General features: G+C 43.6%; 1 protein-coding gene across 1 annotated transcript; it reads right to left on the minus strand.

Annotated features, from left to right (window-relative positions):
• Window positions 1-12,039: 12,039 nt before the first annotated feature.
• COPS8 (COP9 signalosome subunit 8) lies at window positions 12,040-34,319 on the minus strand. Its single transcript, XM_082261947.1, has 7 exons — window positions 34,170-34,319; window positions 31,571-31,641; window positions 31,433-31,481; window positions 23,710-23,842; window positions 18,138-18,245; window positions 13,864-13,926; window positions 12,040-13,376 (listed from the first exon to the last, which is right to left on the minus strand). The coding sequence occupies exons 1-7, from the start codon at window positions 34,245-34,247 to the stop codon at window positions 13,297-13,299; spliced, it is 582 nt and encodes a 193-aa protein (XP_082118073.1). The 5' UTR covers window positions 34,248-34,319; the 3' UTR covers window positions 12,040-13,296.
• Between the last annotated feature and the right edge of the window lie 37,770 nt (window positions 34,320-72,089).

A 72,089-nucleotide genomic window follows, 5' to 3' on the forward strand; every position in this document is an offset into this window, starting at 1 on the left:
AAAGGTCAGTGCCAGGGTTAGTGTTTGGGTCAAAGGTCATGGTCAGTATATTTTGGGCAAGATTTTTTTTTTCTTTAACACCTGCCGACCGCCAGCAGTACATATACTGCGGCAAGACGGCTCTATTGCGTGAAACAACATACCTGTACATCCTTTCCTGCAATAGCCACTGGAGGGGCGTGTGCTGATTGGCCAGAGGGGAGCCAATCAGGGGGTCTGGTGGACGCGATGTCCGCGAGCCACCCACGATCGCTCCCCAGAGACAAAGAACGGTGGTCTGCGGATGCAAACAAGGCAGAGCGCCATTCTGTCAGAGATTATCTTTTGTGTTCCTGCTATTTAGGAACACGAATCTAGTGAGTCCATCCCCCACACAGTTAGAAAGCATCTCCTAGGGACAAACTTAACCTTTGATCGGCCCTGAGGTAACCCCTGCCATTTTTAGTAAAAACAAAATAAAATAAATAAAAATGCCATAAATCTATCCCCTAATTTGTAGACACAATAACTTACTGTAGGGGCATTGAACAGGAGAAAGAGGCCATGAGCTCCAGCCAGGGACCCAAGAAGAGAAAGATCTAGGCTGCCCTGTGCAAAACCATTGCACAGAGGTGGTAAGTATGACAAGATGTCATACATGAGGTCACAGGAATGATTTCAAACTGCTGCTGTCATCCATTCAATATGTAATCAAATAGCGTATTCAAACCTCCAGTGTTGCCATATAGAGAGGGAGAGGAAGAAACACTCTCATGGCGCAGTATATCAAATAATTTATTTAAAAAAGAAGGTTGTCTTGCACTTACATCAAGGAAGACAGGGATCAGCATGTATTTTATAGGAATCACTGGTTTGCGCTCCATCTGCATTCTAGCTGACCAGAAATGACGGATCTCAAACACCACCCAACACTGTTTCGTCATTCTATGTCTGACGTCCTCCGGGGGTTCAGACATAGACTGACGAAACAGCGTTGGGTGGGGCTTGAGATACGACATTTCCAGTCAGCTGGAACGCAGGTGGAGCACAAATGATCTTTCCTATAAACGCAATACAACCTTTTTTTTTTTTTCAATAAATGATTTCATATACTGCACCATGAGAGTGTTTCTTTCTCTCCCACTGTATATGGCAACACTGGAGTTTTGAATACGCTATTTATATACATATTGAATGCATGACAGCAGTGGTTTGAAATCATTCCTGTGACCTCATATATGACATCTTGGATTTTCCCATATGCGCAATATGATTCCCTGTAATAGGGGTCAATTAAGTGTATAGTGCATCTGCATGCTGGTGGAGAGAAACCTTTCCTATACTCACTGAGGGCGCTATTCACGTGTGGGATTATCTATTGACTTCACAATTTTTATGTATTTTTTTATAATTTAAATGGAGATGTATTATTTGTCTATTCAATATGGGGGAAGCACAGCATCTCAAGGCATTATGATCAATGTCATGGACGAAATCCCGAAGACACTTTATTCCTGGGGATTGATAAATATTCTGGTTGTTGGAGGGGGAGTAATAAAGTTAGGGGAGTTTCCAAGTTGGAGACCCGCTGGATCTTTAACGCCAGAACTTATGTCCCATTCGGTTTAAATGTCGAATGGGACATTAATGCTTTTATCAATAATGCATAAATCTTCCATTAATTTGATTGGTAATTATATAGTTTATATGTGGTTTTATTTTTTATGTATTAGATTTGTATAATTTGTTATGTTATCATGTCTGCTCTTTAGGATCATTACAGCATTGTTGTTCAGTTAGCTCTGTGGCCACAAGATGGCGCCAGTTCTACTATGCATCGGCATCCATGTAATGCTTAATTCCCCTGCACATATTTTGATCCTTGATATGTTTTTACATTTGGATCTAAAGGGCCATACACACTATAAGATTTTCTGAAGACTTTTTCCTGTCTGTCAGATCCGGTCTGTCAGATCCGGTAAGAGGCTTGGACACCTGGTGTTTGCTGGTGGTGGCTTCTGGATTCACAACTTACAACTTTTACTCTGTCTGTTCCTGGGATCCCCATCCATTCATATGTGTGTGGACTTCTTATGAACTTTTACTCCCCAATTGATTTTTTGTGGATTTTAATATCAAAAGCGCTGCATGTTATTTTAAGCTTATTTATATCCTTATTTCAGCATTGGCGCAAGCTGCTTTTTGCTGTTTATATTGGGTTTGTTTATTTAGCGCAGTATTATATCTTTATTACTGTTTTCTTGAAATTTGAGTGCTGCTGCTATTTTCTTTTTTCTGTCTTGTTTGATTTGGCAATGGATATCTTTGAATTCAGATCGGCATATTCCATTAGTGCAGATGGTATTTTTTCTGCTCCTAGCGAGTCCCCTGTGGCTATCAGTGGCTTGTTTTTGAGATTAAAAAACCTCATGATCACTGAACCGCACACAAACTGGGACATAGCCTTCTTTGAGAAGTATGTCTCTGAAGGGATGGTGCCAAGGAGTCTACGGTGGGAAGTTTCCCCCCAAAGTGACATCCTTGACACCAAAGAATGGTTCCAGTTCTTGAATCAGGCCGGTCTGTGGTTATTGAATTTCATGTTGAGCAAAAAAAGGCAGAAATTGCTTAGATTGGATAGTGAGATCAATTTAATTAAGGATAAGTTGACAGAGTTAAAGGGGAAAGAGGATTATGTAAAAAATCCAAATCCCTCAAAAAACATCTAGAAAAGGAGGATTCTGACCAGAAAATCAGGAAAAAGAAAAAGTATCTTAGGAAAATTGGTGATTATGGGCAAGCCAAGGTTTTTAAATGGCAGTCTAACATCATTCCTGACTCTGAAACTGGTATGGAGACAGATTCCACCAATATTACCCAACCTGTTGCATCCTCATCTTCTGTAACCTTTGGGTATGGAGCAGGGAGCCCTCTCCCTCCCCCGAACACGCCCCCCTCCCTCGTGGTGGTGGTGGTGTTCACGGTGGACATGGGAGAGGGCAGGGGGGGGGGGGGCAGGGGTAACTCCCGTCCCAGTTCCCAACAGCAGAGGGATGGTGTATCTACGTCTAACAGGTTTGAACCTCTAACCTATCAGAGAAATTAGGTCGACCAGTATATGAATACACATCCATTTTGATCAGAGAGGTCCATATGGTCATGAATATGACTATAATAGACCCTCTATCAATAATCAATGGGGTCCTAGAGACAGACTACCCAATGGGCCTTTGGGGAATAACCGTGATTTTTCCTCTTTGCCTGGGAATGGGAATTTTGAGAATGCCTATCCTAACAATTGGAATTATGGTGGAAACCAACATTTTTTTCCCGGGCGTCCACCCAAACAAAAAAGGTTAAAAAAACCTAAAAGAGGCTCCCGAGGGGGCAGGAGAGTCTGAGCAAAAAAAAGAGGCGCATTTGAAGGATACTGGCCTCTTTAATTTAAACTCTGTAGAACTATCCAATGAGGAGAATTTCGTTCTTAATCAGGCTCTTAAATTTGCTCCACCTAGGACTCGATAGGTTTGAGACATTCATAGATCTCCAGAAATATGTGCGGAAGATGCACATTAAGAGATATATAATGTCCAACTCTATTCGTCCGAAAGAGGTCTATAATATGGGTATTAAAACTACCCCTTTCTCGAATGCCTCTGTGTTTAATTCACCGGGGGGGCATTAGCCCCATCCTTGTCTGTCTTTAGGGATCTTGCAGCCAAAGATATTGATCAGTTGGTGGTCAAGAAACCTAGGGGCAATTACATGTTTAACAAAGGTTTAAAACAACTCAAAGATAGGCATGATATAATTGTCAGACCAGCAGACAAGGGTGGGGGGGGTTGTTATTTTAGATACTGCAGCCTATAAGCTCGAGACGGATAGACTCCTGTCGGATAGAGACACCTATATCCCTTTGAGTGGTAATCCCACAAGTAACTACAAGAAGAATTGGTGTCTCTAGTTGCGGATGGATTCCGCCGCAAATTACTCACCAAGAAAGAGAAAGCCTTTCTTGTTCCAATCACCCCACGTGTACCGGTGATATATTACCTACCAAAGATTCATAAGGATCTGTGTAACCCACCCGGGAGGACGATCATTAGTGGTATTGATTCGGTTACCTCCCGGGTGGGGAAATACATAGATCACTTTTTACAGCCTTTGGTGGTTGGCACCCCATCCTATCTGCGCGATTCTATGCAGGTGATGAATGAGCTGAGACGTCTGGAGTGGAGGGATACATATATCCTTGCCACTGCAGATGTCTCATCTCTTTACACCATCATCTCTCATCAGCATGGGAGAGATGCGGTGTCCCACTTTCTGAACAGAGGCCCCTTGTTAAGCATTCAGAGGGAGTTTGTTTTGTCCCTTCTTGACTTTGCGATGGGACATAACTACCTCTGGTTCGGTGGGACCTATTATCTGCAAAACAAGGGTGTGGCTATGGGCGCTAAATTTGCGCCCAGCATGGCCAACCTGTTCATAGCCAAATGGGAGGAGGATGTCATCAATTCCAGATCCACCTCTGAGTTGGTTTTCTGGAAGAGGTATATTAATGACATCCTCCTCCTATGGGATGGTGATGCAGATTCTTTGGTAGAATTTATGGCTTGCCTTAACAACAATGACAGAGGCATTGTGCTGCAGTTTGAATCTAGCAAAACTGAGATTCATTTTCTTGACCTGAGGATAAGAGTGGTGGATGGGGCTATTGTTACATCCACATACTTTAAAGCTACTGACAGGAACGGATATATCAACACCAGCAGTTGTCACCCATCCAACTTGGCTGCGGTCCGTTCCTGTCTGTCAGTTCCTCAGGCTAAGAAGGAATTGTTCCAGTTTGGATGATTTCCAATTGGAAGCCTCTGTCCTTAAGGAGAGATTTCTTGAGAAGGGCTATGACAGTGATGTGATCAATAATGCCATTGTTCGGGCTGAACAGATAGATAGAGAAGATCTATTTGCACCGAAGGTACAAGCTGAGAGTGGAATGAGGCTTTCAAATGTGCCTTTTTTCCACTTATTCTTTGCAGCACTTCTCTGTCAAGAAGATCATTAATAAGCACTGGCATGTGCTCCAGAATGATGGAATATTAGGTCCCATTCTTCCGGATGTACCTCCTGTGGTTTTTAGAGGAGTTCCCCCCATTAGACTACAGGTAGCCCCAAATGTGGTGGATCCACCAAATACCATTTCTTTCTTTCAGACAAGGGGAGGTTTCTACCCATGCAGGAGATGTGCAGTGTCCAAGATCAACACTGAAAAGGGGAGAAGGGTGGATAATTTTCAGTCTAATTCCACCCACCATACTTTTAAAATCAACCCTTTAAAATATGTAAAGATTGGAAAGTCTGCTTGTCGGAAGCCATGGTTGTCTGCTTTGCAAACTTTTCTTGTCTCTTGCATCTGTGAAGTATATTCTGGCCCAACCTCAGCAAGAGCCTCTGCTAACTTTTGGACTTCAGTTGTCCATACTGGAGGACACCTGGTCAACTCTACCATCCGGTATATTATCGACTTTACCATCCGCTATATTATCTATACTTCCATGATAAGTGAGACACTATCAATCAGACTGCGGCTAACCTATTGATTTTAATGCCTTTGCAAGCGTCATATATTCCATGTACAATCAACCATAATACTATTCAGAGTCACCCCTGAGGAAGAAGATTCACAGTCTTCGAAATGCGTCGGGTTTTGGTCTTTGTATTATGTGGTTGGTTACTGTGATGGCATAATGTTTGTTGCTTGCATTTGTTTTTAAACTTCATATTTTGTACATTTATGTTTAATAAAATATTATCTCAATTATATTTATTTAGTTTTTTTGCCTAAAAAATCCCACCCCAGGGGAACCTTCCCAATCTTTGCATTACCAAGGGATGTGGCACACTTTAAGAACTCTGATCAAGAGCATACCCATGCTTTAAAATATGTAGTGTACCTGATAAGGTGCCCATGTGGGCTTGAATACATTGGGCGCACCATCAGGATGCTGCATATACGTCTGAAAGAACACATTACGAATATTATTAATGGCTACCCCAAGCACAACGTCTTAAGGCATTATGATCAATGGCACGGACGAAATCCTGAAGGCACTTTATTCCTGGGGATTGATAAATATTCTGGTTGTTGGAGGGGGAGTAATAAAGTTAGGGGAGTTTCCAAGTTGGAGACCCGCTGGATCTTTTAACGCCAGAACTTATGTCCCATTCGGTGTAAACTTTGAATGGGACGTTAATGCTTTTATCAATAATGCATAAATCTTCCATTAATCTGATTGGTAATTATTTGTTTATTTATTTTCCAATCAATTTTTATATTTTCCTAGCATATTTGATCATTCCCCTTTTTATATGTGGTTTTAAATTTTATGTATTAGATTTGTATAATTTGTTATGTTATCATGTCTGTTCTTTAGGATTACAGCATTGTTGTACAGTTAGCTCTGTGGCCACAACATGGCGTCGGTCCTACTATGCATCGGCATCCATGTAATGCTTAATTCCCCTGCACATATTTTGATCCTTGATATGTTTTTACATTTGGATCTAAGTTTGGCAAGAATTATTTATGGGATCGTTATCAATTCTATATTATTTGGATTTGCGGGCGATAGTTGGGGGTGTCCCTGGTGTGTGGGCGTACACTTCCTGTCTGCTGGAATGCAGCTCGCTCTGCTTCCTGTTCCCGTTTGTGATTGTGCGCCCCTCCCTCCTCTGGTATATAAGATTGTGATTGGCGTCGCCGGCTACGCCCCCGTGATGACGTTTGTGTAAAACGAAACATGTAGGCGGAGCTTGGCTGGCATGGTGCTTGTTGCTGAGAAGGATCCGGCGGCCATCTTTTTGGAGTCCAGAGCTACTGATCTGCATACATATCGTTCCATGCTGTGTTTTACTGGATAATGTGTAAGTGGCCAATTTTACTTTCAATAAAACCTTAGTCTGATGTACTATATCATGAGGAGTCTCCCTTTATATCTCTGATCTGAGGTCTGCCATTCACTGAGACTGGGCTGCCTGACTTGGAAGATTTTTGGATCTGGGATCAGCTCCACATGAGTGATTGTTTATTGGGCACGCTTGACTGACCTCTGTAATGGGGGTCTGTCATATCCAGTAAGAGAGATCCAGTAAGAGGCTTGGACACCTGGTGTTTGCTGGTGGTGGCTTCTGGATTCACAACTTACAACTTTTACTCTGTCTGTTCCTGGGATTCCCCCCCCCATCCATTCATATGTGCGTGGACTTCTTATGAACTTTTACTCCCCAATTGATTTTTTGTGGATTTTAATATCAAAAGCACTGCATGTTATTTTAAGCTTATTTACATCCACATTTCAGGATTGGCGCAAGCTGCTTTTTTCTGTTGATATGGGGTTTATTTAGCACAGTATTATATCTTTTTATATATGTATTTTATAATGTTTTTTTTTTTCACGGTATAGGTGTTTTTTAACACTTAACAACACTAAGCTCTTTTTTGTAGTTTGTTTATTGATTTGTGCGGGTTTAGAACCTATTGGGTTCTAGACATATGCCGGTTTTCGGTAATTCGATATATCGCGGTATTGCATAGCCACGGTATTGTTATTGTGGCATTTTTAAAATACCCAGTTTCTCTGCTCCTGGGTCTGACTTGTGAATTGATACATTTCAGTGAGCTGGATGACTCATTCACTCACACAGCTAATGCCTTTCAGCATTAAGTCTCCCAGTAACTATAAACAAAAATGATTACATTGTATCTTTTCCTTCCCTCTGCCAGGGAGAAAGGAAGTTTAACCTCTTAAAGACTGGACCTTTTTCTGACACTTGTTGCTTGCAAGTTAAAATCATTTTTTTTTTTGCTAGAAAAGTACTTAGAACCCCCAAACATTTTATATTTTTTTAGCAGAGACCCTACAGAAAAAAATGGCGATTGTTGTAATATTTTATGTCACACTGTATTTGCGCAGCAGTCTTTCAAACACAATTAATAGACTTTAATGAATAAAAAAAAAAAAAAACGTAACAGTAAAGTTATCCCAATTTTTTTTTTTTGTTACACAGAGAATCGTGAGAGAATCGTGATCTTTATTCCAAGCTAAAAAATCGTGATTCTCATTTTGGCCAGAATCGTGCAGCTCTAATTATTTATTTATATATATATATATATATATATATACACACACACACACACACACACACACACACACACACACACACACACACACATACGCATAGCAGCCCACATTACATTATTATATAGCCATCAAGCAGTGTCTGGCCTACCTGGTGATGACTGGTCCTGGCGCTCTGATCCGATGGCCTGGTCTTTAAAGGGGCAAATCCTTGCGATCCAGAAGTGGTTAAACCTGCAGGAGGACCGGTGTTTTTTATCTATTAATGACTTTACTATTGCTTTAGGCCTGGTTCACATGTATGCGGGTTGGCGGTTCACATGTATGCGGGTTGGCGGTTCACATTTGCACAGGCATAGCAGCCCATTGATTTGAACGGGCTGCTATGCCCTCATTTTCCGCAGAAAAAAGGTGCATGCAGCATTTTTTTAAAATTCAGTGGCCTTGAAATCCATCCTGCTTTTGCACCATGCGACTAACCTGCAGTTCCTGCTCTGGCAAGCTTTCTGCATTTTTTGTATACGTGGGCACGGCCTTTAAAAACAGTTTGCATGTGCAGCAACGGCAGGTAAGTCGCATGGTGCAAAAGAAGGATGGATTTCATGGCCACTGCATCTTTTTAAATTCTGCATGCACCTTTTTTCAGCTGAAAACGCAGGCATAGCAGCTCAAGCCCATTCACATCAATGGGCTGCTATGCCTGTGCAAATGTGGGCCCCCAACCAGCATACATGTGAACCAGGCCTAAAGCAATAGTAAAGTCATTAATAGATAAAAACACCGGTCCTCCTGCAGGTTTAACCAATTAATGACTTTACTATTGCTTTAGGCCTGGTTCACATGTATGCGGGCTGCATGCACCTTTTTTCTGCGGAAAATGAGGGCATAGCAGCCCGTTCAAATCAATGGGCTGCTATGCCTGTGCAAATGTGGGCCGCCAACCCGCATACATGTGAACCACCAACCCGCATACATGTGAACCAGGCCTAAAGCAATAGTAAATTAATTTATAAACAACACCTCCTTCAGGTTTAACCACTTCTTGACCACAAGGATTTGCCCTCTTAATGACCAGGCCATCGGATCGGAGCCGAGCGCCAGGACCAGTTATCACCAGTTAGGCCAGACACTGCTTGATGACCTATTTTAGGCCTGGTTCACAGAGTCTGTACTGACTGACTATATAATAATGTGCATAAGTGAACCAAATTTAATAATAGAATACCGTGATAATACCGTATACCGTGGCAAAACCTTAATTAATCGCAGCATGAAAATCTGATACCGTCACAAGCATATTGGGTTCCTATAAACAAACAGCAACTGACATACACATATGTGCTATTACTTTTTGCTGCAATCATCAGGAGCCGGAGAATTCATTTTGTTCTTTGGTGGTAAGTTATAGTAAGAACAAGAAATATACAGCTAAATTTTACTTTTACTATTTTAGGCTAGATTTCCTTTAATAAAAAAAAAAAAAGCAGGAGCCATCCATTCCCATTTACTACCAAATGAAAGCCCAATTTGTCCTGAAAAACACAAGGTATATAATTCACCTGGAGGCACAAAGTAGTTGAGATGATATGTACAGTTTTACTAACATGTCAAAATTGCAAAAGTGTGCTTAGGCATTAGGATTTTTTTTTATTTTTTAGCCTTAGGCCTATGGGTTAAGCTTTGACGAAAAACCTGGAAGCTGATTGGTTGCTATGCAGAGCTGCTCCAGATTTTGGAATCTGCAGTTTTATTAAATCAACCTCATTGTGTTCCCCGCAGCTGAAATTATTGCCAACTAATGTGCGCTCTGGCTGCAGGTTTAACCAGCATGGGCAAAATATAGGTTTACATTAAAGTTGAAATCCAGGCAGAAAAAGAAAGACACAAAATGATGTGGTTTTGTATTTGTTCTGTGTATTTTCCTAAATAAAGGAGTAATCCCCTGAAAATTGACTTGTTATCAGCCTTTTGAACTATCCTTCACAGGTGGACTCAGATGGAGTAAGGATGCAAAAGAACTGGGAGCCAATTATGTGTTCTGAGTGCAAATGTGTTGACAAGTAACACAAAGGAGATTGAAGCGTGAGCAGAGAGAGGACGTCAGCAGTCTACTGTTCATTTACTATGCAGTTAGTAAACTGGCTGGATGAGCAGAAATTACACACACAATATATATATATATACACACACACACACACAATGCTCCCAGTGTACAGTCAAACCAGAGTAAGCAATTTTAGTACAGGTGAGGAGCCTGTACAACTATGCAATACAAAAAGGTAAGGCTGAGCTGTGTAACAGAGTACTGTAGACCTGGATGGACAGAAAAGCAAACACAAATCTCCTTTGGCAGGTGAAACCACATTTCATCTATAAATTGAACCAAGTCTGCGCTAGGATGAAGAACTCCTCTTGGCAGTCAGACCAGAGTGGATGGAAACTTCCACCATGAACTACCAGATAGGACCAGCCGGAGTAATCCACGACTGTGATCATCAATGGATGCAGGATGACTTTGCTGTCCTATTGGGTGCAGGGACACCAAACTGCACATTGAATATAGAAAGAAGGCGCACCGACCTAGTGCACTACCATAAACATTTTTAATAAATAACGTAAGAATAATTATTTTACTCACAAGGCGAGAATATTCACAAGCATAAAATACAATCCACACCAGACCTGAGTGACATGCATCCGGTGTGGGTTGTATTCTACGCTTGTGAATATTCTCGCCTTGTGAATATAATGGATTATTTTACTCATTAAAAATTTTTATGTGACTGAACTAGGTCAGTGAGCATTCTTTCTATTTTCCATATTCCATCTGTGTACAGTATTTAGCTGTTAGCCTGGAGCTCTCAGCTTTAATAAGTATGGGTAACTTCAGGTTTCTAAAATGTATTATATAAAAAAAAAAATCTTAACAGTTAAACAAAAATTACATGTATATCTGAATTCAAAATGTGGTCACGCCTAAAAACACAAAAAGGCGATTAAAAAAACATAATAATCTGCACAACATTATGCATTTGGATTGCTGTACTGCAATCAGAGCCACCACAAATCTCTGTCATACCACATATAACATACCACTAAATGACAGAGGAGCTTTTAAGCCTACCACCATTAAGTATACAGGTGGATCTCATAAAAGCACTTCATGCTTCTCTCTGACCAGCTTTATGGAGATGCTGATTTCATTTTCAAGCAGGACTTGGCACCTGCCCACGCTGCCAAAAGTACCAATACCTGGTTTAATTATCATGATATCACTGTGCTTGATTGGTCAGCAAACTTGCCTAACCTAAACCCCATAGAGAATATGTGGGGTACTGTCAAGAGGAAGATGAGAGACACCAGACCCAACAATGCAGACAAGCTGAAGGCCGCTATCAAAGCAACCTAGGCTTCCATAACACCTCAGCAGTGCCAAAGGCTGATCGCCTCCATGCCACGCTGCATTGATGCAGCAATTCCGGGAAAAGGAGCCCTGACCAAGGATTGAGTGCATACTATACTGTACATGGACATACTTTTCATTAAGCCAACATTTCTGTATTCAAAATCCTTTTTTTTATTGGTCTTATTTAATATTCTAATTTTGAGTTTTCACTAGCTGTAAGCCATAATCATCAAGATTAAAAAGAAGGACATGCTTGAAATATATTACTCTGTGTGTAACACATCTATATAAGATATACCAGTTTCATTTTTTGAATTGAATTACTGAAATAAATTAAACTTTTTGAGGATATATTGATATTTGATGACATTTTATGAGATGCACCTGTATACCTCCCTATAGCAATTCTATAAGATTGGCAGAGACAGAAGAGCGTGGAACATGGTTTCAAGACTGGTTTCAAATTCTGCTTTACAAAAAAAAAAAAAAAAAAAAAAAAGAATAAACATCTGTGTGTAATAAACATATTTTAATGGGTCATTCTTGGAAGATCTTCAAGATCAAAATACAAGTTCACAAAATTAACACCGCTTTGCCTTCCATGCAGTGTCTGGAGGGACAATAACCCTGAAGTGCCATTCGCTCCATCTTCTTTGCTGATATTCTTTCAGCTATTAGACAAATGTACTTGCTATGTTGGGGATTAGGCATAATGCAAACATTTTTCCTGATGGCAATTCCATGCATCACTAAAGGAGCAGTCTACCCATAACATCGTTTTCAGTTTTTGGTTGGACTGTGATTTGAAATACTTAGATCATGTATTACTGAGAGACTTTGTCCAGAAATAAGAGGACCTGTAAGAATCCAAAGCAGGGGATGACAGTAGGCTATCCTACCAAAGAATATCTCATCACTAATGTCCTCAAAACAGAGCCAGCAATTGGATAAAATCACCAGCACCTATCCTTTGCCATATGTTATGGGTGGACTGACCCTTTAAAACAGATCTATAACCAATTGTTGCTTGTAAACAGGAAGTGGGTGGTCTTGGCAGGACAGATTGTTGGATAATAAGCTGAATGTTCCAGCATCACATCCTTAGCTTCACTTTCCCTGTTGTGACACAAGCAGAAGTCACTGTTTTCCTCTATATACGATGACAACGTTTTCGCAAAAGATTCCATATACTGACTGGCCAGTATATAACCAAACAGAAGGGTTGAGAAATGGCGACGCCCGATTGTCCAAGAACCTTGTGACACATGCGGTGTCACTATGAAAACAGCCAACAGAAAGTTCCACATGTCTGTAATTACTAGGAGGAAATGAGATGCTAATATATTCCACTACTAGTAAGAAGTCTGGAAAATCTCACTTCAGTAAAACAGCTAGAATAGGACATTTCAATAACAGACTACCCTAAGTCATATTAGACTGAAAGCAAGTATCTATTGCTAAACTTCTGTAAAATAACTAAAACCGATTTTCTGCCAGAGAGACTTTTGACAAATTACTGTGTAGATGATTACAAAGTCTTCCTGGCAGCAAATCGGTTAACGAGCCGAGCCAAGTTTCAAGTTGGCCCGTTGGTGCCTTCTCCCTCCCACATTAACCCTTTCAGTCCTGAAGCAGCTGAGGTGTTTGCCCAGCCTGTAACGAGTATATAAAATGTGAGGATTTGGAGGTACGGGCAACAAAGTGCAGAGAATCCCCGGCCTGCAGCTCCCTCAGCTTCCTGCATTCTTGATGTCAGGCTGGAAGGGGATGCTAGTTCTCTAGGAAGGCCACGTAGTCAGTGAGTCTCGCCAGCTGCTGTTCGTTGGGGATCAGAGACAGGGGAGCAGAATCTGTGTGGAAAGCAGAACAAACCGTCACTCTGACCTCCCGCCCAAAATGTACACAGTGTTACCATTCTACACATCACCCCCCCCCCCCCCCCACCTCCAATAAGACCTGCAGCGCTTTAGGAAATTATGAACAGAACATTTAAAGCCTTTCTCCCTCCAGCTCAGACTGTGAGAGAAAAACTGTGGGTTATTTTTAGAAGTGGTTTAAATTAAGGAAGACGGCGGATGTGACCTCATTCCTCGTGATTCTGAGAAGCTGCCTTTATTTAAAATAAAAAGCAACATTTGCCAAGTTTTTTTATTAGCTGCACAAAGCAGGCAGTCAAAAGCAAAACATGCAAAACTAATGATGTTAATTAAGAAATCCAGAACTAAAGTTAAATAATAGAACTGTAGAAAGATAGCAATTCATGTCAAGGTGAAAGATAAAAAGGTAGAATATTGAGCCCGCAAATTACACACACATTGCACCGAAGTCTCCACCTACCTGGTTTCTTCGGCATTACCATACGTGTGGCAGAATCAGCCTGCCAACCTTGTTCTAGAACTCCTAAAAAAAAAAAAAAAAAAGTTATTGCATGTCAAAAATTTTTGTACTATGTAAAATCTAAAGGTCCACACAAACTATATTCAGCTGGTTCCTGTGGGTGACACTGTAAATCCCCTCCAGACTGACACCCCTTGATTAAAAAACTGAAGAAGCCTGGAAGAAAATTGTCAGGTAAACTGTGGCTGTATCAAATCAGACGCAGTTGCTGTTTGGCTATTTTGATAGTCGGCGGGGCGGGCTGTCAAAATGCAACAGCCGCAGCTTCATCTACCTGCGTAGTATAGCTGTAATAGCCCGCAGTCAGAACGAAAAAAAAAAAATCTATCTATCTATCTATCTATCTATATATATATATATATATATCTGTATCTATACACACACACACACACATACGTGTATGGCCAGCTTTGGTCTGACTCTGAAATCATCTATTCTGAGACAGTGAAAAGCCAAGGAAAAGGTGAGGTCATGAATACCTATTCATTTATACAAGTATCCATGGCGACTCCGTGAAAACACTGGATTCACGTCATTGTGTTGTGGCAATGCAGGGTAATGCATCTTACGCATCGCAGTGCCATTTATTTTGAATGGCACCTGAACTGTGGCACATTAGTTTAGTTAACTGCAGGAGGAGATATGCAGGCACGACTTGAAGCTTATTGAAAGTCTGCTGAAGACTGCTAGATCTAGTTTAAAGTTACAGTCAGTCCATTAGGATCAGTTTTACCATTTATAAACTTGAGCTGAAATGTACCTTTAGGCTCTATTCACACTTGTATGACTCATGTATCTTTGGGGTGCAATTTTGACGCAACTTTGGATAGGTGCAACTTGGATGTGACTTGATGTCCCTCTGCAAAGTTGGATTCACTGTTGCATGTAAAAAATTCAGGTATGACTTTCATGCAACTTTTGAGGGTTATTATTGAAGTCTATGGCCCTCAAGTTGCAAGAAAGTCAGACCAAAGTAGTGCATGAACGACTAATAGTTGCCCCTATATGAACGGTTATCATTGGAAAAGACGGAATATGACTTGTCATGTGACTTAGATGTCCAAAGTCGACATGACAGGTTGCACAGGTGTGAATGGGGTGTAAAGGCTTCAAGAAAGCAGTTTGAAGCTTCTCAAAAGCTTGGTGTTCTTACTGCTCTTATACAGGCTGAAGCCCGTGTGAACACAGTCCCCCTGAGCAGTGTAGCTTTCAGAGATGGACTCAGATTTCATATTAGTCCTTGGCCCTCCCATGGACAATCACCCAACAAAGGCTCTAAAGAAGTCTATAAAAAAAAAAAACCTATATGTGCGAAATTTACTTATGAACTTCATGCAGAGGGCCGATCTAAGGGAACATTTCCAAATCAAATGCCAGTTCTCCAAAATCAGTATTACAATTCAGTTTGTGTGATCCGTTTGTGCTTTTCCTGACATTCTTTCTGCACATGTAGCACCAGGCAAGGAGTACCACTAGCTTTTTACTTAGGCTTTGTGAGGCACAGATCTTCCTACTGCTGTGTAAAAAAACATAACTAGGAGAAAAGCGGTTTTCACCAGCACCATGGAAACGTATCAACAAAGTAAGGAAAATTTAATGGAAAAAGTATGCAAAAACAAGCTTTTAACTTTACATAACTCTAAAACCATGTATGTGAAATGCTAGCCCTGTCTCTCCATGTAATAAATAAAAGATCAAAATAAAAAAAGCACAGCATTTTTTTCCATTTAGATGAATGTATTCAGCACAATGTCATTTTTACCAAAACATATCAAAGAGTATGTAAACTCAACATTTCATATTCCTGATATGTGGCTACTGTACCACGTACTTGTATGAAAAAGTATCCTCTTCTCTTTGCATTGCTTACTTTGTGTTGTTCCTGTCAGTTCCTCTGCTTTCCTATCAAAAACTGACCACACTAAGCAGGAGAACACACTGTGGTCAGTTTTGTGCTGGGCCTCCTATAAACATACATTATATATATATATATATATATATATATATATATATATATATATATATACACATACCCATAGACTATCTCTCTCTCTCTGGCAACGTAGCCACACACTTAGAAAAAAAAATAGGGAAAAAAATGATATATACATACATACATTCTGTACACACTCAAATAAATGTATACCAAGGTTCTTTCGGCCAGTCCAATAAAATCACAAGAACTTCCATTCTCTGACAGAGGCACATGATCCTTACTGCAGCACTGAATGGTGCGCACATAATGGGTGTACATGGGGCAGAGTAAACTTTCTGCAGTAATGATAGGTAGCCACATACCATGTCATCAAGGCTGCTTAGGCTGCCAGTTATATTCACTGTCACTTTAATTATAGCAAGAAAGAGGTAAAAAAAAAAAAAAGGTAAATATTGCAACTTGGTAAAGCTGACATGTCTCTTATAGATTCATGTGACATAGAGCTACCTGAAAGTGGGATTCCAGCTTCCCCCTCCTAACACCTCTGCTAACTAACTTGTGTAAGAAAGATGTACACTCACCGGCCACTTTATTAGGTACACCTGTTCAATTGTTTGGTAACACAAATTGCTAAATCAGCCAATCACATGCCAGCAACTCAATGCATTTAGGCATCTAGATGTGGTGAAGTCGACTCGTTGAAGTTCAAATCAAGCATTAGAATGGGGAAAAAAAAAAGGGAATTTAATTTAAAGGGACTTTGAATGCAAGATGGCTGTTGGTGCCAGATAGACTGGTCTGAGTAATTCAAAAACTGCTGATCTACTGGGATTTTCACGCCTCTCGGGTTTACAGAGAATGGTCCGAAAAAGATCGGCAGTTGTGTGGACAAAAATGCCTCGTTTATGTCAGAGGTCAAAGAAGAATGGGCAGACTGGTTCGAGATGATAGCAAAGAAGCAGTAACTCAAATAACCACTTGATACAACCAAGGTATGCAGAATACAATCTATGAAAGCACAACACATCCAAACTTGAAGCAGATGGGCTAAAGCAGCAGAAGACCACACTGGGTGCCACTCCAGCCAGTAAAGCTACGATTTGCACAGGTTTACCAAAATTGGACAATAGAAGAATGAAAAAAAGTTTCCTGGTCTGACGAGTCTCGATTTCAGCTGCGACATTCAATGGTAGGGTCAGAATTTGGCGTAAACAACATGAAAGCATGGATGCACCCTGCCTTGTATCAATGGTTTAGGCTGATGGTGTAATGGTATGGGGAATATTTTCTTGGCACACTTTGGGCCCCTTACTACCAATTGAACATTGTTTCAACGCCACGGCCTACCTGAGTATTGTTGCTGACCATGTCCATCCCTTTATGACTACAGTGTACTCATCTTCTGATGGCTCCTTCCAACGGGATAATGCACCATGTCACAAAGCTCAGATCATCTCACCACTGGTTTCTTAAACATGACAATGAGGTCACTGTACTCCAATGGCCTCCACAGTCACCAGATCTCAATCCAATGGAGCACCTTTGGGATGTGATGGAACAGGCAATTCACATCATAGATGTGCAGCCGAAAAATCTGCAGCAACTGCGTGATGTTATCATGTCAATGTGGACCAAATCTCTGAGAATGTTTCCAACACCTTGTTGAATCTATGCCACAAAGAATTAAGGCAGTTATGAAGGCAAAAGGGGGCCCATGCCAGTACTAGAAAGGTGAACCTAATAAAGTGGTCAGTGAGTGTATATACTTACCTATTTTCAGGCTGCTCTGGTCACATGATCCAGCTCCTGTGTCAGCCAGAGCAGATCCAAGGGAGAGGAGGAAGCATCAAAAATGGAAGGCCAGTTGAAACCTATGGGTAATGCCACTGCTCCAGGCTTTACTAGCCATTATCAAAGCCTTCTCTTTTTTTCTCATTGCAGCTGCCACTAGCTGACTCAGGAGATCACATGACTGAAACAGAATGGCCTGACAATATGTAAGTATATACATCTTATATACATCTACACAGGTTAGTCAGCATAACTGTAAGGAGGCAACAGTCTTAAGGCTAGTTGGGGGGGGGGGGGGGGGGTAAGCTGAAATTCTGTTTTAATTAATGGCTAGTGATTATGCACCCATGTCATCTAGGGGCTGAAAATCTGTACAGTAACTATTATCAGAAAAAAACTCATGGAAGTGAGAAGCGGCATTTTCACATTGGTGAAATGATTTGACATGAACACGCTCATACTTAGCCTTTTGTTATTCACAACCCACCTTTCACAGCTTCCTCAACAGGAAGTCCAACAAATGCTGCTAAATCATCGGCACAAATTGATGTGTATGCTTGTGATACAAGTACAAAAGCTCGCCTTCGTGTGGCATCTGAAGAAGAAGAAAAAAGAAAAAACGTGTACTGTGGCTTGCACAGAGCCCATTCATTCCTATGCAATAATACACCTCTGCTTACAAGACACATTGGAATACAAACACTGAGATAAAATTTGGAGTATGCATTATCTCAATGCCTCCATTGCTGTACATGTGAAAGTTAGATTTAGAGAAGAAAAACTAGAAGGCAAAGTGCATAACTTTAGAGCAAACATTGGGCCAGTGGAGTTCTAAATGAGCAGCAGGATCAGACAGCTGACAGCACATTATTACTACTTACAATTACTTCTATCAGTGCAGGGGACCCAGAGAACTCCTACAGTTCATCTACTTCCTGCCAATGAACAGCATTACCTGTTACCTGCAAAATGCATTGTCCAATATGCCTGAGTGACCAGGCTTAGCATGGGCACTGGGAAAGGGTGCATTTCCCTAAGACACCAACAGCCATCAGAAAGTCACTGTTTGCTTATTTCTATTTTTATTTCAGGGGCGCTGCAGGGACAGATGCAAAAGTAAGTGGTATGTGCTGACACCTTTCGCCATTAGCGGTCTGATCCAGCTCACCTCCACTGAACAGCAGGATTGCAAGATTGCTCAGGAATTCAAAATCAAACACAGAGAAAGATCTAATTATTGGTTACTAAAAGGGATACGAAAGTTTTTTTTTTTTTTTCCCTAAACATAAACAAACATGTTCTACTTACCTGCTCTGTGCGATGGTTTTGCACCGAGCGGCCCCAATCCTCTTGGGTCCCCCACTGAAGCTTCTGGCTACTCCTGCTTTTGAGTACCTCTCCAGCAAGTTGCTTGCTGGGGGGGTTACTCATGTGGGCTCGCTCCTAAACTGCACTGTGTGTGTGTGTGTTTATTGCCACACACTGTGTGGCTCAGCCTCGCCCCCGCATCACTAGATTTGATTGACATCAGCAGGAGCCAATGGCTGTCGCTAACCTCACTGAGTCCAGTAAGAAGGGAGAGAAAGAGTAACGCCACTGCTCTTGGGCACAGCACAGCACTGGACTTGACTGGGATTGGCTCAGGTAAACAATTGGGCGGGGGGAGCTGCACCCAAAGGGTTTCTTTTTACCTTTGCAGAGAATTCATTAAGGTAAAAAAAAAACAAAAAAAAAAACTTTAGCCTTTACAATCACCCTATACCCTACCACAACACCAGGCAGTGTTTATTGATTTCCAGTAACAGCCTTTGCCATAGATTTAGCAGGAAATGTAAGAAGAATGTAGAAGATTTTTGGAACTTCAAAGTAGTAGAACGCCACAATAGAGAAGAGGCAGAATATAAAATCACCACGATAATCTACTTTTAAATAATTACATTTTTTTTTTTAACATAAGAAAACTGATTCTATACACAAAAAGATCTCAAACATTTACAGACACTAATCTGCAGCTCGTATTTTATAGTACTTTAAACAAGATCAGTTGAAGTAATGTTTTCTGTTCAAGTTATATGTAAGCCAGGGGCTCCCTCCAGTGGCCAAAATTGAATATACACTTTAAAACTAAAGAGGTACAGTATACTTATACTGCTCGAGCACAGAGGTGTATAACTTTTTTTTGCAACTGCATCATTATTGCTCAAAGCACATATAAAAACAACTACATTCTGTTATAGTCACCAAAACTATTTTTAAAATTAGCTGTTTCTGAATAATTCTTTTATGTTAGCTTCCTAAAAAAATATAACTCAGAAGTAAAGGGTGAGAATGGACTATATAAACCAGAAAGTCCCATTGAACCAGTACATAGACCATTACAGCCTTCTAGAACAGAAGGTATTCACACGTCTCATTCCTTTACTTAATCAAAAATAAAATAATTATTCCTCATTTCAAGATCGTGAGCAGAGCAATGTTATTTCTTTTTTCATCACTGGCTAACTGTACATCCAGAACTGCTGTCGATAAGCACAGATTTAGCCTAATATTATAGAGTCATTTATTCCAAACTGCACCTGGCTGTTTCAGGCTTGTTGGCCATTAATGGCGCTTTTCCACTGCATGGAACCGAACGGTTCGGTTCGCTTTTATGCTTTTCCACTGCTGGTACCGCATGGTACGGTGTAGGAACGGTTCGGTACGGCAGCGCTTTTCCACTGCATGGAACCCGAACGGTACGGCTCTCAAAAACAGTACCACCTCGATTGTGGTTCCAAGAGGTACCATACCGGTACCATATCCCACAATCCTTTGCATGCAGTAACTACTAGCCACTGATTGGTCAGAGAATCCCACCCACCCCGTTGTTATCCCACCCACTTAACTTTAGTACTACTTTAGTGGAAAAGCAAACCATACCAAACCGTACTGAACCGTTCCAACACCGTACCATGCGGTACCAGCAGTGGAAAAGCAAACCGGGCCAAGCAGGGCCGAGTAGAGCCGAGCAGGTACTTGCAGTGGAAAAGTGCCATAGCAGTAAATGTATGGAAACCATGGCTTTTACGGGGTAGAGTTGAGGACCAACAAGAAGTAAAACCGAGAAAGTTATGTTGGGAAGGCACTAAAGAAACCAATATAAAAGTCCTTCACCATTTCAAAGAAGCCATTGTTTCTCTACACTAAACCAGCCTTTTTCAACCAGGGTGCCTTGGCAAAATGCCTAAAAAATTGCCCCAAAATTGTATTCAAGCCGGCGAGTGAATGAAGGCTGCCTTTTAGTTACAAGTTACACAAAGACACAGGTTTTCATTGTGCACCATTACAGCCTTCTAGCATCCTAACAACCAATTCCATCATCAGTTGATATAGAGGACGTCAGTCGTCTGCGTAACATCATTGTTTGACCCTCCCCTGCCTCTATCAGAGAAACATTGGAATACTAGTCGGTACCAATATGCAAAAGTGTATTTGCTTTGTAAGAATAAATCAGCTCCAATGTTGGGTATGCTACTTGTGTTAATGTTCCTGCACTATGTAAAACTATTAGAATAGTTTTTACATTTTTAGAATGGGGTGCCTCAAGATTTTTGATAATTTTTAAAGGTTGAGAGACACTGCACTAAACTGATGATGACTAACAAGTCTGAAGCAGCTATGTGCAGTTTGGAATAAATGGATGTATACTATCAGGCTTCCTCTGTGCTATATCAGGGGAATGAGATGCACACAGCTTGCCATGATGCATTAGACTGGATTTAAACACGCAGAACACACCTTAGCTGACAAGCGTTTACCTTGCTAGGCTGATGTGAATGGCACATCTTGTAGCGTGTTAGTGTGTGTTGCCCTGCATTTAAATATAGAATGTTCCATTTTTACCCAGTCCACATAAATGCTGATGTAAACTAGGCCAATTGACAAGGTGTCAATGATGTGAATTGCTCCACCCACTTTTCTGAGATGAGAAATACTTCCCTTATTTTGGGTTATGTGATCAAATTGAACATGTGAACACCTTCTGTTATAAGAAGGCTCTATGGCGTTCCGAACTATCTTAATGGAGTCTTTTTGGTTCCTTTAGTCCCTTCTAACTATAACATTTAGTATATTCTTACTCACTAGCCCCTAAACCTCTCTCTATAGAAGCCACTTTTTCCATACACTGCAATGATGATGACCAATAAGCCTGAAACAGCTGTGTGCAGTTTGGAATAAATGGCTCCAAAGGATTATGCAGGACATACATGGGTCAAATTCCAAACAAATTTTCTTTTGAAAATCAGAAATTGAGTTTGTTTTGTGATCCGATGGCGCCACCATCGATTGTAAAATTCAACCAGCCAAGCCTTCAATTTCACCTCATGCTGATTCCAGGTCATAGCTCGCACTGCGCATTTCTTTTTCCATTATAATTCTCGCACAATTCTCCCATCATTGATTAGAAATTCATTCCTTTTTTAAAAAACTTCCAGCGTGTCAGATTACTCAAATTTGATGGCTGGCATGAAAATCGGCCGTTGCTCCGGCTCACTAATGGTGGGAAATTTGAACAAAAATTCTTAGCTATGATTTTTGAAAGACAATTCTTTCGGAATTTGACCCATGTATGGCCGGCTTTTGGCTGTATCTGTGCTATACACCAGTAGTTCTGTATAGATAGTGGGCCATGGATCGAAAAGGATTAATTTGCATGGCTCCATCCACTGTTCTGCAATGAGGATCCATTCCCTTATTTTTGGCATATGTGATAGAATGAGATGTGAATATATTCTGTGAAAAGGCGGCTCTACTACGTTATGCTTCCTGTACTGCTCACCACAGCTGTAATCCCTTCGGAATGAAGGTCAGTAATCCAAGCCAAATAGGCCTCTTTTGTTTTACAAAGCGTTGTCACGATAACGCTGTTCCAGGAGGTTAAAGCAGACGGATGACCTCATGAGTGTGTTACTGCTCCCTCATTATCGGATCAGCAAGCCAAAGAGGGGCTTTGAGCAAATGTGTACTGCTTCCCTACAGTAAATAGAGGTCTTAGACCTGGTAAGGTTGTTTGGCAGGGCCGCTTGAGGCTCAAGGCTGGCTGAAAAGAATGTTTAATTCCTTGGCTGGTAAAATCATGTAAAAATACGCATTTCAGTCGTGTATTTAGCTGGAGTTCAAGGTTTGGCTACAACACAATTCAGATACAGTGGTAAAGGCATTTGCCAAACCAAAAAGTAAAAACTTAGACTGACATTAAAGTACGGAAATAAAAAGACAGTAATGAAGGGCACCAGGTGAATGTGAGATTGTAAAACCAAATAAGCTATTAAAAACACTTACATCAAAGTAACTCTTGAACAGCATACAGGAATGGCCATATGTAGATGGCCATATGGAGACACACAGCTGTCATGATCAGATGGAAGACCGCTGGCCCACACACTTGGACCTGCCGAGTTAGGATGAATTACCAGTGGCGTCTGGAGCTCACGCACACTGCTGTCAGAGCTGACACAAGCTGTTGCACAGACAAGGGAGGGGGTAGGCCTCAACGCGTTTCCGGGGCCCTGCCTCCTTTATCAGGCTAACCATGTGGGCCAGCAGTCTTCTATCTGATCGTGACAGCTGTGTCTCTAAATTGCCATCTGCACCATCCCTATATGCTGTTCAAGAGTTATCTTGATGTAAAAGTTTTTATTAAAGCTTATTTGGTTTTATAATATCACCTGGCACCCTCCATTGCTGTCTTTTTGTCTTGTTTGAGGAGATTCCCACTTCCTGATTGAGGAGCTGTCAATGATGGTGTGGCAGACAATCCCTCCAGCTAAAGGATTCATTCATCTACGGAACTTTTCCCCTGATATTAGTATCAACTAGGACTGTATGGACTTAACTTTGTTTCATTATTAGGTTATTTATTTTACTCTGAATGACACATTGTATGCGTTTGATCTCCATCACTGATAGTGAGTGCTGATTCACTGTCTACTCTACTTGGTAGTTTGTGACATACTGCAAGTACAGAAATAAGACCAAAGAAATTGGAAACTTTGACTACAGCTGAAAAGGAACCTTACCTCTTACTGCCTCCATGACTGGCTGTATGTTTTCAGTCCACTGATGGGCAGCTATGGAGGTATATATTCCTGGAAAGTCTCTTTGCCAGATCTTCTGACCTACCTCCCAAATCCAACCAATCTCTGCATTGGCCTAAAGAGAAAAATGGTAAATCAGATAAACAATGAATTAACAAGTATACCCAGTGACACAAACTTAAATGTTTGTTCACTTTAATATAAAATTATGTGTTACCAATCCAAAAATCACCTTTTAGGTTACACTGAGACCCCCGTATACTACAGCAGAGGACCAAGTCCAAATAGAACTGTATTTTAAATATATATAAATGGATATACCACCAGTTTTTGCTTGCCACAGCATTCTTAGTGAGATCTTATTTTTGACTGAAATGGCAATGTTGTGAAATAGTCTTGCACTGTTCCATTTAAAAGGGAATCCCTTAAAAACCAATCATAAATGGCAAATATAGCAATATGGCCAAATTAATCCAAGTGAGGGGCCAGAGTAAATTTTAGGAGCCAGGCATTGTATAATTAAATATAAAAGCTTCATAGAAAAAAAACAAAGCTGTGTTTATGCACAGTAACAAGCTTAGACATACATTCTAATAAGCACCAGATGCTTTATTTAAGGGTTGTAGGACTCAAATAACCATCACACAAGCCCAGAGCCCCCAAGCAGAGCAATGCATGCTTTGCAGAAACACAAAAAAGAGAGATGTTATCAAGAAAGCCAAGAACAGAATCCGGCTGATATATAGCATAAAGCCATCTGTCCCTCATTTATCAAAGGGCTTGCCATGGTGTGTGTGCAACTTCTGTGCTGTAAACTTGGACAGCAAAGTATGACAGTTTTGTTAATATTTGGGCTAGATTTATCTTCTTTTCACAATGTTATGCTGAAATCAGATGAATCTGTAATTACAAGGCTATGACCTACAATGTGAATGCTGAGCAGCAGAGGGGGGTCACTCAGGAATTACACAGATCTCAGAGTGGTAAATCTGAAAGAAATAATTTCACAATGACTGATATAAACCCCTAAAGGACTGTAATCAACTAAATCCCTGAGACTATTGGCTGTCCAAACATACTAGCACAGAAGAATAACAAAACACCACAAAAAGTGAAGGAGTCATAAGGTAGAGATTCACTACAGTACTACAGCAGTACATATACAAAGCGGTGTCTGTAAAATACACACACGCATTTCCCCACAAATATCAGTAAATTAACTTATTCTTATACTTATTCTACTTTTTAATTAACATCATGAATTAAAATGAAAATGAATTTATTGTCACCCATTATCGGCACCCCAATTAGCCCAAGAAAAGCTCACGAAAAATGCTTCCCTTTAAATGCTTGCTGCATTTGTCAGTCAGTTAAAAAAAAAAAGCCACACCAAAAATGCACCTCCCTCTTAAAATGCATTGGAAACGCAGCAAGAAAACGCACGTGTTACCTTTTTGATGCCATTTTTGAGTCACATGCATGCAGAGAAACACAGTGGGTCACTGCCAGTTAACTGTCAGACGTTCAAAGCATGTCTGCATATATACACGCAGGGATCCAGAGCATGCAGACATGCTGTAGCATCCCCAAGTGTGCTAGATCTTATTTCAATGAGGAGATGATCGGCGCGAGTACCGGCTGGACACCCCCCATTGGTATGCCACTGCTGGCCGGATAATGACAGAGCGTGGATCATCCCACTGTAACAGCTTTAATTGTAATTGCCGGGCGCTTGTCGACACACACAGTCCCGCCTCCTAGCCCGGCTCATTTGATAGACGTCACACGTCCTGGTTGGCCAAGTGTTCTGTCTATCACTGGTGAGACCTCACTTGGAGTATTGTGCGCAGTACTGGAGGCCATATCTCCAGAAGGATATAGATACTCTAGAGAGAGTTCAGAGAAGAGCTACTAAACTAGTACATGGATTGCAGGAAAAAACTTACCAGGAAAGGTTACAGGACCTTAACATGTATAGCTTGGAAGAAAGAAGAGACAGAGGGGATATGATAGAAACGTTTAAATACATAAAGGGAATCAACTCGGTAAAGGAGGAGAGCATATTTAAAAGAAGAAAAACTACCACAAGAGGACACAGTTTTAAATTAGAGGGGCAAAGGTTTAAAAGTAATATGAGGAAGTATTACTTTACTGAGAGAGTAGAGGATGCATGGAATAACCTTCCTGCAGAAGTGGTAGCTGCAAATACAGTGAAGGAGTTTAAGCATGCATGGGATAGGCATAAGGCTATCCTTCATATAAGATAGGGCCAGGGACTATTCATAGGATTCAGATATATTGGGCAGACTAGATGGGCCAAATGGTTCTTATCTGCCGACACATTCTATGTTTCTATGTTTCTATCAAAGAAGCCGGGCTAGGAGGCAGGACTGTGTGTGTCGGCGAGCGCCCGGCAATTACAATTAAAGCTGTTACAGGATGATCTGCGCGCTGTCATTATCCACCGGCTTTCCTCTCCTCTCTTCCCCTGAGCGGCTCCCGGAGCTTGCCCTACATAATTTTCCACTCGCAAAATGCGAGCAGGCGAGTGGAAAATTTGAGGGCTGTATATAATATTTATTTATTTATTAGGGATAGACCGATTATCGGCAAGGCCGTCATATCGGTGGTCGATATGTACTTTCCCGAAACTGGCCGATATTTTTATGACCTCATTCTGCCTTCTTAGGCCACCTTCCTCGCCTTGGACAGCCTCGTCTGGAGTCGGGACTAGTCCCGCGGAAGTGTATCACAGTCATACACCCACCCACCGGTGCCAGCCAGCCACCCACATCCACAGGCCCTGTACCAGCAAGCCAGCCAGCCACCCACAGGCCCTGAACCAGCCAGCCACCCACAGGCCCTGAACCAGCCAGCCACCCACAGGCCCTGAACCAGCCAGCCACCACAGGGTGCCAGACAGCCAGTCACCACAGGGTGCCAGACAGCCAGCCACCACAGGGTGCCAGACAGCCAGCCACCACAGGGTGCCAGACAGCCAGCCACCACAGGGTGCCAGACAGCCAGCCACCACAGGGTGCCAGACAGCCATCTCCCACAGGGTGCCAGACAGCCATCTCCCACAGGGTGCCAGCAAGCCAGCCATTAAGCATTATAAACAAAAATTAACATGTTCAGTACCAGATTTGTTTCAAAAATTGTCTTTATTTTTCAAAACTTTAAATTGTACAAAACATCGGCCGATACCGATACATTGTGACCAAAATATCAGTATTGGCCCTGAAAAAAAACGATATCGGTCTATCCCATACACAAACATACACACATATATATTTATTATTATAATAAAGGATTTACATAGCGCCAACAGTTTGCGCAGCGCTCAACAAAATGAAGGCAGACATTTCAGTTACAATACAATTTGGAACAAGAGGAATCTAAAAAAATATATACATATATATTTTTTTTTAATACGGGGAAAATTTTAGGGATTTCTTAAATTGAATTTACGATAGGTAGGGTGAGATTCCTCTTGCTTACTTTCCTTTATTAGGTTGCAATGTGAACGGGACAGTCGGGTACATTGTTCAAGTGTCCAGTTTTATCAATCTCCTTTTTAAGCACCCAGTTTATGAAGATACAGGTGTCAAGAGAACTTGATTTATTACGGCTCCCTCAAGCATAAGTTTCTTGACGTCTGCTCTATACCATTAAAACAAATAGATCAAGAAAAAGAAGCAACATGGCGTTATTGCTTACTTAAAGATTCATGTACATTCTAAATAGGACTGCTAGTAGGCATGTAAGTATATTTTATTGCAGAAGTGAAATAGCATGTCTCTTCTGCAATAAAGCTCCTGTCTGTTTGCAGTTGTTTTGTACCTTTAGTTTTGTTTAATAAAAAGCATGCACTTTGCCTGTCCTTGGGGTGGTTTGGTGATTCCTGATCTGCGTTTTGGTAAAATGGGCATATGGTCCAGACTGGGGTGAACCAAAATGGCATCTGTAAGGTGATGCACTTACAGGACACAGGTGACGCCCCCCTTTCAGCAAGCGGCTTATACAGCAAGGGGGTCCCACTCTTTCTGGCCAGAGGAGCAGGGGGCAGTTCCTGCCATTTGGCCTTCTGTCTACCTGTGTTCAGCCACGCTTGATCTTCGCTGCCTGAGGAAAGCCCAGGCCTTTTGTATGCATATAGGGGTTTGCATTTAGAATGTTTTGTTTGTGCTTAGTTTAAGCATGCATATCCTTCCTTTTTAGCCTTTTAGAGGATTCTGGTTCTGATTTAAGTGATTGTAAAGGCTTTTTTTTTTTTTTTTTATTAAAACAACAAAGATCTTATACAAAACTTTCTGCCTTTACAACACTTTAAGAATCAAATGTGTAGGAAAACCTAATATTTGCTGATAAGAGCTTGAGATGGTTCTGCTTTTTCTCTAGGCACTGCTATGGCTTTCACCTGTAGGCAGAAGACCTGGATGTGTATATTGAAAGACTTAACAATATTCTCTTATCTGGTATTGCACCTAATCAGATTCAGGAATCCTTTGAAGTTCGTTGCTAAATCAGTAGCTTTTCTAAACGCGAGGCTGTCGCTCTCCCAGCCAGTGTCCCCCCTGACCCTCTTGGGGGGGGTACCTGTGGTTCGCACCCTGGGAGGATCTCTCCTTCTTTGGGACATGGGCACGGGATGGAGAAATTCGCTGTGGGCGGTTCATCCAAGGCGGGAAGCTCCTCCCCTTGGGGACACTACGGGATCGGTATGGCAGGTTTGGTATGGTTGATACGAAGATGCAGGAGAGCGGTTATAAAATCATGGCCAGATGGTATAGGGTCCCAGCCCGACTGGCAAAGATCTTCCCTGGTGCCTCGGATCTGTGCTGGCGGGCCTGCGGGCAGCGTGGTACTTTCCTCCACGTTTGGTGGGAGTGCCCGTTGCTGCGACCCTTCTGGCAGGACATCCGGACGCAGGTGAAGCCCATTCTAGATGAAGATGTGCGGGACAATCCTGTGCACTTCCTCCTGCATGTGCAATCCATTCCTCTTAGACGTTACAGGAAGAGTATTATGCCACATCACCTGAATGCGGCCCGCCGCCTAATTCCCATATATTGGAAGACTGCGCAGATCCCGATTCGGGGTGGGTGGATTAAAATGGTGAATGATATCATGGCCAGATGCAGAGACAAATATGATAAGTTTTATGTGAAGTGGGCGATATGGATGCACTATGCACCCTCTACTACTACTACTGTATAACTGCTGTTTACCCATGACCTTTTGGATGTTGCACCCCCAGTGGGAACTTCTTTCCATTTGATTTAAACCCTGTTCACCAGCTTTTTTGTTGTTCCCCGTAGAGAGGGAGTCATTAACTCAGGGGATGAACACTCAGATTTCAGACTGGGGTATGCTTTTTATTCTTTTTTCTTTGCTACCATTTCTGATCAGGAAGATTCTTCAGGACATGGTACAGATCATTCTAGTGGCACCATGGCAGCAAAGAAGTTGGTTCTCAACCAGCATGTCTCTGTCAATCTCTCATCCAGGAGTTCTACTGATTCAGCTAGATCCCCCTGTCTCAAAGTCTGGTAGTACTGTACACCTAAGCCCTCAGCTTGTTCATCTGACAGCCAGGAAACAGAGCAGAGAATTCTGAGAAATAGAAAGTGTAATCTCTGGGACAGAAATTCATACCCCTCTTTAAATGAATAAATTAGACTACAAGGAAAATATATCCTAAATTTGGAAGCCAATTTTTACTTGGAACATGATAACGATAAACAGGGTTTATTGTTCAATACCTGCAATCCCAGACTTCCTTCAAGTTGAGGTAGATAAGGGTTTGCCATCTAATACCGTTCAGGTACAAATTTCAATCTTGCTTGTTAGCTAGGTTGTCAGAGGATCCCCTTTTTCAAGAGTTTTTCTTTTTATTCAGATAATGCTGCACACACCAGATTAAGGATTTTGCTCTCTGGAATTTAACTCGGTTATATCTGTATGTCCTGACTAAAGAACCCCTCTGACCTCATTTGGGAGTGTTCTCCAAAATTTCTACCCTAAAGATGATGTCACTATTAGCCATTGCATGCTTTAGGGGGATAGGAAACTTTCAAACCCTGTAAAATAAGGTCCCATTCAAAAAAGATGGGTTAATCCTTAAAGTAGTGTTAAACCCAAAAAACAGTCTTGCTGGCTGGAACATCAGTTGAAAATAAAAGGAAAAAAGAAAACAAATGCAGTCATCACATCTAAGAATTGGTGAGCTGCAATATATCACATTTTTATTTTTCTGTTTAATACAGTTTTCAGCCAGTCCCTGGGTATCTGGGGTGGATTGAAAGGGTTTTTCTCAAGAGGTCTAAAAATCACTAGTCCCCTTCTAGTTCTATTTTATTGCCAGAATAAGGGCCTTAAGACTTCCAAGGTTCCAAAACCAGATGGATTAGGGAAGCAACCCTTTCTGCACATTGTAGCATAGGTCACCAGACTCTGGCTAAGTCCACAAGGTCTTTGGTTACTTTGTGGGCCATAAGTGCAGCAGGCTCTTGAGATGAGATCTCCAAAACTATGAAGTGGTCTACAACCTGTGCTTTGGTGAAGCGTTAGTGGAATAGATATCTAGCCAAGTTTTGAAAGTTTTAAAGGCTGTTTTCACTCCCTAAGGTAGGACAAGTTCTTGTTTATCATCTCAAGTAGCTGTCCTGGAAGACGATTAGAGAAAACCAGTTAAACATACTGGAAAGAGTATTTCTGTATGTCTTCCATGACACCGGTCTATATTTCCACCCATATTTTCTGCTTTATTGTTTTTCTGGTTGTTTTGCTTTATCATAAATTTCCCTCGTGCATGCTGGTGATAGTCCGTACCTTTATGAGAAAGTGAGGATGAGGAGGGTGGTAGGGATTTTTAGGCCGGTTCACGCCAGTAACGTGTTGCATGTTCCTGTGTGATTCCCATGTGGTGCAGTGCAGTTTGATTTGAGCCCTGTCATTTTAAATGGTTTGAATAGCACTGGACTGCACCAAACTTAGAGCATGCACTACTTTAAAAAACCTACTGCAACCAGATCGCATGGTATTTCTGTACCATGTTATCGGGTGCAGGCAATTGCACTGCACTTGTGGACTATGTTTGAGGTGTCATTAATATTGACACCGGCTGCAGATCGCAACTGCAGTGGGGTTAAAATGGGGTGCGAGAAAGGTGAGTTTCCTGCACTACATTCTGGTGTAAACAGGTACTTAACACTCATTTTGTCTTTTCATATTTGCATGTTTCCCTATGAGGCTACCATCTGATCTGTGTACTTTAGAAAGCTGAAGAAGAGGGTGGCTGCAGATAAACAGGTACAGCTTATGTAAGAGGATTTGCTTTCTCACTGTGTGTCACCTGAGGCTAGTCACTTCAGTGGGCTTATGATCACTTTAAAGGAGGCAAACTTCAGAGATGTCTTGATCTTGGCTTATTAGCGAGTCATCCACTGTGAACAAGCATTCAATCCGTTATAAAGAGATCAAGATGAAAGTTCAGAAGTTTGCAAAAAAGTAATTTTTCTATTGTTGCCAGTTCCCCTACAGCACCCCAACACAACCCCTTTCCCCCTGACTTAAGAGGGCCCCAAAATAGATTTGTTTTTGTAAATTTGCCATTTATAATAGTTTTCCCCTTGCTACATTACTTCATGACAAACCCGGATAATAATTAACCATTTGTGTGGAAAAAAAAGGTAATACTTACAGATTTAACAGGCTGTGGGATCCTTTTCCACAAATAACGAGCATTATTCCTATAAAAAGGCACAAAGCATTAAATGTAAATCTAATTTATTATAAAAAAAACTTTTAATACAGAAAATAAAGTGACTATACCACTTACATATCATTGTGTAAAAGATACAGAACCAGCAGCTGGCTGTAGACATTGGGAGTAGCCACACCTCCAGGAGCCTGGACAACAGAAACAGATAAAAGAAGCTGAGCAATGTAGAGAGGGCAAGGAGAGATAATCTGAATATGCACATTGTAGGGTCAATGGGACCCGACACTCATTACCCATGGAGAACAGTAACACCTGTTCACAACTAGATACATCTATTAAGTAACGTGCTTTGTGCACAAATTTATTTTGTTTCATGTTTGCAGATAGAAAAAAAACATTTAAAGTTTATGTTTTGTAAAGTGCTGTGCAAACTGTTGGAGCTATATAAATTAGGGATGCACCGAAATTTCGGCCACCGAAATTATCGGCCGAAAATGAGCCTCTCTCATTTCAGCCGATAATGGGTTAACAGTGCCGAAAATAAAATATGGCCACCGTGGGGAAGGAGGAGGGCGCAGCGCAGGGCAGGTTTTAAAAGTCCCGCCTCTGGCCGGCCGTCCGCCTCTCAGTGACGTCCCTACTACAATCTATGCATTATGAATGGACATACCAGGTCGGGGGGCGGGGCGAGCGGCCGCTATAGAGAGAACTAATGTGATCCTTCCTGTCAGCACCTCACGTCTATGTGTGAATGAGAGCAGAACTGAGCTGACACCGGGCGGGGGGGCGGGCGGAGCGGCCGCTATTAGCTGTGACTATGTGAGAGCTTCTCTTCACTGACAGGCATGTATTTCCGCTGACAAGGAAGAGAAGCTCTCACATAGTTATAGCTAATAGCGGCGCTCCGCCCGCCCCCCGCCCGGTGTCAGCTCAGTTCTGTTCTCATTCACACATAGACGTGCTGAGCTGACAGGAAGGATCACATTAGTTCTCTCTATAGCGGCCGCTCGCCCCGCCCCCCGACCTGGTATGTCCATTCATAATGCACAGATCGTAGTAGGGACGTCATTGAGAGGCGGTGCCGCCGGCCAGAGGCAGGACTTTTGAATGCAGGACACCCGAGGAGGAGGACGCTGAGGCAGTGGGAGTGGGGGGAGATGGGGGGGGAGCTGAGGCAGCTTACCAATGATATTAGTATTATGCAGCATGAGGGGGTTAATGTATTGTCACTGCAGGTCACTCATCTATTAGTGACCGACCAGGCAGGTAATTAACCCCTTTGTGCTGCATTAGTGCAACCAGTATCAGTGTTAATTAACACTGGTTGCACTAATGCAGCACAAAGGGGTTAATTACCTGCCACTGGTCGGTCACTAATAGTGACCAGCAGTGACAATACATTAACCCCCCTCATGCTGCATAATACAAATACCATTGGTAATTAAATTAACCTATTGCCAACCCATCACAGTACATATACTGTGACAGGGTGGCAGCGACAGGTGTACGCCTGCCTGTTTTTGGTGTATGCCCCTGTTCTATCCATTTTAAAAAAATTTTTGGGGGAAAAAGTCATTTTCGGTTTCGGTTTTCGGCCAAGGGCATCCTGCATTTTCGGTCCAAAATTTTCATTTCGGTGCATCCCTAATATAAATCCTGTATAATAATATACAGATAACATTTTATCCGTAGGGAAGGGTGACCCTATATCAAGTTTTTATTGCCGGCGGTGATCCTGCTGGGAAAATTCAGCTCTCTAATTGACCTGTGACCTGTCACGGAGACTGAAATGGAGGGGGAAATCAAAACTTTTACAGTTGTCACCTTAGCTATAGGTGAGGTAAATCATCCAATGGGGACAAATGTTCCAGTGACAACTGTCCAAGATAAAATTTCCCTTCACTTTGGGGAGAAATACTCCCACTTCCTGTTGCACCTCCAGGCCATGAAGTGGGAGGAAATCTCCCCAGTGGAAAATTGCAAAAAAAAACAGCTTGACGGGTTTTCACAATTCCCTACTCTATCTGAAACAAAAAGAAAAAAAAATTATAATCAAGCCTCATTCAGATGAGCAAATGAAGGGAATCAGCTGCTGCGTTCAGAGGCAGCCAAACACTGAATTGTAGTGTCCAGTCGCCAGTCTTCGGGGATCGCGGCATCCGGCAATCTGATTGGCCGGAGCCGTGGTGACGTCACTCTCGCGCGCGGGAGCCGACAGTCACGGCACGGGGCTCTGAAGAAACGGCACCAGCGGCCGTTCCTTCAGAGCGCATGCGCCAGTGACGTCACTGGCTGCATGTAAGGTAAATATCTCCTAAACAGTGCATGTTTAGGAGATATTTACAGTACCTATGGGTAAGCCTTAATATAGGCTTACCTATAGGTAAAAGTGTCAGAGGAGGGTTTACTTCCTATTTAAAGTAACGCAGTGCTGAATCGCAAGAAATGGCCTGTTCATGAAGAGGAGTAAATCTGGTGAAAGGATAACACACAGTACAGTGCACACCGATCACCACCCAGAGCTCAGTGTACTGAAGTCACACACTGACAGATCAATTCTCACAGGCTGCTATGGATCCCTGAGCTCTGCTATTACATATGTGGGTCACCTTAGTGTGAACTCCCACAGTCTGCCCCCCCCCCTGAACACAGAACTTCCACAGACAGGGAATACATCCCCCTTCTTCCTACAGACATCTGAGGACACGTCTCACACCTCCAGCTCCTGTTCCTCGCACTGTTCTAGAAGCCTCTGATAGCACACCGGATTTTCCGCCATCACGGCAACTGGCATCTTCCCCGCGGGCCCCCAGGGCCTCCGTCCTGCACAGCCACTGCACACTTCCGCTTCCGGGTGAGGGCACGTCACCAGCGTCGCCTGTAGATTGGGTGAAAGCGAGCGGGCTCTGATTGGAGGAGAGCGTGGAACGCACACACTTCCTCCTCAGACAGGGTAGCAGCTGGTGTGTTCTTTAGGCGGGTCATGTACAAGGAGGAGGTGCCCGGTGGTTTCCTTTTCTAAAACACACATTATACATTACATTGTAACACTGCATGAGACTCAAGGAGGATTCATGACACACTGTATGTTCATGCTGGAGATATTACAAGACAGCGGGGGTTGTAGACATATTTTGTTACACTATAAACACCAAACTTAAAGTGGTTGTAAAACCAACCTTTATAAATTTTATCTATAGGCATGGGCGTCCGCAGAACTTCCAGAGGAGGGGGGCATCATTTTAAGGTCAGCCATGCCCCGCCCCTTTTCAACAATGTCATGAAGGGGAGGGGCTTAGTCATTATCGCATAAATCGCAGGCATTCAAAGGTTTGAGAAACTTGATGCAAAAGCAAAGCCGACCCTCTCTGTTTTGGGTCCGTACAAGCGGCGCATGCACGCACGTGACGTCACGTGCCGTGCCTCTGTGCACGGGGCCACAAATCTCCTCAATTTCCTTGCCCTGGGCTCCCCCTCTCCTGGAATGATAGCACCGGGACCTGGGGCTGAGGACAGTGGTCCTCGCGGCTGCTAATGTCAGTCACCATGCAAGCTGCGACCAACGCTGTATCTTGGCCTAGGCCAACAAGGCCCGGGCCTAGGGTGGCACTTTGCAGGGGGGCAGCAAAAAAGCCACCCCCCCACATGAAAAAGACAGCCTCCTCCTAGCTCCTGCACGAAAAGAGTCCCCACCGCTTGTGCTACACTTTTAGTGTAGAGCCAGTCTTATGGGCCGGACTGGGCCGGGTGGCAGGGCCTAGGAGGCAAATCGGTCTGGCGCCCCAATAAAGCGGCCACACTGCTGCCAGTATGATAATACTGGCTGGCGGCCGATGACTGGCCTGACGTTTGCAAAGACCAGTGGCCGCACTTAATAGAACTGGCGGCCGCCAATACTAGTAAGTGTGGCACTGGCAGCAGGTCTTAGCACCCAAATGCTCCACATACCGGGCTTTTGTAGTCTTCTGGATGAGAAGTAAAGCTGGAACATATACTTAGTTTGCTCATGGTTTTTTCAACCTGGTGATTTGTCTTAGGTTTTTATCTATAGGAACATCTTAATGCCAGTTAATCCTGTTTTAATTAGCAAAATGTATTGTTATTAAACATACACAGGTAAAAGATCTTTTAGTCTGTGTGTTGACATATTTTGAAGTCATTTTTGGCTTTGACTATTAAACTGGTTTGTGAATGTCACATGACCACCTTCAAATGGAACTGTAGTTGGGCAGGTCCACATCCCCAGTATTCCACCTGGGATAAGTGGCACTGACAGCCAAGAGCGGTACCTGTGTTGTCAGATCAGCTTTGTATGTCCAATAATCCACAAATATGGATTTAGTCCAACCCTATCTGCTGGCCCAATGTGATGTCATTTAGGGGTATTTTAGCCGGTGAATATGAGCACTTCCACCACTGGAACTGCTTTTGTTATCACTTGGCACTGGCATTTGTTCTGACATCAGTTTGAGATGTTTCAGTGATCATTCAGAATTCATTGACAGGTGCATTTGACCTCCTTCTGATTTCTTCTCATTTACCTGTGTCTAATGCAGATTTTGCATTCCAATAGAATTCCAATAGGTATGGAAAATCTACTTGAAGCAAGCAAAAGCCTCTCAACACAGCTTAGGGTCCATTCACACCAGCCGCTGCCTTGGTGAAGCATAAAGAGGAAGGGGTGTGGTTTGCAGATGACAGGGGGGTCTTAAACAGGAAGGGGTGTGTCCTTGGCAGAAAGGGGCGGGTCTAATTTAAATTAGGGGGTGCATGAGTTTAGTCAGGCCTAGGGCAGCACAAAACCTAAATACACCACTGGCTGCGACTCGCGACTATTTATTTTTAAAGGGGAAAAATAAGCCGCACTTTATCAGTTTTTAGAGCGCTGATCGGCGCTCACGTGACCCGCTGCCTCTCTCCTCCTCTTGGCCTCTCCTCTCAACTGACGTCAGCAGGGATTCCTTGGCCCTGCCCACTGTAGCAAGCTGTCAGACAGGGAGAGGAGACAGCTGGCGGGCTAGGGGAGTGGCGATCGGCATTCTAAAAACTGGTAAAGAACGGCTTATTTATTTGAAAGCACAGACACAGGGGCACACAGGATTATTAAACAGACCAGACCGGATAATATAAAGTGGCTTAACAATCACTTTAAAGGGGAAGTTGAGATTCCAGCCCCCCATGCGGACGCTAATGCCTATAGGTAAGCCTTTAACAAGGTGAAATGATCATAGAGACCTGTGATCCTATATAGAAAGATCACAGGCGCTCTATGATCATTTCAGAGAGAACAATGGTCAGCTGTGTCCTTCTCTCTCAGCAACAACAACTGACTGACCTTCTCTCTCAGCGGGGGGGGGGGCAATAGCGGCCGCCGGTCACGTGGATCGGCATCCCCGCTGCCTAGTGGGGGCGTTCGCTTGCTCCTCAGCACCACTCGCGCGACTGATGTACCCCTACGTCGTTCCGTGCAGCCAAGCCAGCCTGCCGCAGTAAAACTGCGGCGGGCGGTCGGCAAGTGCTTAAACAATATAGAGGAGAAGGTTGAGCTTGTATCCATCTTAAGGTTGGTGTTTATAGTGTATTTAAGATTGGTGGAATTATTGCGATGCTCCAGAGGGAGTTTCTACTCCTGCCACAAGCCATTTTCCCATACAATAGTATTTCCAGCTTTCTTCGCAAATACCCTCCACCGCAGATACACTTATCCTCACACATATGGCAATTTCTTTCCAACCCTCTATGTCCTGCCAAGGGGATCTCCCTGTTCTACAATTCCCTTGGTCAAAAAACTACGTTCCACAAAACACTGCATATGGTTGCCTGGGAAGGAGAGCTAGGGCTATCATTTTCCGAAGCACAGTGGCAACTGGCTATTCGTACCCCGTATAAATCATCCTGATGTGTTTCCCACTGGGAACAAGCCCAGAAAATCTTAACTCGGTGGTATTTAACCCCATACCGTTTATCTAAAATTTATGATAATCACAGCCCTACATGTTGGCGCCAGTGCGACCAGATCGGCAATATGCTCCATGTCTTTTGGATTTGTAAGGGACTGACCAGTTTCTGGGGCAAGATCTTTGAAATTATTTCCATTGTCACTGGAATATTGCTTAAACCGAATCCAGCTCTAGCCCTACTGTTTCTAGGGTTGGATGCGCTACCACCTGATGTGCGAACACCGGTAGCCCACGTTCTCATTGCAGCTAGAACCGTCATAGCACGCTATTGGAAGCAACCTATCGCCCCTTCCCACCTAGAAGTCTTACGGCAGGTCAATACCCAATACTCCCTTGAAAAAGCCTACGCATACTCCACCTTACGTGGTCCAGGGTTCCACAGAGACTGGTCAGTCTGGACCCATAGTAGATACTTTGTTCCGTCCTATTGATAATCTCATTGCTATGTTTCATGCATCAAGTTTTACCTGTATCTTCTCATATGTATACACAGAACACTCTGTACTTTGTTCCTCTTTAACAACATTTATGTGGTTGTACTTGTTATTTGTTTTGCAAAAACTCAATAAATACTATTGAAAGTAAAGATTGGTGGAATTAGTTCCCTCTGCCTGATCAAAGGGGAAAGTTTTTTATACCTTGTAGGACTTTGTGGTGTGGTGTGGTTTTGTTCTAGTGGCATATTTTGTTACATCTCTGCCTTTATTTTATAGATTTGTATAGCACTTCCCTCGAAGGAGTCCCTTGAGTATTTTTGGTTCTGCACTCTGCCTCTTAACCCCAAGAATAGTCTCAGCCCCTCTGCCACACGTGGCAACAGAGCCACTGATAAGGCAGTACAGCCAGCCCTCCTGTACTGGGCCCGGGCCCCATCAGTTGTGTACTGTCTTATTGCAGACTGATACTCTTCTGCCTCCCCCTGCAGTGCTGCCAGCTTCTCCTCTTTCTCTCTCCGGCTGCACTGCAGGGACAGTGGTTCTAGCATATGCACCCCTTCCATCTGCTGTCTAGGCCCCCCCCCCTGTGTTCCCCTTTCCCCAAGAGCGCTGTCGGCTTCCCCCCCTCCTCTTCAACTGCTGCGGGCTCACAGGGGGGATGTTTCAGGATTGAGACAGGGGCCGGTAAAGGGGAAAGGGGCCGGTAAATATGTCATTTACTGGCCCTTCCTTTTGTGAATGAGCACAGTGAGCGATCAGTATCAATATTAAACCATAAGTGTAGCGCTAAAAGTAATAAATGATCACAACAAATGAAGAATAGTGTCCAAGTGAATGGAAAAACTAATAATCACAATAGTGTGAATTTAAGAAGGGGAGGGTAGTGTCCAAATGATTAAGTCCAAAAGAAAAAATGATATGAAATCAAATCCTAAATCCACATGCGAGATGATCCAAAGGGGAGGGTTTCTTCCCGTGACACCAAGGGTATGTGAAGGAAGGGGCACACCTCTGTGATGAAATAAATGCAGCAGCTTACCAGATTTCCATGGCTGATCAACTTAATGACTCAGCCTCTCCCAGCTATTTAATCAAGACCACTGAAGATCTGATGTTACGTGGATGCTTATTCAGAAATAGACCACTTCTCAGAATTCATGGAGGGATCAGTGCAGGAAAAACACTCCTCAATATTTCTCATCGATCATAAATTGAAATATGAAAGGAAAAAGAAAGCGAGGCCCATAGCGTGATCCCGTTTAAAAATAACAATCTTATTTAATAAAAAAAGGTACTCACAATGTGTCATTTGTATTCAGGCATGTAAAAAATGGTTGTACAAGGGATGGATGTGCGGCGTCCCGCAGACTGTCCCAGGCAACAAAGTAGTAGAGGCCGGCGAAAGGTTCAAGGGGCGTGTGGACGTTGCGTCTGGGCCGTGGATCTGTGGGAGGAACGGCACATGGAGGCAGAAAGGCAGCACCTCTCCCCTGGATCCGCTCTTCTTCCTGCCTTATAGTGTCTGCCCAGCTCCCAGGCAGCTTCTTGGTGTCCGGCTGACAGGCTCCTGTTTCCCTGCAGCGGCCAGCGGGAGGTGGGGGGTCACGGGCAGGCTGAGTTGCACTCCCTACATTTGTAATTAGCAGTCATCCTGGGTCTGCTTCTGAATGTGGATTCTCACTACCTGTGCTCATTTCAGCCCACTCACTAAAGACTTAGGTAAGCTTTGACATGTCTATGGCATGTTAGTGTTTGTTTTCTAATCCTTTTAAATCTTTAATAATGGCACTTCCTGTAATAGGATGACAACTGTCTCCTAGCTGCACTCCCGTGTTGTCACTCCTGGTTAAGCCACTACAGAATAAACTTTATCTTAATCTCTTGCCACATGCACAACACACGCGTGTAGTGGCAAAACGGTGGCCTTTAGCATCCACATGCCACACATATGCATTGCTGGGCAGTCGATGTTTCTGTGCTGACAGCGCACTCCCAGCACAGAGTCTGAGCTGTCAAAGACATCTGTTGGTCCCCTCTAATGATCAGTAACCGGAGGGAGCGATCATGTGAACACTCTGACAGCCAATCACAGTGGTTACATGATCAGCCAATCTTTGTCGCCCCCTGGCAACACATACCTTTTTAAAGGGACATTGAGGCAAGCCAGAAAGGTTATAAAAAATTTTTTTATTCTGCACCCCAGGGGGGCACAGTGCTTGTATCACTTTGTCTTATTTGGATAGGTGCTTTGGATCCAGAGCTAGAGTAATTGACAGCACACAGCTCCTCCCCCCACACCGCTGTCTAGCCACACTTTTCTGTGTGAGACAAATAACTGATTGACAGCACTTGCCTCTGTGTGTCTGCACCTGCAAGGGAAACATCCATAGGATCACTAATCAGTGAAAGCAAGTGGACTCGGTCTGATATCCACAATACAAATTCACAGCCAGTAGTCATACAGGGGGCGAGTAAGCGCTCACCTCTGTTTACATGTGGAACACATGCAGGTAACTGTTGGCAGCATTTACACCTGACTACCCTCCAATCCCATCTGCCCAGGTGGAAGAGGATGGATCCCCTTCTATTGTTTTTTTTATAGTGGACGGGATAAGGCCTGGAGGTAGGCGGGGTGTAAACAGACACAAGTCTGTTTACATCCTGGCTGTCCATAGTAATGCATGGACCACCTGATCAGGTCTGCTTGAAAAACCGGACCTGTTCGGGTGACCTGTATGAAAGGGGCCTTAGCAATACCCACAAATTAGACTTCTGATGGGGGGGAGCTACCAGTCAGCGATGGGAGAGAAAAATAAAGGATTAACTACTCAATCGTTTAGTATTTCAACTTTATTCTATTAACCAGAATTTAATTTTTCTTTGCTCATGAGACAAGTGAATGTTCTGACACACATAGTGCACTCATAGTCCACCCTTGACAATAGTGGGAAGCCGATCTACAACACTGATGAGATGCTGACACTGGAGTGGGAGCATGTAGGAGGAAAAGGTTGGAGGAGATTACAATAAAGAAATGCAATACATTTGAAAATATAATGAAAAAACAGTTTAGCTGTTATACAAAATGTAATCAGGTTGGGGTTTGGATCTAAGGAGAAAGCTAAAGAGTTATGTTTTTTTAGATGGAGAATGAGGAATGTACCTGTGCTCTGCAGATCTAAGCTGGTATGCTTCTATTCTCTGAATTCTAGATTGTCAGTAAAATCTCCATAGACTTTCCTGAAGCTGACAGCTAATTCTGGCTGTAAGCAGAGTAACGAATAGACACCCTAAGGACTTGTACACACTAGTGGTTGAGCTGATTTTTTACCGCCCCTTTAGCTGCAGAGGTAGTGGCAGAGGGTGGACACATGGTGCACCCACAGCTTCAAGGCCACATCATAAATTATATCCCCTGTCACTAAATCGAACAGGGCCACACTACAAATACCCCCACAACCGTGTGCAGTGGACATGATTGGAGCACGCTAGTGCAGGGATCAGGGGCATAAAGCAGGATATATGGAAGTGAACTAAGAGACCTGTATCGTGTGCCACTCAGGCTTACTGAAGGGGGTATCAATCCTATACATCCTCCGCTGGGAGTGCTGGTCAGGAGGGAGCCCGTCCTGGTTGCTAAAATGTCTCAGTATGAAGGAAGATGTCCCTGTTGGCATTTTGTGGAGCATGTTTTTAGCAAACTGTGACATGTCTGTGTTTTCAGACAATTGGATGGACATCTGCATGCAGAACAAAGCTAATTATATTGGCTGATGTGCTGAGATTGAATGACTTTGAGAGGAATTATGGTGCTAAGGCATTCATACCAGACGCTGGCTTAGAGCTCATTGCCGTGTTGGGTTACAGCTGTGGAACAGTTTACTTGGTAGGAGGTAGTTGACTAGCCCCATGGTAAGGTCAGGGGCGGCGCTACCCCTATGCAAACTAGGCAGCACCTAGGGTGCACTGTTGCCCAAAAAAACAGACCTAGTCTTTGACGACATGTAGGTGCTAAAAGATCCCATGGACAAGAAAGGGGATATTTTCTTATGCAGAGCCTAGGATTCTACTGTGAGTAATCTCAAAGTGTCTACTGCAGCTGCTCTTTCAAGTAATTGGTTTTCTGGCAGACTTTTGAGCAGAAACTGATTCGGCAAGAAGAGCCTTGTGGTTCAAAACTTGGCCGGGCGATGGCTCATTCAATCTGCATCTTTATGGTCTCATGATTTTGGGAGACCATCTTTTTGGTCCAGGTTTGCAGGAGGGGCTTTAACACAGCAGATAAAAATGAATTTTTCCCTGAAAATAAAAATAAGCAGAATTTCAAGAAATGTTTTCATGGCCAAAGGCAACAGGGTCAGCAGGACAAAGAAAGCAAGCATAAAAAACACTCTTCTGGTGACAGAGGCAAAGGTAGGTTTAACCCTTCTCAACAAACCTGCCAATTCTCAATGACTGCTGTTCTCTCATGGGAGGAAGACTGGGGGCTTTTCTTCCAAAATGGGCTTTAATCACCTCCAATACTTTCATTTGGATCTGATTAGGGACAGGTACAGGTTAGAGTTTGATTCCCATCCCCTGTCAAGGTTCTTAGATACAAGCCTACTTTGGGATTGAGAGAAGGCCTTGTGTCTCCTAGTAGGAGACTTAGTGGGTCAGAGGGTCCTTACGCCAGTTCCTCTGGTAGAAAAGGGTCTGGGGTTTTACTCCAATATATTCCAGAATGCTTCATGGCTTTGCTGAACTTAAGAGATGCTTATTTATGTATACCTATTCATCCAGCCTACCGAAGGTTCTTGAGGTTTGCAGTCAAGATGGGGACAGATGGATAAGGATGAGATCTGTCACGGTCATCCCTTATCTGGATGACCTCCTTCTGTCAGCCAGTTCTCATCAAACGCTCACGCCCGATCGTCAGCTGATGCAAGAAATTCTTCAAGCTCTGGGCTGGCTATTTAACAAGGAAAAATCTTGCTTGATCCCGACTCAGAGAGTGATTTTTCTCAGGTATGAGATTTCCACAATAGGAAAAAAGATTTTTCTTCCAGAAGAAAAATTCTTGAAGATGATCCATATGGTGACGAAGTTGCAATGCAACCAGGTTGTGTCAGTCAGAGATATCATGCAAGTAGTGGGTCTAATGACGTCTTGTTTTCCAGCAGTTCCCTGGGTGAGGTTTTACCAGTGCCCTATACATCTTTTCCTGCTGAGAGCATGGGAGAGATCCAAAGACACGCTGGCTCAGTCTGTTCGCTTGCCTTCCAGAGTGAAGAGAACTCTCTAGTGGTGGAGAGATCATCTTCACCTATGCAGGAGCTTAGAGTGGACCACTCTAGTCTCAGTGGGAATCATGACAGACACAAGTTCCTTCTGTTGGAGGGAACATTTGGGCAGAAATGTAGCCAAGGAAAAATGGTTCCCTAATATGAGTCAGTGTCATGTAACTGGCGGCTAAGCCTGATGTGCAGAGGAAGGTCCCTGCTCAGGGACCATCGACCACCGACGTTGTAACAGTGGCCTCGAGAGCATGGTGGTGTAAGGGTGCCTAAACCTTCTTCCATGTGCAGGGTACATCACCCAGGTGGACCAGAAAGCCAGACATAAGCCAGACAAATGTTGGTCAATCAGCAGACTCTGGGCTGGTGGCAGCAGGTAGCTGGAGACAGGCAAGAGGATGCCGGGCAGAAGAGACATCAGAAGCTTGGTTAGATAAGCCGGGTTGGTAGCAGACGATCAGATGCAGGCATAGAACGGCAGGCAAAGAATGGTCAAGGTACAAGCAGAGATCAGCAACTTTAGTTCAGGCAGATAAGCAAGAGGCAAAAGGCAAAGTCCAGATACAGGCCAAGGTCAGGATAAGAGAGGTACAATGGAGTCAGGGACAAGTCGGGTCAAATACAAGAATCAGCAAAATCAGGTTTCAGGATAACAGGTACAGCTGCATATCAGACACTAGTACTAGTGAACCTGCTGCACTTTTACAGTATATGGCATTTGGCGCCAACATTATTGGCGCATGCGAATTGGCGTGAATATTCGTGCAGAGGCTCACATTTGTGTGCCTGGCACAGTGAACACTTCCAGGATCACAAATGCACATTTGCGTCTGCCTTCAGGCGTCAGCTTCGCCATGGTCAGCACGTCCCTGACATTTGGGCTTCCTCCAATCAAAGGTAATTGGCAATCCAGAAGACTCTAGAGGCCTTTCACTTCATCATCTGCAGATTCGGTTGGATAACCTTACCACTGTGTCCTACCTCAACAAGCAAGAGGGCATGAGGAGTCCAGCTCTCAGGCTATGGTACAGAACATTTTTAGTTGGGCAGAGATAAATCTGGCCTCTATTTCTGCCATTTATTTGGAGGGAGCTTAGGATTCCCTGTTGAACTATCTCACCAAGTGAGGCAAGATGACTGATCACTTAATCCAGAGGTGTTTTCGCCCAATCACTCTTGTTTGGGGAGTGCCCAAGTCAGATCTCTTTGCTTCTCAGAGCAACTGGAAGACAAAGAAATCCCCTAAACCCTTTGGATCAGACGATGGGAATGGATGTTCTGGCGAATCCATGGTCGTTCGCCCTGTGCTATGCTTTTTCTTCAGTCAGGCACATTCTCGAAGTCATACGGAAGTTTCAGTCTGACAGGACCAACATTATTCTGGTGGCTCCCTTCTGGCCCAAGAGGACCTAATTTTGACTTGGGATTTGTCTTTAGTCCTTCAGCTGCTTGTTTTGAATCATTTTGGATTCCCTGGAGGATTTATCCATCAAGTTTCTTACTCTGAAAACAGTTTTTCTTGTTGCAATTACGTATGCCTGTAGGGTTAGTGAATTGCAAGCAGTTTCTATAACAGAACTTTTCCCTACTGTTTTTGGGGGTAGGGTGGTTCTTAAGACTGACCCAGGGTTCCTGCCAAAGGTAGCCTCTTCTTTTCACAGGTCCTAAAAAATAGTGTTGCCTACTTTCTGTAATACCCACAGTGGTGAGAAAGAAATGTTTTAGTCTCTTGGATGTTATAAGAAGTCTGTTTGTGCTCTCTAGAGGTTACCAAAAGTTTTAGAAAGTCAGATTCATTATAAGTCCTTTTTTCGAGCACACACAAGGGGTGTGCAGCTTCCAAATCTGCTATAGTAGTATCTAGTATTCCCCCACCTTTTGTTAATGCACACTCAACCAGAGCCTTGTCAGCATCTTGGGCCAAGAGAGCTGGTGCCTAACCAGAGCAGATCCATTGGTCTAGTTTTTCTACCTTCGTTAGACATTATCACCTGGACCTCTTATCTCTGGAAAAGGCTTTTGGGTGCAAGGTCCTCCAGGCAGCTGCCCCTTCCTAGGTTGGTAAGTTCTTGCTAATCTCAGGGGGCTGTCCTGGAAGACTAATTGAGAAAAACAGAGTTAGACTTACTAGTAACTCCTGTTCTGGGTGTCTCCCAGGACTCCTGGATTTTCCAACCAATAATTCTTGGTTATGTGTTTATGTTTTCCTGTGCTGTCCTTGTGAATACTGAGGTGGATGCCTGAAGGACCGCCTTTTAATCACTGGGGGTTAACATGTTTCCTGTCCCTTAGTCTTAGAGACCTTTAACACTGAGGCGCTTCTAAACTGCCAGTAAAACACTGAGCGGTTTTCGGGGGCTTTTTGGGCGCTTTTGAAGAGCTTTTCAGACACTTTTGAAGAGCTTTTCAGGCGCATCCCATTCATTTCAACGGAGGAAGGCATTTTTGAGGCCCCGCCAGTGCACCACCCCAGTGTGAAAGCATTCACTGATTTTAATGGGAATAGGTTTTCATGAGCTTTTCAGGTGCTTAGTTTAGTGCAAAGGTGCTTGAAAAGCCTCTCAGTGTAAAAGGGGTCTTACCGGTAACTCCTTTTCTGTGAGTCTTCCAGGAAAGTCATCTGACATGTAGAGCTCCTCCCACCAGGACAGGAAACACATTAACCCCCAACAGTTAAAAGGCAGACCTCCAGGTGTCCACCTCAGTATTCTCAAGAACCGCAAGACAACACTGAAAAACATAAACATGTAACTAACAATTACCGGGTGGGAAATCCGGTTGTCAAGGAAGACTCACAGAAAAAGAGTTACCGGTAAGTCTAACTATGGTTTTCGGTATATGTAAATCTGCAGCTTTAATAAACCCTGGTGATCCTGCCATGAAAATCCTTGTACTTTCTGTAATAGGCTCCCTGTTTTCCTGCATTGTCCCTGTCACACGGGCTTCTAATGGGGACTACAAGTGGCCATTTCAACACACATTACACAGGAATGGTCCACTGTTGTGAAAATAAGGAAACTTATCCTGAGCAATGTGAGAGGACTGAAAAGAGGCCACAGGAGATGAGCAGCACCAAGATGCATCAAAGGATGAGAAAAAGTTAAAAACTGTATTTTAAAAAAATATTTCAACTTTCCAGCCAAAACTAGTTTTGATAAAGTGGGGGGAAGGGTTAGAACCCCTGTAAAGTTTATAGTCCTATTTCTGTAAGAGATTTACCAATACTAGCAAGACTAAGATGGCTGGACTGCACTTTTTCAGGTATTCAGTGGCAACATGCTAGCCTGTAGTTATAGTTAGGAAGTTAGAAATAATAATACCCTGCACCTGTATGTTGGACCGTGAACTGTCTATTTTTGCACTATTATTAAGTAAAGCATTTAAAACTTTGTTCCTGCCTGGTCTAAAGTCATAAATTAAAGAGGTGTATCGTAAGTAACTGGCACACACACTGTTCACCGAGTGGGTCTAAACACATTGGTGTATGAAGACATCGGTGTGGAGTGAAGTAGTGTGAAGATACATGTTGTTTCCAAGAATAATGGAAGTGTAACAAGGGGGATGTTGCCGGCACTCCTTCAGCAAGTTGTTTGTCTCCCATAGCAACGGGAGTGCATTGCACCATAGGGGTTTCCGCTCCTGTACAGAAAAAAGGGGGACAAGCTCAAAAGATAGAGTTTTAGGGAAAGAGGCACCACGTCCCAATTGCATATGTAGAAAGAAGAGGAAACTGGAAGGGGCGCATGGGGGGGACTTTCTAATAGGGTGCCGTCATTAGACAAATATGCCAAAGAGATAGTGTATAAAAAGTATAAATAATTTTATTGAAAGAACAAAAACATAAAATATATACTGTATTCAGCGAGGCAGAACAGTATTACAGCATATGTATATGTGCCTGCCACGGCAGGGCCCACTCCACTACTTGGGAGTAATAGTTAAAAATGTTGGGCAGGTGGTTGTGGACCTTGGCTCAGCATGTCCCTCTAAAATGCAAGTTACAGTGAAGGCATACATTGTCAATGGAAACCGAGAGTTAATCAGTTGAACAGTTACAGTGCCAATGTATATAGTGTATGTTCCTTTCAAGTATGGAGGTCTGCCTTAAGGTTAAGTATTCCCCCACGGCAGCCTCAGCCTTGTCTCAAGTAACAAACTGCGTATAGCTGGTTGTTAAGGAGCGGGCCGGGAAGCAGGGGCCACCCGGTGATGTCAGCGGGTGATCCTGCCCCTTTGGTATTTAAGAACTGGAATGGCCTGTATTTTGTTTTTTTTCCAGGTTGGCGGTGGCGGCGGGCATCGTGATTGACGATGGATCTACATCAGGAGACATTGCTTTTTAGTTTTGTTTTTTTTAAATAAAGGACTTGTCAAAAACTACCTACTGTCATTTTTTACACTACACTTTTTTTTTTTAAGTGAATGAGTACCTCATACTTGTTAACATGGGGGCGGGTTCTGGGGATCCCCTTGTTAAAGGGAGCTTCCAGGATTCCAATAAGCCCACACCTGCAGACCCACACAACCGCCGGCCAGGGTTTTGGGGAAAAAGCCCTTGTCCACATCAACATGGGACAGAGTGCTTTGGAGGGAGGGGGCAGAGCCACCCCTGCCCCAAAGCACCACCTCCACGTTGAGGGCTTGTGACCTGGTATGGTTCATGGAGGGACGGGGGGTGCGCATGCTCAACCCCTCCTTTTCCTAAGGGTCTGGTATAGATTTTGCGGGGAGCCCCACACTATATTTTTTAAATTTTGGCGTGGGGTTCCCCTAAAAATCGGATCTGGTATGGATTGGGTGGGGGGGCCCCACGCCATTTTTTCCCCAATTTTTTTAATGCCGGCAATTCTTGTTTTTACATTCAGTTGTCACCGGGGAACCCCACTGACAGCTGATAACTCATCAGTTGTTAAGGACGCTGCGGCCAGCTTCCCGGCCCACTCCTTAACAAATAGCTGGACACAGTTTGTTAGGCTCCATTCACATTCACACCAATGCATTCTTTCATGCATTTTGCGGGAATGCATTTCATTTTTATTACATGGGTTCCTATGGAACAGTTCACATCAATGCATTTTTGTGCCTCTGCATTTTTGGAAAGGGTCGGGGACTTTTTTTCTGCAAAATGCAGCGTTTTGCATGTAATAGAATTCAATAGACCCGCATCTAAAAAGCAAGTATTGCATTTTTACAATGATTTGTGTTTTGCATTTTTAAACCTGCCCAACAACAAATCTCCCAAAAAAAAAAAAAAAAGCATGAAAAACACAAATTGCCGTAAAATCACAGTAAAATCGCGGCAAGATTGCAGTAAAAAAAAGTGGAAGGCACAGCAAAAAGCACTACAGAAACGCTTAAAAGCAACATGCATAGGTGTGCATCGAGCCTTAGGCTCCGTTCACATATTGGCATCTCGGATCGCTGGCAGAATCGCTGAACGCCTGTCGTCCAAAAAAAATTCTGTATGGCTGAATTTGCATCGCACAGACATCGCATGTGATATGCACAGCAGTGCGCTGTGAATCACATGCAATGTCTTCCATCGTTTCAGTGTGAACCGGCCCTTACACGCAAAATGCAATCTGCTGCAGGAAAAAAAGTCCCTACGCTTTTCCAAAAACAAACTGGCTGAAAAACGTATAGATGTGAACGTGTATCATAGGAAACTATGTTAAATGAACTGTAACGTGTTTCTGCAAAATGCGCTAAAAAAACGCATAGGTGTGAACTTAGTGTAATGCTATTTACAGTAGTTAGGGTTTACATGTGGTTTATATTTGCTTGAACTCTATGTTGATTTTATGTTCAATAACTCATCTTTGATTTACTTATTGATTTACATATACATATTACATATACAGGTTTAGTGAGTTATGCTCAGCAGTAACCAAGGTTAGCAAAAATTCATAAAATTATTCACAAGAAACAAGTTTATGTTTATAGGATGGATTGCTTCAAAGTGTCCTTGAGCAAGCACAACACACCTGATATTTCCTCCAATTTCAGGAAGGTTTTATCAATGCTTTCCGCTATCTACTAAGCAAATATATAGAACATTGCTTTTCATGCATACTGTTGTATTAAACTTTTACAGCTTCATGATTAAAAACAAACATACATTTTTAATTCCAAACTTTAGCCATATTTATCTGTCATCCACACATTAGGAATAGTTTTAACCATTTTAAATGTATTCGCTATTTTTAACCACTTAAGCCCCGGAAGATTTTACCCCCTTCCTGACTAGGGGGTATTTTGCGATTCGGCACTGCGTGACTTTAACGGACAATTGCGCGGTCGTGCGACGCTGTACCTAAACGAATTTGACGTCCTTTTTTCCCACAAATAGAGCTTTCTTTTGGTGGTATTTGATCACGTGTGCGATCTTTTGATCATGCGCTATAATCAAAAAAAGAGCGACAATTTTGCAAAAATAACAATATTTTTCAAATTTTTTTATATGAAATTCCCCCCCCCCCCCCAAAAATGTAAAAATCAAAATTTTTTTACATTTTTGGCCAATTTGTTTTCTGCTACCTATGTTTGGTAAAAAAAAATCACAATAAGCGTATTTTGATTGGTTTGCGCAAAAGTTATTGCGTTTACTAACTAAGGGAAAGATTTTTGTAATTTTTGTTGTTTTTTTTTTAACGAGTAATGGCGGCGATCTGCGATTTTTTTTTGCGGGACTGCGACATTGCGGCGGACAGATCGGACCCTTGACTGACATTTTTTACACTTTTGGGGGTACCAGTGACATTACTACAGTAATCAGTGCTATACATATGCACTGTTACTGGAAAAATGACACTGGCAGGGAAGGGGTTAACTTTATTGGAGAGGGAGGGGTTAAGTGTGTCCCTAGGGGCGTGCTTCCAACTGTGCAGGGATGGGGCTGTGTGTGTAACAGCACAGATCAACGGTCCTACATAGCAGGACCGTTAGATCAGTGCTTTTACACAGGGAAGAATGACAGGCGGCTTTGTTTACATTAGCCGCCTGCCTTTTTCCCTTCACAGCAGACGATCACGAGTGACCGGCGGACATCGGGACCGCCGGTCACACGCACTGAGGTGTCCGTGAACGAGCCAAGGCGAGAGCGCGCCCCTGGCGGCACGCGCTCGCCCGCTATTGGCTCCCAGGCTAGTGACGTACCGGTACGTCACTTTGCCTGGCCGGGGCTGACCGCCGCAGTATATGTACTTGCGGCGGTCGGCAACCGGTTAAACAAATTCAAATTCAAAAGAATTTTCACCTTTCAATTTGCACCTACAGTTGTAAAGCCTTTTCAACAGTCTTTCTCATCATTTTTACTGTGGAGTAACTCTTAAAACAGGTGGGCAATTCATTTTCCCAAGGGGCCACATGAAAAACTGGGACTGTTGTGAAGGGCCGTACTTGACTCTGCTCAGTATTGATTTTGGACCCGGTAAGATCCATAAGTACGTAAACATGACAATTTTTTTTTTTGCTTCTAAATGGCCTTGCATGTTAGACTATTTGTCAATGCCCACCATGTCCATGGTGTTGGGAGGAGTTTGGAGGTGGGGAAAAAAATCCACTGCCAGGAGGAGTGGCATTTTTGGCCAAAAAAATTATTGACGCATGTAAACATGTGTTGACTAGGGTTGAGCGAACACCTAGATGTCCGTGTTCGACGGGTTCGGCCGAACTTTAAAAAAAAGTCCGGGTCCGTGTCCCGGACTTTTACCGAACTTTTCCCGGACACCGAACCCCATTGAAGTCAATGGGGACCCGAACTTTAAGGCACTAAAATGGCTCTAAAACACCAAAGGAAAGGGCTAGAGTGCTGCAAATGGCAGCAAAACGTAATTAAGAGCATGGCAAGTGCTCTGCAAACAAATGTGGATAGGGAAATAACTTAAAACAACAAAAAAAAAACAGAAAAATAAAACAATGTTCTTCTTCATCTCTGAAGGACGAGGCCCATATGGAGTAGGAGGGAGGTTGAGGTGGTGGTGGATGTGGCGGTGACTAGACATATGCCGGTTTTCGGTAATTCGATATATCGCGGTATTGCATAGCCACGGTATTGTTATTGTGGCATTTTTAAAATACCGAGTTTCTCTGTCAAGTCTGCCTGACTTGTGAATTGATACATTTCAGTGAGCTGGATGACTCATTCACTCACTCAGCTAACACCTTTCAGCATTAAGTCTCCTAACTATAAACAAAAATGATTACATTTGTATCTTTTCCTTCCCTCTGCCAGGGAGAAAGGAAGTTTAACCTCTTAAAGACTGGATCTTTTTCTGACACTTGCTGCTTGCAAGTTAAAATCAGTTTTTTTTTTGCTAGAAAAGTACTTAGAACCCCCAAACATTTTATATATTTTTTTAGCAGAGACCCTACAGAATAAAATGGCGATTGTTGTAATATTTTATGTCACACTGTATTTGCGCAGCAGTCTTTCAAACGCAATGATTAGACTTTAATGAATAAAAAAAAAAAAAAAAACGTAACAGTAAAGTTATCCCAATTTTTTTTTTTTTTGTTACACAGAGAATCGTGAGAGAATCGTGATCTTTATTCCAAGCTAAAAAATCGTGATTCTCATTTTGGCCAGAATCGTGCAGCTCTAATAAATATATATATACACACACACACGCCTAGCAGCCCACATTACATTATTATATAGCCATCAAGCAGTGTCTGGCCTACCTGGTGATGACTGGTCCTGGCGCTCTGATCCGATGGCCTGGTCTTTAAAGGGGCAAATCCTTGCGATCCAGAAGTGGTTAAACCTGCAGGAGGACCGGTGTTTTTATCTATTAATGACTTTACTATTGCTTTAGGCCTGGTTCACATGTATGCGGGTTGGTGGTTCACATGTATGCGGGTTGGCGGTTCACATGTATGCGGGTTGGCGGCCCACATTTGCACAGGCATAGCAGCCCATTGATTTGAACGGGCTGCTATGCCCTCATTTTCCGCAGAAAAAAGGTGCATGCAGCATTTTTTTTAAATTCAGTGGCCTTGAAATCCATCCTGCTTTTGCACCATGCGACTAACCTGCAGTTCCTGCTCTGGCAAGCTTTCTGCATTTTTTGTATACGTGGGCACGGCATTTAAAAATAAACAGTTTGCGTGTGCAGCAACGGCAGGTAAGTCGCATGGTGCAAAAGAAGGATGGATTTCATGGCCACTGCATTTTTTTAAATTCTGCATGCACCTTTTTTCAGCTGAAAACGCAGGCATAGCAGCTCAAGCCCATTCACATCAATGGGCTGCTATGCCTGTGCAAATGTGGGCCCCCAACCCGCATACCTGTGAACCAGGCCTAAAGCAATAGTAAAGTCATTAATAGATAAAAACACCGGTCCTCCTGCAGGTTTAACCAATTAATGACTTTACTATTGCTTTAGGCCTGGTTCACATGTATGCGGGTTGGGGGCCCACATTTGCACAGGCATAGCAGCCCATTGATGTGAATGGGCTTGAGCTGCTATGCCTGCGTTTTCAGCTGAAAAAAGGTGCATGCAGAATTTAAAAAAATGCAGTGGCCATGAAATCCATCCTTCTTTTGCACCATGCGACTTACCTGCCGTTGCTGCACACGCAAACTGTTTATTTTTAAATGCCGTGCCCACGTATACAAAAAATGCAGAAAGCTTGCCAGAGCAGGAACTGCAGGTTAGTCGCATGGTGCAAAAGCAGGATGGATTTCAAGGCCACTGAATTTTAAAAAAATGCTGCATGCACCTTTTTTCTGCGGAAAATGAGGGCATAGCAGCCCATTCAAATCAATGGGCTGCTATGCCTGTGCAAATGTGAACCACCAACCCGCATACATGTGAACCAGGCCTAAAGCAATAGTAAAGTAATTTCTAAACAACACCTCCTTCAGGTTTAACCACTTCTTGACCACAAGGATTTGCCCTCTTAATGACCAGGCCATCGGATCGGAGCCGAGCGCCAGAACCAGTTATCACCAGTTAGGCCAGACACTGCTTGATGACCTATTTTAGGCCTGGTTCACAGAGTCTGTACTGACTGACTATATAATAATGTGCATAAGTGAACCAAAGCCCCTAAATTCAGCAATGAAATTGAAGTGAGGTGGAAATTTAATAATTTAAATTTAATAATAGAATACCGTGATAATACCGTATACCGTGGCAAAACCTTAATCAATTAATCGCAGCATGAAAATCTGATACCGTCACAAGCCTAGCGGTGACATAGGCGTGCGCACAGGGTGTGCTGGGTGTGCCTGGGCACACCCTAATCACCTAGGGCACATAGCATTGCCAGTGAGGAGATGGGAAAGATCTCCCTGGGACCTGCTCTGCTCTATTTCTCCTTGCCTACAGGTACATGGCCCCGATACATTACTCTCCCTGCTGGCAAACACATGCATGTGTATTTCAACTTTGGGGTGCACACCTTAATGCAATAGGCTGCGCACACCTATGGGCGGTGTAGGTGGAAGCGGCGGTGGAGGAGGACCAGGGCCGGATTAACAGCATCATGGGCTTGGTGCTGAGGATTTTGAAGGGCCTTAAGGGCCGTGCCTTGCCATGCACCCAGAGGAGGAAGGGTGCAGCCATGCATGCCTAATTCAACATGGGATGCTGTCTCTGAAGCCCATAAACACATCCATGCATCGCCAACTGTCCCTCCTTGTCCGGCCTTCACGCTGTGTGGGGAGGTTCTGAGGGTGCTGCCTGGGGAAGCGAGCATAGAAGCCAGACTTCTGTGTTTACAAGTGACAGAAGAGCGGTAACAGTGAATATGGCCAACCCGGGGCCTATATAAAAGGTAGGGGCCTGGAGCTGCAGCTCCAATAGCCCCTACATTAATCTGGCCCTGAGGAGGAGGACGAGGTAGCCAACACTGCTTCTTTTCAAAAATTTTAAATGAGGGTACACCCCAAAAGAGTGAGAAAGAGCAAAAATGGAACAATGGGTGGGTAAGGTCGGTATCCATTGCTATTCTGCATAAGGTACGGAAAAGTCCCGTGGGATCCATGCCTGGTTCATTTTAATGAACGTGAGCTTGTCCACATTGTCTCTGGACAGGCGGCTGCGCTTGTCTGTTATAACGCCCCCAGCCGTGCTAAATACCCGTTCAGATAATACACTGGCTGCAGGGCACGCCAGCACCTCCAAGGCGTAAAGGGCAAGCTCAAGCCATGTGCCCAATTTGGAGACCCAGAAGTTGAAGGGGGCAGACCCGTCATTCACTACATGTAGGCGTGTGCACACATACTGCTCCACCATGTTGGTAAAATGCTGCCTCCTGCTAAGACGTTCCATCTGAGCTGCTGGTGCTGCTGTTTGTTGTGGCGTGCTGACAAAGCTTTTCCACATTTCGGCCATGCTAACCCTGCCTTCTGAGGTGCTGGCGGTGCCCTGGTTGCGTTGGCGACCTCCTCCTCCTCCTCCTCTGCCTTGTGCTTCCACTGTGGCCCCGCTGTCAGATGGGAATGCCAGCAGCATGGCGTCTACCAGCGTGCGCTTGTACTCGCGCATCTTGCGATCGCGCTCCAGTGAGTGAATTAAGGACGGTACGTTGTCCTTGTAACGGGGATCCAGCAGCGTGGCCACCCAGTAATCAGCACAAGTTAGAATGTGGGCAACTCGGCGGTCGTTGTGGAGACACTGCAGCATGTAATCGCTCATGTGTGCCAGGCTGCCCAGAGGCAACGAAAGGCTGTCCTCTGTGGGAGGTGTATCGTCCGTGTCCTCTGTATCCCCCCAGCCACGCACCAGTGATGGCCATGAGCTGGCCTGGGTGCCACCCTGCTGTGAACATGGTTCCATCTCCTCCTCCAGCTCCTCCTCCTCCTCATCCTCCTCATCCTCCAGAACTGTGCCCCTGCTGGACAATTGCGTCCCTGGCGTTTGCGTGTGCAGGAACCCACCCTCGGAGCCCCTTGCGAATGACTGCCCTGAAAGCCTTGGAAATGTTACCTCTTCATCCTCCTCCTCCTCCTCATCCTGTGCCACATCCTCTTCCATCATCGCCCGAATTGTTTTTTCAAGGAGGCATGGAAGTGGGATAGTTAAGCTGAGAACGGCGTCATTGCCACTGGCCATGTTGGTGGAGTACTCAAAACAGCGCAACAAGGCACACAGGTCTCGCATGGAGGCCCAGTTAAATTAAATAGCGGAATAGAAAATATGATCCAAAAAAAGTGTATGTATATCACACGTACACAACCACACTGGGCCCCAATTACTATTGTTTGTACCCCTAAAAGGCTAGATGAGGAGTAGGGGGAGTATGGAACAGGCAGCACCCTCAAACCTTCAGAAGTATGAGATGAACCCCAACAACTTGGAAAGGTGGATCTCTCTCACACGTACCGACACAGACTATCCCGCAATTCAATTGATCCTCAAAGGTTTTTATTGAATAGCGGAATAGGAAATATGATCAAAAAAAGTGTATGTATCTCGCACGTACACAACCACACTAGGCCCCAATTACTATTGTTTGTACCCCTAAAAGGCTAGATGAGGAGTAGGGGGAGTATGGAACAGGCAGCACCCTCAAACCTTCAGAAGTATGAGATGAACCCCAACAACTTGGAAAGGTGGATCTCTCTCACACGTACCGACACAGACTATCCCCCAATTTAACTGATCCCCAAAGGTTTTTGATTAAATAGCGGAATAGAAAATATGATCCCAAAAAAGTGTATGTATATCACACGTACACAACCACACTGGGCCCCAATTACTATTGTTTGTACCCCTAAAAGGCTAGATGAGGAGTAGGGGGAGTATGGAACAGGCAGCACCCTCAAACCTTCAGAAGTATGAGATGAACCCCAACAACTTGGAAAGGTGGATCTCTCTCACACGTACCGACACAGACTATCCCGCAATTCAATTGATCCTCAAAGGTTTTTATTGAATAGCGGAGTAGGAAATATGATCAAAAAAAGTGTATGTATCTCGCACGTACACAACCACACTAGGCCCCAATTACTATTGTTTGTACCCCTAAAAGGCTAGATGAGGAGTAGGGGGGGTATGGAACAGGCAGCACCCTCAAACCTTCAGAAGTATGAGATGAACCCCAACAACTTGGAAAGGTGGATCTCTCTCACACGTACCGACACAGACTATCCCCCAATTTAACTGATCCCCAAAGGTTTTTGATTAAATAGCGGAATAGAAAATATGATCCCAAAAAAGTGTATGTATATCACACGTACACAACCACACTGGGCCCCAATTACTATTGTTTGTACCCCTAAAAGGCTAGATGAGGAGTAGGGGGAGTATGGAACAGGCAGCACCCTCAAACCTTCAGAAGTATGAGATGAACCCCAACAACTTGGAAAGGTGGATCTCTCTCACACGTACCAACACAGACTATCCCCCAATTTAACTGATCCCCAAAGGTTTTTGATTAAATAGCGGAATAGAAAATATGATCCAAAAAAAGTGTATGTATATCACACGTACACAACCACACTAGGCCCCAATTACTATTGTTTGTACCCCTAAAAGGCTAGATGAGGAGTAGGGGGAGTATGGAACAGGCAGCACCCTCAAACCTTCAGAAGTATGAGATGAACCCCAACAACTTGGAAAGGTGGATCTCTCTCACACGTACCGACACAGACTATCCCGCAATTCAATTGATCCTCAAAGGTTTTTATTGAATAGCGGAATAGGAAATATGATCAAAAAAAGTGTATGTATCTCACACGTACACAACCACACTAGGCCCCAATTACTATTGTTTGTACCCCTAAAAGGCTAGATGAGGAGTAGGGGGGGTATGGAACAGGCAGCACCCTCAAACCTTCAGAAGTATGAGATGAACCCCAACAACTTGGAAAGGTGGATCTCTCTCACACGTACCGACACAGACTATCCCCCAATTTAACTGATCCCCAAAGGTTTTTGATTAAATAGCGGAATAGAAAATATGATCCCAAAAAAGTGTATGTATATCACACGTACACAACCACACTGGGCCCCAATTACTATTGTTTGTACCCCTAAAAGGCTAGATGAGGAGTAGGGGGAGTATGGAACAGGCAGCACCCTCAAACCTTCAGAAGTATGAGATGAACCCCAACAACTTGGAAAGGTGGATCTCTCTCACACGTACCAACACAGACTATCCCCCAATTTAACTGATCCCCAAAGGTTTTTGATTAAATAGCGGAATAGAAAATATGATCCAAAAAAAGTGTATGTATATCACACGTACACAACCACACTAGGCCCCAATTACTATTGTTTGTACCCCTAAAAGGCTAGATGAGGAGTAGGGGGAGTATGGAACAGGCAGCACCCTCAAACCTTCAGAAGTATGAGATGAACCCCAACAACTTGGAAAGGTGGATCTCTCTCACACGTACCGACACAGACTATCCCGCAATTCAATTGATCCTCAAAGGTTTTTATTGAATAGCGGAATAGGAAATATGATCAAAAAAAGTGTATGTATCTCGCACGTACACAACCACACTAGGCCCCAATTACTATTGTTTGTACCCCTAAAAGGCTAGATGAGGAGTAGGGGGGGTATGGAACAGGCAGCACCCTCAAACCTTCAGAAGTATGAGATGAACCCCAACAACTTGGAAAGGTGGATCTCTCTCACACGTACCGACACAGACTATCCCCCAATTTAACTGATCCCCAAAGGTTTTTGATTAAATAGCGGAATAGAAAATATGATCCCAAAAAAGTGTATGTATATCACACGTACACAACCACACTGGGCCCCAATTACTATTGTTTGTACCCCTAAAAGGCTAGATGAGGAGTAGGGGGAGTATGGAACAGGCAGCACCCTCAAACCTTCAGAAGTATGAGATGAACCCCAACAACTTGGAAAGGTGGATCTCTCTCACACGTACCAACACAGACTATCCCCCAATTTAACTGATCCCCAAAGGTTTTTGATTAAATAGCGGAATAGAAAATATGATCCCAAAAAAGTGTATGTATATCACACGTACACAACCACACTAGGCCCCAATTACTATTGTTTGTACCCCTAAAAGGCTAGGAGTAGGGGGAGTATGGAACAGGCAGCACCCTCAAACCTTCAGAAGTATGAGATGAACCCCAACAACTTGGAAAGGTGGATCTCTCTCACACGTACCAACACAGACTATCCCCCAATTTAACTGATCCCCAAAGGTTTTTGATTAAATAGCGGAATAGAAAATATGATCCAAAAAAAGTGTATGTATATCACACGTACACAACCACACTAGGCCCCAATTACTATTGTTTGTACCCCTAAAAGGCTAGATGAGGAGTAGGGGGAGTATGGAACAGGCAGCACCCTCAAACCTTCAGAAGTATGAGATGAACCCCAACAACTTGGAAAGGTGGATCTCTCTCACACGTACCAACACAGACTATCCCCCAATTTAACTGATCCCCAGAGGTTTTTGATTAAATAGCGGAATAGAAAATATGATCCCAAAAAAGTGTATGTATATCACACGTACACAACCACACTAGGCCCCAATTACTATTGTTTGTACCCCTAAAAGGCTAGGAGTAGGGGGAGTATGGAACAGGCAGCACCCTCAAACCTTCAGAAGTATGAGATGAACCTCAACAACTTGGAAAGGTGGATCTCTCTCACACGTACCAACACAGACTATCCCCCAATTTAACTGATCCCCAAAGGTTTTTGATTAAATAGCGGAATAGAAAATATGATCCCAAAAAAGTGTATGTATATCACACGTACACAACCACACTAGGCCCCAATTACTATTGTTTGTACCCCTAAAAGGCTAGGAGTAGGGGGAGTATGGAACAGGCAGCACCCTCAAACCTTCAGAAGTATGAGATGAACCCCAACAACTTGGAAAGGTGGATCTCTCTCACACGTACCAACACAGACTATCCCCCAATTTAACTGATCCCCAAAGGTTTTTGATTAAATAGCGGAATAGAAAATATGATCCCAAAAAAGTGTATGTATATCACACGTACACAACCACACTAGGCCCCAATTACTATTGTTTGTACCCCTAAAAGGCTAGATGAGGAGTAGGGGGAGTATGGAACAGGCAGCACCCTCAAACCTTCAGTATGAGATTGTGTTCACTGTACCCCACAAAGATTGAGTTCACTGCACCCCACAATGATTGTGTTCACTGCACCCCACAAAGATTGTGTTCACTGCACCTCACAAAGATTGTGTTCACTGTACCCCCCAAAGATTGTGTTCACTGCACCCCACAAAGATTCTGTTCACTGTACCCCACAAAGATTGTGTTCACTGCACCCCAAAAAGATTGTGTTCACTGCACCCCAAAAAGGATGTTGTTCACTGCACCCCAAAAAGGATGTTGTTCACTCCACCCCAAAAAGATTGTGTTCACTGCACCCCACAAAGATTGTGTTCACTGCACCCCAAAAAGATTGTGTTCACTGCACCCCAAAAATGATTTTGTTCACTGCACCCCAAAAAGGATTTTGTTCACTGCACCCCAAAAAGGATGTTGTTCACTCCACCCCAAAAAGATTGTGTTCACTGCACCCCAAAAAGATTGTGTTCACTGCACCCCACAAAGGATTTTGTTCACTGCACCCCAAAAAGATTGTGTTCACTGCACCCCAAAAAGGATGTTGTTCACTGCACCCCAAAAAGGATTTTGTTCACTGCACCCCAAAAAGATTGTGTTCACTGCACCCCACAAAGGATTTTGTTCACTGCACCCCACAAAGATTGTGTTCACTGCACACCAAAAAGGATTGTGTTCACTGCACCCCAAAAAGATTTTGTTCACTGCACCCCAAAAAGATTGTGTTCACTGCAGCCCAAAAAGATTGTGTTCACTGCAGCCCAAAAAGATTGTGTTCACTGCAGCCCAAAAAGATTGTGTTCACTGCAGCCCAAAAAGATTGTGTTCACTGCAGCTCACACACAGAAAAATGGATGTGGATCACTGACACCTGCCTATCTCCAATCCCACACCACACAGCAATATCGATTGTAGTTTGTAGAACACAGTTTCCCTAAAATTCAGCAGACTCTGTCCCTAACAGGATTGAGAAGAGATCGTAGATCAGGATTGAGTGCAGATTCACCCCACCCCCCACACAGCAATATCGATTGTAGTTTGTAGAAGACACTGACCCTATATAATTCAGCAGACTCTATCCCTAAAATGCCTACAACTCGCCCTGCCTAAACACTCCGACCTGTCCCTCAATTCTATCCGGACACAAATGGTTTTTTCCTGCCTATCTTTCCCTAATCAGCAGCCAGCACGTTGATGTGTGCTCTGTCCCTGAATCTAAGCAGCATAATGACGCCGCTGCGGCTGCCTCGAACTTATAAAGACTTGGTCACATGCTTCAGACGGCCAATCACAGCTACTGAGACATTTGCAGGCATGGCTGGGATGGCTTAAGGCACACCAGTTAAACGATTGTTGATTGGCTGTTGAAAGCCCGCCATGAAAAGAGCGCCAAAGCATGCAAAACCCGGAAATAAAACGACCGAACACGGATTTTTACCCGAACATACAGTAAAGTGTCCGTGTCCGTGTTCGGGTACAAAAAATCCAATTATTCGGTACGAACACGAATAATACAGTCCGTGTTCGCTCAACACTAGTGTTGACGCATCTAAATGCGCTCTAACACTAGGCACGTTTAGCACTTAAGTGTTAATTTATTTCATGGGGCAAGAATAAATTAATATTCTGGCCAAAAATATTAATTAAAACCTAAGAGCTTGAGTTGCTTAAACGCGTCTCAAGCTTCAAGTGTTTTTTCTGCCAAAACACAACTGCCAGAAGGAGTGACATTTTTTGCCGAAAAACGATTGATGCGTGTAAACGTGTGTCGACACATCTAAATGCGGTCTAACACTAGGCGCGTTTAGCACTTGAGCGTTAATTTATTTCCTGGGGCCAGAATAAATGAATATTCTTTCCAAATAAATTAATTAACACCCAAAAGCTTGAGTTGCTTAAACGCGTTACAAGCGCCAAGTGTTTTTTCTGCCAAAACACCGCTGCCAGGAGGAATGGCGTCTAAGGCTGGCCATACACTATACAATTTTCTTGTTCAACTTTCCTTTAGATTTACCAAAACCATGTAATATAGGGTCAAACCTAAACACTTTCAATTTGTATGCAGTCAGGCAGGCCCTTGCACTACATAGTTTAAGGTAAATCTAAAGGAAATTGAATAAGAAAATTGTATAGTGTATGGCCAGCCTTAGAGAGGTAGTAAAAAAGTCCATTGTGCATGAGGCCTAAATGTAAACTTCTCTTTCAAAATGTTACTTACATTGAGCACAAAAAAAAGTTTATACATTGGTACCCTTTGTGTCATTCTGTCACACAAATTACTTATTTTTGTGACATAATAAGGACATGGGATAAAACGCTGCCATCTCCCTCTTTATAGCACAACATCAAGGTGCTGCTTTGTGGATCCTCTAAATCACTGAGCTCGCTGTCTCCAGTCCTCCCCATGGTGATAACAATTAGTTTCTAGCAAATCAAAGGCCACCACTATTTCTACAAATAAGTATATTGGGTCTTTAGTGACTGTAAGAGCTTGAGAAGTGCGTGTTTTATAGAAATACTGAATTTAACTTAAAACTGTGCCTAATATGAAATAACTATTTAAGTCAAATTGCCTATAGTTATTTTCTAATGTTGGATCTCTTTAGCAACATGATATCAAGGGATGGAGGCGCCAGATCATTTAAGTGCCAATTATATTTTTTTCAAGCTGGCTGCAAAGCATTCAGTGAGTGGGATACATATGCTTGATCTGACCAAGGGCTGACATTGATGTCCTAGTTGAAAGGATGCGTAGCAAATTACATGCCCACTCTTTTGTTCTGCAGCACTGGACATGTACAACGTGGGCAGTGATTGTGGCAATTGTAATGTAGGTGGTGTGCATGTTACAAAGTCTGTTTCCTGGAGGGTATTTCTTCCTTTGGTAATTGACATACTGTATGTAAGGGAGGTTAGTCTGTGTTTGGTACGGCCATGAAATTCTTTCAATTTGTGGGGTGCATGTTTAACTGTATAGGAGGTTTACAGGGTGGATTTAATGAATTGGTAAATGTTGGAAACTTTCAGATCAATAGTTTTAGCTGTTGGTAGCATACATTCTGTACAGATACCAACAACATATTGTGGTTTTATGATTACAGTGTGAAACGCTAATCATGCTCTACGGTTTTGTATTGCATTTGTTGTAGTTTTGTAATATATAGAACTATGCTATATGTACAGTATATATACACTGCACTTGACCAAACATCACATCAGAACGCAGTTCAGAAAACCTGTGTTCAATGTGCGTTTCCTACACTGCGTTCAAAATGCAATGGGTGTGCGATCAGCTGCGAGCGTCAGTGTATTCCTAATGACAGCCTGAATGCACATCGCAAACTCAGTGTGTTTGTCTGCACCAAATCGCATGGTACCGCAGTACCATACGACCTGGTTGCAGTGCATCTTTAAAAGCACTTTTAGTGCCATCCAGTGCGATTTCAGCCCATTGAAATAAATTGGGTGGAAATCGCACCATCTATCTACATCAGAGTGCGGTCACTACTTTTGTGCTTGGAGTGCTGCCTGGATTATGGATCTGACTCGCACCTGATCTACTTTCTCACCTGAGTGGCTTGTCTGTATTGGACTCTTGTCTCTCCGAAAATCGCACCATACTGAATCGCACAAGAATGTGGACCATGTTCCTGTGCGCTTAGGGTGGGACAGGTATCACTGGGAAAGGAGTTAAACATTAGGGGCATTTGTTCACACACTTTCAAGAAAAAAGGGGAGTTAAACATACAGGGTCCCTCATGCTATAAGGAAACATAAATGAGAACTCCATTGGGTAGAGGGATAGGAAACCTAAACACCCTCACTTGCAATGGGGCTGCACTCATTTCTGCAAGGGCTAAGTGCTCATTTCTGTCTAGGGCACCAAAAAGCACTTTTACTTACCACTACAGTTGACTGTTCCTTAATCGCTCCTAATGACTGAGCAAGAATTCCTTAATCGCTCCTAATGACTGAGCATAGAAGGGAAGAGGCTGCGGAGATTGGTCTACTAACACACAGGAGCCAAGAATCAGGTAAGTAAAAATGGTTTACCAATCCTCTGTGCTCTCCCATCTTGTCATACCAGCACTCCTCCATACAGCACATAACACCGGATCCATAGATCACACTGTACATGATATAATTACTGCCCCCAAACCACATTTCCTGCTGCCAGAAGATGAACAGTCCTTGGAGGACATAGGGGTTGCTAATCATACCATGTACGGTCCGATCTATATATCCTGTGTCACCTGCCATATGGAAGGTCGCTGGAATGACAGGAGGGGGAGAACACAGCACAGCCACTGTCACTTCTCTCCGGACTCTTCACTTCCCTTGCCCTGTGCAGGGATGCGGAGAGGAGCAGAGTGACCAGGCACAATATCCATGACAGGCTGACCGGGGGCAGGCACAAGTTAAATCTGGGGGGCAGCCCATCCCCGGCACCCCTAGATCCAGCCATGGCTCCTCCCTGACTCCCCCTATTGTTGGTGTGCAGGAAAGCATCACAGCCAAGGAGGAGGGTTCAGCCCCAAGCCGCTCTGCAGTGCACTGTTTATGTGTGAGGCAGCCAGCATCTCTCACTGCCGGCTGCCTCTCACATATACACAACTATGCTTGCAGCGTGTGAGAACCCGTAAAAGTTCCATACAAGCCGTAGGGCAGGTATAACTGCTGCTTGCACTAGTACCTGCTCCCGAACAAGCCACTGGAGGCAAGTACTGGAACTTGTTCTGACACTGGGCTCCACTCCGGGACAAAGCTTTGATTCGCCGGGACTTACATCAAATCCCAGGAATGTCCCGGCAAATCCGTGATGCTTGGGAGGTATGTGAATATTCAATTACAGTATATAATCATGTGAAAAGTATTACATCTGCACATGATTGAGTACTCAAAGTAAACAGGGGTTTTCTCTTCACATGATTCGATAATAGATGTGAAAATTCATCACATTTATTGTGCGAACAGCTAAATTGTATTTTTTATGCACTATTGCAAGTTCTTTGTTGTATCCTATGGAGGAAAAGTTCACAAGACAATGGAGTATACTGACTGTGGATGCTGCCATTTCTTAAGTTAACAAAAGTTTAACTTGTCCTGTGGATAATGCTCAGGTTTTTAAGGATTCAGCTGATAAGAAGTTGGAATCTTTACTAAAAGCTTCCTTTGCTATTGCGGGATCTGCAATACAACCGACAGTGGCAGCTATAGGAGTTTGTCAGTCTTTAAAAGACCATATAAAAAGAGTTTCCAGGACAGTTCCTTCTCAAGGAGAGTCTGTGTAAGATTTGGCAGATCTACCCCGAACTATGTTTTGCAGTAGATGCTCTTAAAGACTCAATTCAGCAAATATCACGGTGTGCTCTTTTGTCAGTACATATGCACAGAATCCTGTAGCTAAAAAGGTGGTCTGCGGAATTAAACTGTAAAAAACTTCTGTCTGGCTTTCCCTTTCATAGGGAGCGCCTATTTGGTGACGATCTGGATAAATATATCCAAAAGAGCAAGTGTCCTTCTTTTAAGGTTTCCAACACTCAGACTCCCAGTACTTCTAAACCCAGGCAGTTTAGATGGCCCCAGCCATCTGGATTTAGTACTATGCCTTCAGGTCAAGGGCAGAAGAAACCCTGTGCCCAAAGACCTACCAAGTCTAGCTCTAAATCTACCTGGGTGGGGGGAAGGCTGCTATGGTTCTCGGAGGTCTTGGTGGAAATAATTCAGAACAACTGTGTTAGTTCTACTATCTCACAGGGGTACAAACTAGAATTTCGGGTGTTTCCTCATTCTTGGTTTGTAAAGTCAAACATACCTACATATCCTCTAAAGAGAAGATCTCTTTTTCTGGCTCAGAACCATTTAAGGTCTCAAAGATGGATTACATAAGTTCCATACGACGAAAGATTCAAGGGTTTTTACTCAAACCTTTTTGTAGTCCCCAAGCCAAACGGAGACGCGAGACCTTATCTGGATCTCAAAGCACTGAACCAGTTTCTAAACAATCACACTTTCCAAATAGAGTCAATTTGCTCCGTCATGGCCTCTCTGCAGGGAGAAGAATTTCTAGCATCCATAGACATCAAGGATGAATACCTTCACGCGCCTATCTTTCAGGGCCATCAAAGGTTTTTACGCTTTGCAGTAGAAAACCATCATTTTCAGTTTGTGGCTCTGCCCTTCGGGCTGGTCACAGCTCCACAAGTGTTCACAAAGTTTCTAGCCCCAGTACTGGCTGCTCTAAGGTCTCAAGGGATAGCAGAGGTAGCATATCAAGAAGATCTATTTCTTATAAACCGATCGGCTTTAGCTCTAAGCCTGATCGTGTTCTGGACAGTTCAGTTCTTTAAATGACAGGGTTGGATTCTGAACTTAGCAAAGTCAGCATTGCAGCCGGTCCAGCGTCTGGAATATCTGGGTTTCCTTGTGGACATAGTACAGGCAAAGGTATTCTTGCAGTCAAGAAAGGTCGTAGACCTGAAGGATCTGGTTTGGCCCGTAAGAAGGAAAAAGGATTCTTCTGTACGTCTTTGCATGAGGTTATTAGGGAAGATGAAGTCCTCTTTTGAAGCAGTTCCATATGCATAATTCCATGCCAGACATTTACAGAACAACAATCTGTCAGCCTGGAGCAGAAAAATCCAGGCCTTAGATTGGTGCATGTCTTTGGTACCAAGGGTGCGTCAGAGTCAAAGTTGGTAGTTGATAGCCAGGAATTTGGAAAGAGGGAAATCCTTTCTTCCAGTAGTCTGGAAGGTGGTGACTACAGATGCCAGTCTCTACGGCTGGGGAACGGTTCTGGAGGAAGCCACTGTTCAAGGAAAATGGACTTGGCTATAAAGGATCCTTCCCATCAATATCCTTACAGTTTAACGGGCATTAAAGTACTGGATGCCCAGACTTTGGGGTTACCCTGTCAGGGTACAATCCGACAATGCCACGGCTGTGGCTTATATCAACCATGCCTGTCGGTAGTTTTCATTCCAGGAACAGAAAACTGGCAGGCAGAATTTCTGAGTCGTCAGCAGATGTTTCCGGGGGAATGGTCCTTACACCCCTAGATCTTTGCATTGATCTGCCAACGCTGGGGGTCCCGGATGTAGATCTGTTGACATCCAGGTTCAAAAACAAGTTGAAAAAGTTTGTGTCCAGAACCAGGGAACCACTCTAGTGGATGCCTTGGTGACTCCTTCTGAGGAGCTTTAACTGATCTATGCCTATCCTCCGGATCAACTGCTGCTGCGTCTTCTACGCAGGATCCAGGTAGAGGGGAAATCAGTAATCCTGGTGTCTCCAGCGTGACCTCAGAGGTTTTGGTACGTACAAATTCTAAAGTTGGCAGTGGCAAGGCCTTGGATTGGGCCACCGCATCCAGCGTGGCCTCAGAGGTTTTGGTACGCACAAATTCTAAAGTTGGCAGTGGCAAGGCCACCGCATCCGGACCTGCTCTCTCAGGGTCCAATATTCCACCCTGCTTTACAGTTTCTAAATTTGATGGCTTGGCTATTGAAGCCTGGATCTTGAAGGAACAGGGTATATCTGGCCCTGCAGTCTCTACCCTGATAAACGCTAGAAAACCAGTCTCTAGAGACACTTTTGTTACAGACTCTGGAAGTCTTATATTTCCTGGTGTGAGGCCAGGAAATGGCATCCCCATAAATATATCATCGGGAGATTTCTAGCCTTCTTGCAAGTAGGTGTAGATATGAAGTTAGCCTTAGGCACTATTAAGAGTCAAATTTCAGCCATATCGTTTTTATTTTCCAGAGACCAATCAGTTTGCATTCCTTAGTTCAAACCTTCATTCAAGGGGTGCTACATATGCTCCCGCCATTGAGGCCACCATTGTGTCCTTGGAATCTAAATTTGGTGCTGGTAGTTTTACAGTAACAGCCTTTTGAGCCCAAGCGACATATTCCTCTGGTTCTTTTGACCAGAAACTTAGTCTTTTTGGTTACAGTAACTTCAGCCCGAAGGGTATCCGAGTTGGCAGCTCTTTCTTGTAAAGAGCCATTTTTGATTTTACATCAAGATAGGGTGATTCTTCGTCCATGCCCAGGTTTTTTGCCCAAGGTGTTGTCCGCTTTTCATTGTAGCTTCTGACTTTTAATATAAGTACACTTACCTATCCAGGGATCCAGCAATGTCGCACCTGAGCCAATTCTTAAATCTTCTTCTTTATCTTCTTCTTCATAGCCAGTTTCCTACTGTGCATACGTGAGTCGTGCTGCACTTTGCGAACGGTCCTGTCGCAGCGATCTGACCCGGAAGTGGTACTGGATACCTGTCAAAACCAGGAACCCGCTCCCCCACCAAAAAGTGCCAAATGTGGCAATGGAGGGTGCAAACAAGCGGAGCTTCTCCTTTTTTTGTGGAGCTCCACTTGACCTGTGTAACAATGCTTATTGTAACTGAAATGTGCAGGCTTACTCATGCGTTATCATAGTTAATCTTTATTGCAAGAAGTTCTGTTTTTTCTGCCACAAGATGGAGCTTTATGAACTTGTATTAATCATCAGCTAAGAGGATTGCATTTTGGGAGCTGTGGTTCCAGCCAGAAAGAACTCCAATGTTAAACCAACCCAAAAGGACTTCAAAGACCAGCCTGCTGTTGTATGGGATGGGTTATATCAATTAGAAAACCCCGGAAGTCAGAGGAGTCTGGGAAAGGAGACTGGGGTGTGATGAAGTGCAGGCCCTGTCTGGGAGAGAGACAGGAACAAAGATCAAGGAGAAGACTGTGCTTTACAGTAGAGACAGTGCCTGTCAGTTCTAGAGAATTGGTGAAGCTGCTGCCATCTGCCAAGACAAGTCTGCATCCATTTCACTGTATGCGGGAGCCATCGATCATCCTGAGGCCTAGTGCTAGAGACCCAGACCTGCTGATTTATGCTGTGATGCTGCTGAGTCTATCTATAGGCTGTTTATCAGCATAGAGGTACTCACCGAGGCCGAGATGCCGAGAGCGGTTCGCTGTTGCTACTAAGCGCACTCTGCCCCTCTGGAGGTAATACAGAGGGTGGAAGGCACAAAGAGGCAAGCTACCAGCAGGCAGGGTAGAGCTTGCGTGGAGGTCCTGTAGAACTGGAGCAGAGACTGATCAGGATCCAGCAGAAGAAGTAGGTAGAAAGTCCGGAGCAGGCTAAGGGTCAAACACAGGTAAGTAGACAATCCAGGTCACAGGCTGAGGGTCAAGGCACTGGAGACAGGAGGCAAGACTGGGTCACAAGCAGAAGGTCAAGGCACAGGAGACTGAAGGTGAATCCGGATTGCAGGCAGAGGGTCAAACACAGGTAAGCAAGAGCAAAGTCTGTAAAGCATGCCAAGGTCGGGTCCAGGAGAAGAGCAGAGTAGGTCAGGATCAATCCGGGTCACAGCAGGTAAATGATCAAACAGGAACTCAGGTACAGGAAGCTGAAAGACAAACCAGCAATTCCTCTGAGCACTTGCTCAGCTTTTATAGGCAGCCAGGAAGTCATGTGGAAGTCATGTGGTGCGTGTCATGTGACGGCCAGTCTGCAGCTGAAGGTTTCTCTGACACTGTTACTGTATCGCAGAGGTACTGCTGCCTGAATACTGCAAAGGTACACCTGGAATCATTTCATCTTAAAGGGGGCCCCCCGTTCATCACCGAAGGAGACCTCCGGCTACAAATACTGTGCTGTTGGTGAGTGGAATATTAATCCTTTGTGTCACACTGACTGACACTGTAGTGAAATTCATTGTAAGACAAACCACACTATACCTCTTCAAGGCATCAACAACTATCCTTTGATGTTCTGCAACAATCCTGCTGTTTATAATTTTAACCCTGAACATCCGAGATACATCTCATAATATACTCCTGATACGGTATTTAACCCCTTGCTGGACACTTTGCCACTCAGTGCCCTTGTGAACTAAGTGTTCTACAACTATTTCTTTATTACAGAAAACATTTTCTTTATTTCTTAAACTTCTTCAAGAGCTCCAACGTGGCTGGCCAAAGATTTGATTTGAAGGCTGCATTAGAGCACTTGTTACCCTGTTTAGTCAAGAGTTTATAGTTATTTTACAGTCGTTGCATTGTAGCCTAGGCCCTAACCTCCTCACTGTAAGTGACTCTAGGCGACTTAGTCATTGTTCTATTGATACCAAATTCACAGTCGCCTTATGTTGTTCACTTCCAGTGGGAAAAGCTACAATTTATGCAGCTTTATCAAAACCTAAGGAAGCACTCCTACTGTATATGCTAAAACGTGTGCTGCATTGGGATTTCCTTATATTTTTTGACTACTCATATTCCTAATTTAACTTGTTATCATACTCCAAGGTCTTGAGTGCCATTTCAGGGTTATCCTGAGGCATTTACCAAACCTTGTCAATTTGTGTCTGTTGATGGGTATACCCAAGGTGTCAGAGGTCTTTGTAGAGGTCAAGATAAGAACAGAGGACCCAATTCAACCAGCGGGTCCTGATGGGGTAGCGCTATACCTGTAAGGTCACATTACTTTAAGTGAGAGCACATCTGGTGGAGGGTGAGCACATTGATTATTGGAATAAGAGTACTTTATGGTGACATTAGGAGAAGATATATGCTTAATGAGTAATATAGCAATTTGGACTGCATATATTCAATAACAGATTGGATCTACAGAGTTTAATATTTGCAAAAAAGATTTTAAGCACCGTTTTGTGGCTTTAGGACTGAAGGAACAATGTTTACAAGCCAAAGAGGAGTGTATAACCACCATTGTGTATGTATATAGAAATATACAGTGCATCCAGAAAGTATTCACAGCGCTTCACTTTTTCCACATTTTGTTATGTTACAGCCTTATATCAAAATGGATTCAATTTATTATTTTCCTCAAAATTCTACAAACAATACCCCATAGTGACCCCATAATGTGACAGAAGTTTCTTTGCAAATGTATTAAAAAAACAAAAAAAACAAAAAAAAAATAATAATCACATGTCCATAAGTATTCACAGCCTTTGCCATGACACTTAAAATTGAGCTCAGGTTCTACAACTTGATTGGAGCCCACCTGTGGTAAATTCAGTTGATTGGACATGGTTTGGAAAGGCACACACCTGTCTAAATAGGGCCCCACAGTTAACAGTGCATGTCAGAGCACAAACCAAGCCATGAAGTCCAAAGAATTGTCTGTAGACCTCCGAGACAGGATTGTATCGAGACACAGATCTGAGGAAGGGTACAGAAACATTTCCGCAGCATTGAAGGTCCCATTTGAGCACAGTGGCCTCCACCATCTGTAAATGGAAGAAGTTTGGAACCACCAGGACCTTTCCCAGTGCGAGCTGCCCGGCCAAACTGAGCGATCGGGAAGAAGGGCCTTAGTCAGGGAGGTGACCAGGAACCCGATGGTCACTCGGACAGCTCCAGCATTTCTCAGTGGAGAGAGGAGAACCTTCCAGAAGAACACTCATCTCTGCAGCACTCCAGCAATCAGTAAAAGGCACATGACAGCCCACCTGCAGTTTGCCAAAAGGCACCTGAAGGGCTCTCAGACTGTGAGAAACAAAATTCTCTGGTCTGATGGAAAAAAGATTGAACTGTTTGGCCTGAATGGCAAGGATCACATCTGGAGGAAACCAGGCACTGCTCATCACCTGGTCAATACCATCCCTACAGTGAAGCATGGTGGTGGCAGAATCATGCTGTGGTAATGTTTTTTAGTAGCAGGAACTGGGAGACTAGTCAGGTTTGAGGCGGAGATGAATGCAACAATGACATCCTTGATGAAAACATGCTCCAGAGCGCTCTGGACCTCAGACTGGGGCGGAGGTTCATCTTCCAAAAGGACAATGATCCTAAGCACACAGCCAAATAACAAAGGGAATGGCTAGGGGAAAACTCTGTGAATTTCCTTAAGTGGCTAAGCCAGAACCCAGACTTGAACTTGATTGAACATCTCTGGAGAGATCTGAAAATGGCTGTGGACCAACGCTCTCCATCCACCCTGATGGAGCTGGAGAGATCCTGCAAAAAAGAATGGGGGAAACTCAACAAAAATAGGTGCGCCAAGCTTGTAGCAATAAGACTTTAGGCTGTAATTGGTGCCAAAGGTGCTTCACCAAAGTATTGAGCTAAGACTGTGAATACTTTTGTACATGGGATTTTTTTCGTTTTTTAGTTTTAATACATTTTCAAAGATTTCAAACAAACTGTAACATAACAAAATGTAGTAAAAGTGAAGCGCTGTGAATACTTTCCGGATGCACTGTATGTGTATATATATATATATATATATATATATGTATGTGTAGCACCCTCCTAGAAAGGTGCTAGGAAAAGTATAGTTGTGGCCCTGTCTGCTTATCAGGAGGGCCTAATCTGTTAGCATCTGTCACATGCCTCCAGGTGTGATCTGTTGAGTCTGGGGAGTCTCCCCACTGTATCCAATGAGGGATCTTGTTGGGCAGTGGAGGAAACATAGTCAATAGCACACCAGGGTTTATGACTGTCCCAGTGGGCGGGGTCTGCCACAATGCACCCTGGGATTGGGAATAAATCTGTGGGGAGCATGTGACAGAGTGTCTTTTGGCGGAAGCATCAGTCCCAGGAGGAGGTGACGGCTGTCTCTCCTTCTGTAAAGTGTGAAGGTGGTCCATGCAGTCGACCTAGGGACCGGAGGTTGAGCTGGGCTGCAAGGGATCCAGAGTTGCTGACCAAGTGGAGCTGCTGGGCAGAAATCTTCAGGAAAAACAGTATTGTGAGTACTCAAGAACTGCCCAGGGGTCTGCCTAAGAGAGGGGACCACTCCAGAGAGGTCATAGGGGATCCAGGAGCCAGCTAACCAGGAGTGCACAGTAAAGGGGGTGCCAAGTAGTTAACCCCTGAAGTTGGGGAGTAAAAGGGGGCCCTAGGAAGGGCCCTGAAGTGTTCAGCAATACAGTTTGTTCTAAAGT

The sequence above is a fragment of the Pelophylax lessonae genome, assembly GCF_965119305.1.
Source record: "Pelophylax lessonae genome assembly, chromosome: 6".
Taxonomy (NCBI): Eukaryota; Metazoa; Chordata; class Amphibia; order Anura; family Ranidae; genus Pelophylax; species Pelophylax lessonae.

What these genes read in the sequence shown, in the direction of transcription:
- COPS8 (XM_082261947.1), bottom strand. Translation starts at nt 34,247, where the DNA reads ATGCCAGTTGCCGTGATGGCGGAAAATCCGGTGTGCTATCAGAGGCTT. An exon ending in GCGAGGAACAGGAGCTGGAG is followed by an intron (nt 31,642 to 34,169) that starts GTGTGAGACGTG and finishes TCTGTTGTCCAG; the next exon opens with GCTCCTGGAGGTGTGGCTAC. An exon ending in TGTTGAGGAAGCTGTGAAAG is followed by an intron (nt 13,927 to 18,137) that starts GTGGGTTGTGAA and finishes TTTTTTTTTTAG; the next exon opens with GAGTTCTAGAACAAGGTTGG.